Raw genomic sequence first — 66,679 nt, 5'->3', positions numbered from 1 at the left:
AAGTCAGAGGTCATGGGTTCAAGTCCCACTTCCGCCAATTGTCGGCTGTGTGACTTTGGGCAAGTCACTTTGCTTTTCTGTGCCTCAGTTCCCTCATCTGTAAAATGGGGATTAAGACTGTGAGCCCCACGTGGAACAACCTGATCACATTGTATCCTCCCAGCGCTTAGAACAGTGCTTTGCAAGTAGTAAGGGCTTAACAAATACCATCATTATTATTATTATTACTGTGTGCCAAGCATTGTAGTAAGTGCTTGGGAGAGTACAATATAATAGTACAACAGATGCTTTTCTTCCCCAAAATGAGCTCACAGTCTAAAGAATTTACAGTTAAGAGAAGTAGTGTGGTTTAGTGGAAAGAGCCCGGGCTTGGGAGTCAGAAGTCATGGGTTCTAATCCCGACTCTGCCACTTGGTCAGCTGTGTGACTTTGGGCAGCTCACTTAACTTCTGTGTGCCTCGATTACCTCATCTGTAAAATGGGGATTAAGACTTTGAGCCCCATATGGGACAACCTGATTACCTTGTATCCCCCCCCAGCACTCAGAGCAGTGCTTGGCGCATAGTAAGAGCTTAACAAATGCCATCATTATTATTACAGTTAGAAAATATGATCCCTACCTGCAAAGAGCTCACAATCTAGCTGGGGAGCCAGACAAAAAGTAATTCACAGATCAATCAATCAAAACTATTTAGTGAGCTACTATTGTGTGCAGAGTGCTGGACAAAGTGCTCTGGAGAGGACAATAATAATAATAATAATAATAGCATTTATTAAGCACTTACTATGGGCAAAGCACTGTTCTAAGTGCTGGGAAGTTTACAAGGTGATCAGGTTGTCCCACCGGGGGCTCACAGTCTTAATCCCCATTTTACAGATGAGGTAATTGAGGCACAGAGAAGTGAAGTGACTTGCCCAAAGTCACACAGCTGGCAACTGGCGGAGTCGGGATTTGAACCCATGACCTCTGACTTCAAAGCCCGTGCTCTTTCCACTGAGCCACGCTGAGGTACTAGGTACAGACCCCACCCTTGAGGAGTTAACAGTCTAGCAGGGAAGACAGACGCCAAATAATTTACAGGCAGAAAAGATTTGCACTTGGATTTGCATCCTTTATTCACCCCTCCTTCAGTCTAACAGCACTTAGTGTACACATCCATAATTTACTTATTTATATTAATATCTGTCTCCCCCTCTAGACTGTAAGTTTGCTGTGGGCAGGGAATGTGTCTACCAACTGTATATTGTCCTCTCCCAAGTGCTTAATGCAATGCTCTGCACACAGTAAGCGCTCAATAAATAAGATTGATTGACCGAAGAGAGGAAAAATGAATATAAACATGCCTAACTGCTTAGAACGAAGATTTTTTAAAATTGATATATGCAAAAGTGTGACAATCCTAGCTCTGTGCATGGCCTGCTGGGTGACCTTGGGCAATTCACCTCTCTGTACTTCAATTTCCTCATTGGAAAAATGGGGATAAAAGCCCTCTCCCTCCCTCTCAAATTGTGATCCCCGGGGTAAGACAGTGTGTCTAACCTAATATTGTCTACCCAGCTCTTAGCACATAGTAAGAGCACTTAAATCAATCGCTTACTACGTTCAGAGCACTGTATTAAATGCTTGGGACAGTACAGTATAACAAAGTTGGTAGACACGTTCCCTGCCCACAACGAGCTTACAGTAAATACCATAATTATCACTGATTGTCTGATCAGTTGATCGCCATTTGGGAGGGGCTGCTGACACAGGACTGGAATTCAACTCGGAAAACATTCAACAGGGACTAGTAGAAGGGAATTCATTCATTCATTCATTCAATCGTATTTATTGAGCGCTTACTGTGTGCAGAGCACTGTACTAAGCGCTTGGGAAGTACAAGTTGGCAATATGTAGAGACGGTCCCTACCCAACAGTGGGCTCACAGTCTAGAAGGGGGAGACTTTCCCCAAAGTCACACAGCTGACAAGTGGCGGAGCCCCACGACCTCTGACTTCCAAGCCCGGGCTCTTTCCACTAAGCCACGCTGCTTTGGTGGACCGAAGGATTGAAAAGGAGAGGAAGTTCGAGGCAGGGAGACAACTGTGAGTGAGAAGTCGGCCGTGAGAAGGACAAGAAGGAAGTACAGTGGATAGATTGGCCTGGGAGGAACCAAGAGTGAGAGTTGGGGTGTATTGGTTAGGAGGAGAGGAAAAGAGAGGACCGTCAGGTGCAGTGAGTAGGTCGATCAATCAATCAATCGTATTTATTGAGCGCTTACTGTGTGCAGAGCACTGGACTAAGCGCTTGGGAAGTCCAAGTTGGCAACGTATAGAGACAGTCCCTACCCAACAGTGGGCTCACAGTCTAGAAGTGGGCTCACGGTCTAGAAGAAGGTCGGGTCGAGAGGAAGGAAGAGGAGAGGAATTGGGGGCTTTTTTGTCTGAATGTCTGTCTTTGAGTCCTCGGGGGTTTTGAGGACCCAACAGATCAAGGTGGGGTTGAATTCAGGCAGAGAGATTTCAGCGGGACAGAATTAACAGCATTCATTCAGTCCTTCGATTGTATTTATTGAGCGCTTACTGTGGGCAGAGCACTGTACTAAGCGCTTGGGAGAGACCGGGAGCCCGTTGCGGGCAGGGATCATCATCATCATCAATCGTATTTATTGAGCGCTATGTGCAGAGCACTGTACTAAGCGCTTGGGAAGTACAAATTGGCAACATATAGAGACGGTCCCTACCCAACAGTGGGCTCACAGTCTAAAAGGGGGAGACAGAGAACAAAACCAAACATACTAACAAAATAAAATAAATAGAATAGATATGTACAAGTAAAATAAATAAATAAATAGAGTAATAAATATGTACAAACATATATACATATATACAGGTGCTGTGGGGAAGGGAAGGAGGTAAGAAGGGGGGATGGAGAGAGGGATGAGGGGGAGAGGAAGGAAGGGGCTCAGTCTGGAAAGGCCTCCTGGAGGAGGTGAGCTCTCAGTAGGGCCTTGAAGGGAGGAAGAGAGCTAGCTTGGCGGATGGGCAGAGGGAGGGTATTCCAGGCCTGGGGGATGACGTGGGCCGGGGGTCGATGGCGGGACAGGCGAGAACGAGGCCCGGTGAGGAGATTAGCGGCAGAGGAGCCGAGGGTGCGGGCTGGGCTGTAGAAGGAGAGAAGGGAGGTGAGGTAGGAGGGGGCGAGGTGATGGAGAGCCTTGAAGCCCAGGGATTGTCTCTATTTGTTGCTGAATTGTACTTTCCAAGCCCTTAGTACAGTGCTCTGCACACAGTAAGCGCTCAATAAATACGACTGAATTAATGAACGATGAAACAGACACATTCCCTGCCCACAGTGAGCTTGGAGGTTCAAACCGAAAGAGATTGGAGTGGGGTGCGGGGAGGTGTCTCCGTTCCTGGAGATCTTTAAGGCAAGAAAGTGAGGGAAGACAGAGGGGTGGAGGGAATAAAATCTGAAAGAGGATGGGAGTTCTATTAATTTTTTTGGACGCCCTCCACCCCCAGCCTCTGACCCCACGCCTTTCAGCTCTGGTCCCTGCTTTCCCCCGCTTTCCTCTCTCTTTCTATCCATTCTTTCCTCCCTCCCATTCCTACCAGGCTTTATTTTATCAGGGAATCAGAAGGACCCAGGTTCTACTCCCGGCTCTGGCACATGTCTGTGTGCCCTTGGGCAAGTGACTTCATTTCTCTGGGCCTCAGTTGCCTTTACCTGTAAAACGGGAATTCAGAGTGTGAGTCCCACGTGGGATAGGGACTGAAGCCAACCTGCTTGACTTGTAGCTGCTCCAGCGCTTAGAACAGTACTCAGCACATAGTAAGCGCTCAGCAAGTACCATAATAATAATTATTATTGCCTTGCTTCATCCTGGGATCTGGGAAGGCGCTGACGAGGGGAAGGCTCCCCGGGGAAGTCACAGGGAGCACAGAGATCAAAACCCCATTTGAGGGCGGAGAGGGAGGGCTGAGTTCCCTGAAATAGGGTCTGCTGTATCTTCCAGTCCCATCCGCCCCTCCCACCCACCCCCCGGCCTGTAATAATAATAATGATGATGATGATGGCATTTATTAAGCGCTTACTATGTGCAAAGCACTGTTCTAAGCGCTGGGGAGGTCACAAGGTGAACCTGTAGGCCTGTCTAAGCGCCTGCTTTATGCAGCTCCTGTAGTCCCCGTCTCTGTCCCCGCCCTCCACTCTCCCTTTCCATTCCCTCCCCAGAGACAGAACCGGGAGAGACTTGTGGTGTGGGTGGGGGGGATGCTCAAGGGACAAGGAGATTCCCACCCGGATTCAGGGAGGGGGCCAGCTGGTTGCCCTGCCCGGATTCTTCCCAGGAAGGGGTGGGGTGAAGGGAGGTAGAGGGAGAAGAGGTCTGTGACTCCTTCTGCCTGAGCCAGACAAAGGAAAAAGCCAGGAGCAGGGAGAGGCAGCTGGAAAGGGGGTTCAGAGCCCTCCGTGGGTGGGAGGGGGGCTTAAATGCCCTTCTAGCTGGGAGGGGGCTCGGGATACCACTTATTCCCGGCCCCATTCTCCACGCTCCCTGAGCCTCGCCCCTCCCTCCTCTTTGCCCACCATTTCTTGCCAGTGTCTCTGGCAGCCCAGCTGGCTGGGGGGGAGCAGGGACTTGGGGGCAAGGAGCAGAGCTGCCAGGACAGGGTGGGCACTGGCCCAGTCCAGAGGGGAGGCCGGGGAGGTGGGGCAAACTGATGCCAGAGCAGCGGGCAAAGGGTAGATGTGCACTGCTGGGCGGGAGACCGAGGGAGGAGGGAGCAGGAGGTGGGGACGGCCGCCGCCGGCGAGCTGGAGTGTGACGCTGGGCAGATGGGGGGTTTGGGCACGGCGTGGCGGGGACATGTGGCCCCAAATCGGGAGTGGCAGGCGGCCCTGGCACTGCCCGCTGCTCTTCCCCCAGGGCCAAGTCACCCTGGCATCCCCCTGGGTCTCCAGGAGAGACCCGGCAGGGAGGGCACCCTCCGGAGACTGCTTAGGTGGGCAGCGGAGGGGGGCAGAAACAGGTCAGAGAGGTCAGATTTGCCATCGGCCCCCGGCCCACGTCCTCCCCCGGGCCCGGAATGCCCCCAATCCCTCTGCCCATCCGCCAAGCTAGCTCTCTTCCTCCCTTCAAGGCCCTACTGAGAGCTCACCTCCTCCAGGAGGCCTTCCCACACTCAGCCCCTTCCTTCCTCTCCCCCTCGTCCCCCTCTCCATCCCCCCATCTTACCTCCTTCCCTTCCCCACAGCACCTGTATATATGTATAGATGTTTGTACAGATTTATTACTCTATTTATTTATTTTACTTGTACATATCTATTCTATTTATTTTGTTTTGTTAGTATGGTTGGTTTTGTTCTCTGTCTCCCCCTTTTAGACTGTGAGCCCACTGTTGGGTAGGGACTGTCTCTATATGTTGCCAATTTGTACTTCCCAAGCGCTTAGTACAGTGCTCTGCACATAGTAAGCACTCAAGAAATACGATTGATGATGATGATGATGATGATGATGATGTGAGAAGCAGCGGGGCTCAGCGGAAAGAGCCCGGGCTTTGGAGTCAGAGGTCACGGGTTCTAATCCCGGCTCCGCCACATGTCTGCTGGGTGACCTTGGGCAAGTCACTTCACTTCTCTGAGCGTCAGTTACCTCATCTGGAAAATGGGGATGAAGACTGTGAGCCCCCCGTGGGCAACCTGATCCCCTTGTATCCTCCCCAGCGCTTAGAACCGTGCTTTGCACATAGCAAGCGCTTAACAAATGTCATCATTATTATTATTATTCTGTGCCTCGGTTCCCTCATCTGTAAAATGGGGATTAAGACTGTGAGCCCCACGTGTGACAACCAGATCACCTTGTATCCTCCCCAGCGCTTAGAACAGTGCTTTGCACATAGTAAGCGCTTAACAAATGCCATCATCATTATTATTATGAAGACTGTGAGCCCCCCGTGGGCCAACCTGATCACCTTGTATCCTCCCCAGCGCTTAGAACAGTGCTTTGCACATAGTAAGCGCTTAACAAATGCCATCATCATCATTATTATTATTCTGTACCTCGGTTCCCTCATCTGTAAAATGAGGATTAAGACTGTGAGCCCCACGTGTGACAACCAGATCACCTTGTATCCTCCCCAAGCGCTTAGAACAGTGCTTTGCACATAGTAAGCGCTTAACAAATGCCATCATCATTATTATTATGAAGACTGTGAGCCCCCCGTGGGCCAACCTGATCACCTTGTATCCTCCCCAGCGCTTAGAACAGTGCTTTGCTCATAGTAAGCGCTTAACAAATGCCATCATTATTATTATCATCCTGTGCCTCGGTTCCCTCATCTGTAAAATGGGGATGGAGACTGTGAGCCCCCCGTGGGCCAACCTGATCACCTCCCCAGCGCTTAGAACAGTGCTTTGCACATAGTAAGCGCTTAACAAATGCCATCATTATTATTATCCTGTGGCTCGGTTCCCTCTTCTGTAAAATGGGGATGAAGACTGTGAGCCCCCCGTGGGCCAACCTGATCACCTCCCCAGCGCTTAGAACAGTGCTTTGCACATAGTAAGCGCTTAACAAATGACATAAAAAAAAATACACACTCTCTCTCGCTCTCCGGATGGGGGGATTTGGAGCAGGCCCACCCCCGACTCGATTCTCTTGAGCCCGAAGTGAAAGTGGCTGGAGGGGAGACCCCCGGTGGGGGGGAGACCCCCGGTGGGGGGGGGGGGGGGACGATTGATGGATTGACTGGGGGAGGGGCGAGGGACAGCTGGCGGAGCAGTTTGTCCGGGACTGCCCGGTCCGACAGAAGGAGGGGCGGGGACACGGCTTGTCTTTTGCCCCCCTCCCCAACCTCAGGGGACTGACCCGTCCTTGCTCCCCGGCCGCCGGGGCACACGCGTGTGCATGGGTGTGCATGGATGTGCATGGGTTTTTTATTTGTACATAGTAATAATAATAATGAAGCGCTTACTATGTGCAAAGCACTGTTCTGAGCGCCGGAGGGGGGATACAATGGGATCAGTTTGTCCCACGTGGGCTTCACAGCCTTAAATGAGGTAACTGAGGCTCAGAGACTTGCCCAAGGTCACCCAGCAGACATGGGGCAGAGCCGGCATTCGAACCCATGACCTCTGACTCCAAAGCCCGGGCTCTTTCCACTGAGCCACGCTGCTTATTTCTGTTCATTTTATTCTGTTAATACGTTTGGTTCTGTCCTCTGTCTCCCCCTTCTAGCCTGTGAGCCCGCTGTTGGGTAGGGACCGTCTCTAGATGTTGCCAACTTGGACTTCTCAAGCGCTTAGTACAGTGCTCCGCACACAGTAAGCGCTCCATAAATACGATTGAATGAATGTGCCGGCTGGCTGGAAGGGATCCTCCCCCTTCTAGCCTGTGAGCCCACTGTGGGGTAGGGACTGTCTCTATATGTTGCCAACTTGGACTTCCCAAGCGCTTAGTACAGTGCTCAGCACACAGTAATTGCTCAATAAATACGATTGATTGATTGATCCACGTGCCCCTCGGTTGGGAGGGTGACCCCGATGGGCACCGTGACTTCCTGCCCCGCCGCCAATGGGGGCATCGGGGCATGGGAACCCGGCCCGCTTTCCAAGCGCTTAGTACAGTGCTCTGCACACAGTAAGCGCTCAATAAATACGACTGGATGAATGAATGAATGAGGCACCGGGAAAATCCCGGCCTCGCCCCCCGCCCCCACTTCCTGTGCCAATGCCACCGCCCAGTCGGGCCTTCCTGCAGCAAAAGGCTCCCAGACAGGTACCCACCGCCCCCCATCAGCCCCCCGGGGCCGGTGCCTCTTTTAATCACTCATTCAATCCTATTTATTGAGCGCTTACTGTGTGCAGAGCACTGCACTAAGCGCTTGGGAAGTCCAAGTTGGCAACACCTAGAGTCGGTCCCTACCCAACAGCGGGCTCACAGTCTAGAAGGGGGGAGACAGACATGGGGACAGGTGTCAGGTCGTCAGGATAAATAAAAATAAAGCTAGAAGCACATTATTAACAAAATAAATAGAATAGTAAATATGTACAAGTAAAATAAATGGAGCGATAAATCTGTCCTGACGGATATTCAGGCGCTGTGGGCAGGGGAAGGAGGAGGGGAAAAAGGGGGCTCAGTGTGGGAAGGCCTCCTGGAGGAGGTGAGCTCTCAGCAGGGCTTTGAAGGGAGGAAGAGGATGTGTGGGGATTATTATTATTATTATATTTGTTAAGCACCTACTGTGTTATCCCCCCCCGGGGACCTGGGTGGGGCCCGAGAAGGGTTATCAGCCAGGGGCAGAGCGGGTGGCGGGGTGAGACTGGCAGCCCCTAACCCCGGGGGCGGGGGAGGGGACACCTCGGAGGGAAGTGGCGCTTAAAAAGGGGGCGAAGAGCTCTTTAAAGGGGCCCGGGGGTTTGGGGGGGTCAGGGGGGTGGGCCTGCCACATCCCCCCTCTCCCCTCTGGGCCCTCAGATTGGGTCCTCTCCTCTCCCCCTTCCCCCTCCCTCCCGCGGGAAAGCTTAATAAGAAGAATGATGATGATGGCATCTGTTAAGTGCTTACTATGTGCAAAGCACTGCCCTAAGCGCTAAAAATAATACTAATGATGGTGTTGAGCGCTTATCATGTGCCAAGCACCGTTTTTAAACTCTAGGGTGATTCACTCATTCAATCCTCTTTATTGAGCGCCGGCTGGGTGCAGGGCACTGGACTAAGCGCTTAGTACAGTGCTCTGCACACAGTAAACGCTCAATAAATACGATTGATGATGATGGACTAAGCGCTTGGGAAGGGCAAATCGGCAACGCATAGAGGCGGTCCCTACCCAACAAGGGGCTCACAGCCTAGAAGGGGGAGGCAGACGGCAAAACGCAACAAGTCGACAGGTGTCAAGACCACGGGGCTCACCAGCTTAATCCCCAGTTTCCGGACGAGGCCCGGAGAAGTGAAGCGACTTGCCCAAGGTCACACGGCAGACACGTTGGCGGAGTCGGGAATTAGAACCCACGCCCTTCGGATTCCCAGGCCCGGGCTCTATCCTTCACGCCCCGGGGCCTCCCAGGAGGGAGGCGGTTCCAAGGTGGGGAGAGAAAGGAGAGGGGGAAGTCGAGGCCGGGTCGACCCGGCTCCCGGTCGGACTCGGGTCTCATTCACTCAGTGCTATTTATTGAACGCTTTACTGTGTGCAGAATAATAATAATAACGGCATTTATTAAGCGCTTACTATGTGCAAAGCACTGTTCTAAGCGCTGGGGATGTTCCAAGGTGATCAGGTTGTCCCACAGGGGGATCACATTTTTTAATCCCCATTTGACAGATGGGGATTACAGAACACCGTACTAAACGCCGGCAAAGGCCAATTTAGCAATGAAGAGAGACAGTCCTTGCCCGCAACGGGCTCACAGGCCCGTCGGGCCTCGGGGGCGTCGAGGGCGGGGATGGGCGACCCTCTCCCGCCTCCTCGGACTCTTTTTCGGGGTGACACTTTTCCGTCGCCCGGTTGGAGGCATCTACAGGCCCCCCGGCCCTGGGATTTTAGGGAGATCCCCCTCCCCGACCCCCCAAATCCCCCAGCCCCTCCCGGCTTAGTCGCCTGCGGTCCCCGTGGCCTGCTGCGGAGGGCGAGGGGGAAATCGGGGTGCACAAGGGAGGGCGCGGAGACCCCCTCTTCCTTCTAGTCACTCATTCAATCGTATTTATTGAGCGCTTACTGTGTGCGGAACACCGTACTAAGCGCTTGGGAAGTCCAAGTCGGCAACATCTAGAGCCGGCCCCTACCCAACAGCGGGCTCACCGTCTAGAAGGGGGAGAGGGAGAACAAAACAAGACAGATTAACAGAATAAAATAAATAGAATAAATATCATCATCATCAATCGTATTTATTGAGCGCTTACTATGTGCAGAGCACTGGACTAAGCGCTTGGGAAGTACCAATTGGCAACATATAGAGACAGTCCCTTCCCAACTGTGGGCTCACTGTGGGGACCGCCTCTATATGCTTCCCAAGCGCTCAGTACAGCCTAACAAAAATATATCTCACTGACCTTTCGCCAAGGTCTGCACAGCCTTAACCACTCCCCGACTCTCGTGGGTAGAAATTAAAAATAAAACAGCCGGTGATGGCTCTTCTTTGGGAAGAGCACACTTCCTACTGGAAAGGAAGCTAAAATGGGAGTAGCGCTTAGCGCAGCGCTCAGCGCACGGCGGGCGCCCAGTAAATACGACTGAATGGATGAGCGGGAGGGCCCTGAAATAAAGGGTGGGAGGGGGTGGTTCGGGATTTTTTGCAGGATGGGGGGTCGCTTCCATCCTCCCCCTAAGCCCTCCTTTTTCTCGGGAAGGTTCGGGGCGCCGGCTGCAGTGGGAAGGGTGGGCGCGGGGTCCCGAGGGGTTAGTACAGTGCTCTGCACATAGTAAGCGCTCAATAAGTACGATTGATTGATTGATTGATTGCAGGGGTGGGGAGCTCCTGGGATATGCGTGCATCCTCGCCCCTCCTCGTGGGGGGGGGTGGGTGTTCGAGCTTCTGCAGGGGAGGTGGGTGGGGGGGCCGTTTTGGGGGGAGGTTAGTACAGTGCTCTGCACATAGTAAGCGCTCAATAGATACGATTGATTGATTGATTGCAGGGGTGGGGGGCTCCTGGGATATGCGTGCATCCTCGCCCCTCCTCGGTGGGGGGGAGGTTGGAGCTTCTGCAGGGGAGGTGGGTGGGGGGCCGTTTTGGGGGGTGGTTAGTACAGTGCTCTGCACATAGTAAGCGCTCAATAAGTACGATTGATTGATTGATTGATTGATTGCTGGGGTGGGGGGCTCCTGGGATATGCGTTTATCCTCGCCCCTCCTGGGGGGGGGTTGGAGCTTCTGCAGGGGAGGTGGGTGGGGGGGCCGTTTTGGGGGGGGTTAGTACAGTGCTCTGCACACAGTAAGCGCTCAATAGATACGATTGATTGATTGCAGGGGTGGGGGGCTCCTGGGCTATGCGTGCATCCCCGCCCCTCCTCGGGGGGCGGGGGTCGAGCTTCTGCAGGGGAGGTGGGGGGGCCGTTTTGGGGGGGTTAGTCCAGTGCTCTGCACACAGTAAGCGCTCAATAAATACGATTGATTGATTGATTGATTGAAGAGGTGGGGGGTCCTGGGATATTCGTGCATCCTCGCCCCTCCTCGTGGGGGGGGCCGTCTTGGGGGGGTTAGTCCAGTGCTCTGCACACAGTAAGCGCTCAATAAATACGATTGATTGGAGGGGTGGGGGGGCTCCTGGGCTATGCGTGCATCCTCGCCCCTCCTGGGGGGGGGGGGGGTCGAGCTTCTGCAGGGGAGGCTGGGGGGGGGGGCGGCGGCGCGGGCCTCGACGGGCTCCCCTCCCCCCCCGGGGGGCCTCGTGCTGCCCCCCGCGACGGGCCGGGCCGGCGGGGGCGGCCCCGGATTGGCCGTCCGGCCGGCGGGGGCGGCCCCCGATTGGCCGGCCGCGGTTCGGGGGGAGCGGCGGCCCGGGATTGGCCGGCGGGGCCCCGCGCGGGGCGGGCCCCCGATTGGCGGAGCCGGCGGAGGGCCGCGCTCCCATTGGCCGACGACGAGGAAGCAGGAAGGAGGGCGGCGGCGGCGGAGGAGGAGGAGGAGCGGCGGTGGCGGCGGCGGCGGCGGCAGGAGCAGCAGCAGCAGCGGGCTCCGCTCTCGGGGAGTTTGGGGGGGGGGAAACGCGAGCGGAGGAGCGGCGAGCGGAGCCCTGCCCCTCCGGACCGCCCCGCCCCGCCCCGCCCCGACCCTCCCCGGGCCTCCCGGGGCCCCCCGGAGGAGGAGGAGGAGGAGGAGGAGGCGGCGCTGACGCAGCAGCGTGGAGCCCGGGAATCGAGCGCCCCCGGGGGGCTCCAGCCGCCGGATTCCAGCCGGGCCCGCACCGGTGAGCGGGGACCGCCCCGGGGGGGACGGGGGACAAGGGACGGGAGCAGGTGTCGCACGGAAACGGGGAGAGAGGGAGGGAAACCGGGAGGAGGGAAACCGGGAGGGAAACCGGGAGGGAGGGAGCCGCCCCGGCCCGAGGTGACAACCGCCCGCCGCCGAAGTTGTCAGACCCGCGGCCGGGGACGGGACGGACAAAGGCGGGACCGCCGCCGGCGGGAGGGAGGGAGGGAGGGAGGGAGGGCCGCCCCCACCTCCCCCGGTGGCCCGGCATCGGGGTGGGGGGCGCGGGACAAGCCGCCGGGGGGGAAAACCCCGGGAGGTCGGGATCCCCGGCTAGGCGCTTAGTACAGCGCCCCGCACGCAGCAGGCGCTCAGTAAATACGACCCATTGACCCCCCGAGACCCGCCCGGGAGAGGAAGGCCGGCCGCCCCGTTGCCAACCCTCCGACAGCGTGGGGGAGACCTTGCGGGGGAGAAGGCGTTTTGCTGTGGCCTCCCCCACTGTCAGCCCTTAAAGTTGAACTTGCGTTAGGGAAGCCCCCCCCCCCCAGCCCTTCCCCTTCCCCCCCACCCCCCGATTTGATTGTGATTGACACCGGCCTCCGAGGGTGTTTTTGTTTTTTCCCCCCCGGGCCTTGTTCGGCTCCTCCGAACCCCTCCGGGAGGGGTCTTCAGCCTCCGTAAGATCCCGTGGGAGTAGCGGAGGGGGGACTGTGGGCAGGATGGAGGGGATGGGGTTTAGAAATTGTTCGAGGGCCGGGAAGTAGTGGATTTGCGACTCATCACCTTCCCTTGCCCTCCCCGCTCCGTCCGTGTTCAGGCGTTCCTCCCCGCCCCCCGTTCAGACCTTCCCGTCTATTCCTGCTCGGAGCCTACCTCTACACATCCCGTTCCCGATCTTCCCCGCAACGTTCCGGTTCAGATCCTCCTTCCATCCTGGTTGAGATTCTCCCCCCGCCCCCCCGCCCCCCGCGTCCTGGTTGATATTCCTCCCCGCGGCTCCCCCACCCCGCATCCTGGTTCCGATCCTCCTTCCTCCCCCTGGCCTTGTCCAGGTTCTCCCCTCATCATCCCATCCTGGTTCAGATCCTTCCCCCATCCCGGTTCCGGGCCTCCCCCCACTCTCCTGGTTCCTGTCCTCCCTCCCCAGCCCAGGTTCGGACTTCTCTTCCCCGTCACCCGGGTTCAGATGCTCCCCCCGCTTCCCTGGTTCAGACCCGTCTTCCTCTTGCTTTCCCCCACCCTGGTTCCTACCTCTCTCTCTCTCCTCACCACCCAGGTTCATACCTCTCTCTCACTGCCTTTCTCTCTCCCCCCCCCCCCCCGGTTTAAACATCACTCTCTCCCCTCTACCCTGCTTCAGAACTCTCTCTCTGTCTCTCCCCCTCTCCCCCTCCCTCCCTCGCTCTCCCCCTCTCCCTTTCACCTTGGTTCAGGCCTCTCTCTCCCCCATTCTGGTTCAGATCTCTCTCTCTCTCTCTCCCACCACCCTAGTTCAGATCTCTCTCTCTCTCTCTCTCTCTCTCTCTCTCTCTCTCTCTCTCTCTCTCTCTCTCTCTCTCCCTCCTTCACCTTGATTCAGACCTCTTTCTCTCCCCCACCCTAGTTCAGACCTCTCTCTCTCCCCCACCCTGGTTCAGACCTCTCTCTCTCCCTCTCTCCCTCCCTCCCCCCCCTCCCTCTTTCACCTTGGTTCAGACCTCTCTCTCCCCCCACCCTGGTTCAGACCTCTCTCTCTCTCCCCCACCCTGGTTCAGACCTCTGTCTCTACCCCACCCTGGTTCAGACCTCTCTCTCTCTCTCCCCCACCCTGGTTCAGACCTCTGTCTCTACCCCACCCTGGTTCAGACCTCTCTCTCTCTCTCTCCCCCACCCTGATTCAGACCTCTCTCTCTCTCTCTCTCTCTCTCTCTCTCTCTCTCCCTCTCCCTCTCCCTCTCCCTCTCCCTCTCCCTCTCCCTCTCCCTCTCCCTCTCCCTTTCCCCGTTTCACCTTGGTTCAGACCTCTCTCTGCCCCACCCTAGTTCAGACCTCTGTCTCTCTCCCCCACCCTGGTTCAGACCTCTGTCTCTCCCCCACCCTAGTTCAGACCTCTCTCTCTCCCCCACCCTGATTCAGACCTCTGTCTCTCCCCCACCCTGATTCAGACCTCTCTCTCTCCCCCACCCTGATTCAGACCTCTCTCTCCCCCCCACCCTGATTCAGACCTCTCTCTCTCCCCCACCCTGATTCAGACCTCTCTCTCTCTCTCTCTCTCTCTCTCTCTCTCTCTCTCTCTCTCTCTCTCCCTCTCCCCCTTTCACCTTGGTTCAGACCTCTCTCTCTCTTCCCCACCCTAGTTCAGACCTCTCTCTCTCTTCCCCACCCTAGTTCAGACCTCTCTCTCTCTCCCCCACCCTAGTTCAGACCTCTCTCTCCCCCACCCTAGTTCAGACCTCTCTCTCTTTCCCACCCTAGTTCAGACCTCTCTCTCTCTCTCCCCCACCCTAGTTCAGACCTCTTTCTCTCTCCCCCACCCTAGTTCAGACCTCTCTCTCTCCCCCACCCTAGTTCAGACCTCTTTCTCTCTCCCCCACCCTGGTTCAGACCTCTCTCTCTCTCTCCCCCACCCTAGTTCAGACCTGTCTCTCTCTCCCCCACCCTAGTTCAGACCTCTCTCTCTCCCCCACCGTGGTTCAGACCTCTCTCTCCCCCACCCTAGTTCAGACCTCTCTCTCTCCCCCCACCCTAGTTCAGACCTCTCTCTCCCCTTCACTCTGGTTTAGACTTTTCTCCTTTTCTCTGTTTTCCCCCCCACCTTAGTTCAGACCTTTCACCCCCAACGCTGGCTCAGCCGCTCTCTCCCCTTCACTCTGGTGCAGACCTCTCTTTCTCTCCCAACCATGGTTCAGACCCCTCTCTGTCTCCCCCCGTTTTAGTCCCCTCTCTCCCCCAACCCTGGATCAGAACCCCTTCCCCCCCACCCTGGTTCAGACCTCTTCCTAACCCTGGTTCAGACTTCTCTCTCTTTTTCCCACCCCTGGCTCAAACCTCTCTCTCTTCCCTACTCTGATTCAGACCTCTCTCGCCCCCACCCTGGTCTCTCTCTGTCTCTCTTTCTCTTTCTCTCTCTTTCTCTCTTTCTCCTCCCCCCCACCCGGTTCAGACTTCTCTCCCCCGACCTTGGTTCAAACCTCTCTCTGTTTCTCTCCCTCTGTCTTTCTCCCCCACCGTGAATCAGACCTCTCTCTCCTTTTCCTCCACCCTGGTTCAGACCTCTTTCTCTCCCCAACCCTGGATCAGCTCTCTCTTTCTCTCTCTTTCTCTCTCTGCCACCCTGGTTTAGGCCTCTTTATCTCCCCCACCCTGGCTCAGACCCCTCTCTCTCCCCCCCCCCACCCTGATTCAGACTTCCCTCTCTCCCTCACCCTGGTTCAGACTTCTGTTCCCCCACCCCGTTGTCTCTCTCTCCTTCACCCTTCACTTCTCTCACTTCTTCACTCTCCTCCACCGTCATTCAGACCTCTCTGTCTTACTCCCCTCCACCCTGGTTCAGATCTGTCTCCCCGCCGGGTTCCGACCTCTCTCTCCCCCCCTCACTCTGGTTCAGCCCCCTCTCTCTCCCCCGACCCCGGTTCAGACCTCCCTCTCTTCCCACCCAGTTCAGAGCTCTCTCTCCCCCTACCCTGGACCCAGACCCCTCTCTCCCCCCCTCCCCACCCCTGGTTCAGACCTCCGTCTCTCCCTGGACCCTGATTCAAACCTCCCTGGCGCTCCTACCCAGAATCCGACCTCCCTTCCAACCCCCCATCCTTGGCCCGACCTCTCTCTCTCCCTCCCCTGCAAGCCTGGATGAGACCCCCTCTCTCTTTTCCCCACACCCCCTGGTTCACACCTCTCTCCCCTCACTCTGGTTCAGACCCCCATCTCCCCCACACCCTGGCTCTGTCTCCCCCATTCATACCCCCCCCCACTTCTCTCCCTCTCCCCCCACCCTATTTCAGACCTCTCTTTCCCCCTCCCCCTGGTTCAGATCTCTCTCTTTTTCTCCCCTCCCTCTCTCTGGTTTGGCCCTCTATCTCACCCACTTTGGTTCAGACCCACCCCCCATCCCTCCCCCTACCCTGGTTCAGTCCTGTCCCTCTGTCTCTGTGCCTCTCCCCGTCTCCCCCACCCCTGGTTCAAGCTCGGAGCTCCCCCCACGCCCTCCTGCCGGGGCTGTTTTGAGGGTCCCCGGGTTTTCCGCGCTCCTGGAGAGGTGATGAGCGGTCTGGGGTCTGAGGAAGGATGGGGCGGGCCGGGCCCCTTGGGAGAAAGCAGGCCGCGGGAGCTGCCCGCCTCCTCCTGCGGGATGGCTTCCAGGCTGTAGGGCCGGCCGGATGGGAAAGTGTTGCAATCCCGGGCGGCTGCCCGCTCGCCCCCGGCCCGGGGCTGGGGGGCACTTCTCCTCGTTGTCTGCGCTAAACGGAGCCAGATGTGCGCTGCTGGGGTCCCTCTCCATCCCGGCCGCCAACAAAACCGGGCCTGCCAGGGTCGGGGGGCTCGGGGGGCGCCCCCCACCAACCCCACAACACATCCAGCGCTGCTCCGCTGCCCCAGTTTGATGATTACTGGACCAGCCCCTTCTGTTTCCATGGCGACGAAGCCCACTCCCCCCCCCCCCCATCGCTGGAGAAGAGAACGGTCCTCTCTCTTCTCCCCCGGCGAGGAGGAGGAGAAAGAGGGGCGGGGGGCCCGCCCTCCTGGGACCCCCACCCCCGAGCTTCCTCTGATCAGAAATGCTAAGGGGGATTGCAGGCCGATGGCGGTGCGCGCCACGTTTCGAAATTCCCAGAGAGGCAGGCAGGTCCTCGGGATGCTCGGGAGGGAGCCGGCGGGGTATTCCCACCGCTCCCAGGCCCCCCGAGGGAGACGGGAGGGGGATTTTCCTGTTATTTTTATTCCTGAGAGTCAGCTCCCCCCAAGGCCCAACCCCTTCCCCCTTTTTATGGCATTTACTAAGCACTTACTAGGTGCCAAGCACTGTTCTAAGCACTCATGGGGGGATACAAGGTCATCAGGTTGTCCCCCGTGGGGCTCACAGTCTTCATCTTCTAGACTGTGAGCCCACTGTTGGGTAGGGACCGTCTCTATATGTTGTCAACTTGGGCTTCCCAAGCGCTTAGTACAGTGCTCTGCACACAGTAAGCACTCAATAAATATGAAGGATTGATTCATCCCCATTTTACAGATGAGGGAACTGAGGCCCAGAGAAGTGAAGTGACTTGCCCAAAGTCATCCAGCTGACAAGTGGCGGAGCCGGGATTAGAACCCACAACCTCTGGCTCCCAAGCCCGTAATAATAATAATAACGATGGCATTTATTAAGCGCTTTCTATGTGCAAAGCACTGTTCTAAGTGCTGGGGAGGTTACAAGGTGATGAGGTTGTCCCACGGGGGGCTCACAGTCTTCATCCCCATTTTACAGATGAGGGAACTGAGGCCCAGAGAAGTGAAGTGACTTGCCCAAAGTCACCCAGCTGACAAGTGGTGGAGCCGGGATTAGAACCCACGACCTCTGGCTCCCATGCCCGTGCTCTTTCCGTTGAGCCACGTTACTTTATGTTCCTGTTACCCCAGGGCATCCTGTACCAGGAGGGCGGAGGACCCCATTATATACCAACAGCTCCCCATGTAACGCCTTTTTTTTTTAACAAATGGGGTGCGAGGAATATAAACAAAGCAGCCTCTCTCCATGGGGATGGGATTCTGTTGCCAATTTGTACTTCCCAAGCGCTTAGTACAGTGCTCTGCACACAGTAAGCGCTCAATAAATACGATTGATGATGATGATGATTCTCTGGAAGCGACACAACCCGGGCCCCAGGATCTAATGGGAATCTGCAAGGGCAGCTTGGCACCTCACCCTTCGTGATCGGGACAAGTACGGTGCCCGGCGCTTAGTACAGTGCCCGGCACAGAGTAAGTGCTTAACAAATGCCATAATTATTATCATTATTACCGCGTGTGTGGAGCCGGGCTCAGAAGGGCTGGCTGCCCGTTGTTGTTGTTAATGGTATTTGTTGAGCGTTTACTATGTGCCAGGAATTGTTCTAACAGCTGGGGTAGATACAAGCTTATCAGGGTGCACACAGTCCCCATCCCGCATGGGGCTCACGGTCTTGATCCCCATTTTCCAGATGAGGTAACTGAGGTACAGAGTGAAGTGACTTGCCCAAGGTCACACAGCAGACACATGGAGCTCTCTTCTTCCATTCAAAGCCCTTCTGAGAGCTCACCTCCTCCGGAAAGCCTTCCCAGACTGAGCCCCCTCCTTCCTCTCCCCCTCCCCACAGCACCTGTATATATGTTTGTACGTATTTGTTACTCCATTTATTTTACTTGTACATATTTATTCTGTTTATTTTATTTTGTTAATATGTTTTGTTTTGTCGTCTGCCTCCCCCTTCTAGACTGTGAGCCCGCTGTTGGGTAGGGACCGTCTTTGTATGTTGCCAACTTGCACTTCCCAAGCGCTTAGTACAGTGCTCTGCACACAGTAAGCGCTCAGTAAATACGATTGAATGAATTGAATGATTGAATGAACATGGTGGAGTCGGAATTAGAACCCAGGTCCTTGTGGCTTCCAGGCCTGTGCTCTATTCACTTGGCCACTCTGCTTCTCTCATTACCCCCTTCTCCCCGCAGTTAAACCACTGTGAAGGAAGGAGGAGAGAGAGAAGGGTCTCCTTCTCCCTTTTACCATGGGGTTTCTCCCCCTAACACTTAGTACAGCGTCTGGCATATAGTAAATGCTTAACAAATACCATAATATTTTTCTCCCCCCTCCCTTCAAACCACTTGTCGGTCTCTTCCCCGACGCACTGATCCGATGGGGCCGGGGCTACAAGGAGCAGCCAGAGAAGCAGCGTGGCCTGGTGGAGAGAGCCCGGGCTTGGAAGTCAGAAGGACCTGGGTTCTAATCCCGGCTCTGCCACTTGTCTGCTGTGTGACCGTGGGCAAGTCACTTCACTTCTCTGGGCCTTAGTTACCTCATCTGTAAAATAGGGATTAAGATTGTGAGCCCCACGTGGGACAAGGATTAGGTCCAACCTGATGAGCTCGTATCTAGTCCAGCGCTTAGAACAGTGCCTGGCCCGTAATAAGCTCCTAACAATAAGCTCTTATTTTTATTTTATTACTATTATTTTGAGGCAGGCCAAGACCTGGACATATAATAATAATAATAATGGTATTTGTTAAGCGCTTACTATGTGCAAAGCACTGTTCTAAGCGCTGGGGAAGTTACAAGGTGATCAGGTTGTCCAATGGGGGGCTCACAGTTTTAATCCCCATTTTACAGATGAGGTGAGTGAGGCCCAGAGAAGTGAAGTGACTTGCCCAAAGTCACACAGCTGACAGTTGGTGGAGCCGGGATTTGAACCCATGACCTCTGACTCCAAAGCCCATGGTCTTTCCACTGAGCCACGCTGCTTCTCTTTTAGACTGTGAACCCACTGTTGGGTAGGGACTGTCTCTATATGTTGCCAACTTGTAGTTCCCAAGCGCTTAGTACAGTGCTCTGCGCACAGTAAGCGCTCAATAAATACGATTGATTGATTGATTCTCCATATCCCCCCGACCCCCTCCTCATCCTTCACTGGCTCTCAGTTTGGGGACAGAGTTAAGGGTCTCCTCAAGAGCTTCTCCTACCAAACAGGGCTGTGGGGACTGGTTGGAATTATTATTTATTATAACAGTGGTATTAAGTGCTTATACTATGCCCCAAGCACCATATTAAGCGCTGGGATAGATACCAATAAGCAGCTGATATACAGTCCCTGCCCCACCTGGGACTCACAGTCTAAGACACGGGAGACCAGGCCTTTAATTCCCATTTTACAGGTCAGAAAACTGAGGTCCAGAGAAGTTTAGCGACCGGCCTAAGGTCATACGGCAAGCAAATGGGAAGGGATGGACAATGAGACGCTTCTAGACTGTGAGCCCACTGTTGGGTAGGGACTGTCTCTATATGTTGCCAACTTGTACTTCCCAAGCGCTTAGTACAGTGCTCTGCACACAGCGCTCAATAAATACGATTGATGATGATGAAATGGTAGAGCCGGAATTGGAACCCAAGCCCCTCGTCCCCCAGGGCTGGCCTGTTCCCACTAGGCCCGGCTGCCCAATTCCCGTTGCCATGAAAGGGCCAGTGAGGAGCCGGTCCCTGTGTGGTGGAGAAGTATGTGGCATTCCCGGAGTTCCCTCTGCCTGGGAACTCAGATCTTGGAGGAGAGGAGAGGGGAAGGCGCCTAGGTGGTCCCTGCATTAGACCACCTCAGTGGAGGGAGTTAATAATAAGAAGCAGCGTGGCTCAGTGGCAAGAGCCCGGGCTTTGGAGTCAGAGGTCATGGGTTCAAATCCCGACTCCCCCAATTGTCAGCCGTGTGGCTTTGGGCAAGTCACTTCACTTCTCTGCGCCTCCATTACCTCATCTGGAAAATGGGGGATTAAGACTGTGAGCCCCCCGTGGGACAACTTGATCACCTTGTAACCTCCCCAGCGCTTAGAACAATGCTTTGCACATAGTACGCGCTTAATAAATGCCATTCCTATTATTATTAATAATTACAGTATTTGTTAAGCGCTTACTGTGTGCCAAGCACTGTTCTAAGCTCTGGGGTAGATACAAGGGAATCAGGTTGTCCCACGTGGGGCTCACAGTCTTAGTCCTCATTTTATCATCATCATCAATCGTATTTATTGAGCGCATACTGTGTGCAGAGCACTGTACTAAGCGCTTGGGAAGTACAAGTTGGTAACATATAGAGACAGTCCCTACCCAGCAGTGGGCTCACAGTCTAAAAGGGGGAGACAGAGCACAAAACCAAACACACTAACAAAATAAAATACAGTTGAGGTAACTGAGGCGCAGAGAAGTGAAGTGACTTGTCCAAAATCGCACAGCTGATAAGCGGTGGAGCCGGAATTAGAACCCATAACCTCTGACTCCCAAGCCCGGGCTCCTTCCACTAAGCCACGCTGCCCCCCTCCTCCCCCCTGCCTCCTGGACCACCTCATTGCTCTCCAGTTCATTTCTTCCCGACCTCCCCAATTCCCAGTTGCCCTGTCCCATTTTTTGTGTGGTATCCGTTAAGTCCATACTATGTGTCAAGCACCATTCCAAGCGCTGGGAGCGATACAAGTTGGTCAGTCGTTTTTATTGACCAACTTTTCCTCATCTCCCACCCCCTTCTGCGTCGTCCTGACGTGCTCCCTTTGCTCTTCATCATCATCATCATCATCATCAGTCGTATTTATTGAGCGCTTACTATGTGCAGAGCACTGTACTAAGCGCTTGGGAAGTACAAGATGGCAACATATAGAGACAGTCCCTACCCAACAGTGGGCTCACAGTCTAAAATGGGGAGACAGAGAACAAAACCAAACATACTAACAAGTGCACCCCAGAGCACTTATGTATATATCTGTAATTTTATTTATTTATAGCCATGTCTGTTTATTTGTACTGATGTCTGTCTCCCCACCTCTAGACTGTGAGCTCGCTGTGGGTAGGGATTGTCACTCTTGGTTGCCGTACTGTGCTTAGTACAGCCTTCTGCACCCAGTAAGCGCTCAATAAATACGATTGAATGAATGAGTGAATTGAAAACTTACCGTGTTCAGGGCATTGTCCTCTTGGTTGCCGTATTGTGCTTAGTACAGCCTTCTGCACCCAGTAAGCGCCCAATAAATACGATTGATTGAATGAATGAGTGAATTGAAAACTTACCGTGTTCAGGGCGTTGTGCCAAGCGCTTGGGAAAATACAGTATAACTATCACAGACACAGTCCCTGCCCACAAGAAACTTGCAGTCTAGAGGAGGAGACGGACTTTAAATAAATAATTACTGATGTTTACGTAAGTGTTGTGGGGGATGTGGGGCTCGATCCCCCCTAATGAATAAAGGAAGCAGGTCAGGATGATGCAGAAGGGAGTGGAAGAAGAGGAAAGGAGGGCTTAATCAGGGAAGGCCTGTTGGAGGAGATGTGCTTTCAATAAGGCTTTGAAGGAGGGGTGGGTAATCAATCATTCAGTCGTATTTATTGAGCGCTTACTGTGTGCAGAGCACTGGACTAAGCGCTTGGGAAGTACAAGTCGGCAACATATAGAGACGGTCCCTACCCAACAACCGGCTCACAGTCTAGAAGGGGGAGACAGACAATCAATCAATCAATCAATCGTATTTATTGAGCGCTTACTGTGTGCAGAGCACTGTACTAAGTGCTTGGGAAGTACAAGTCGGCAACATATAGAGACAGTCCCTACCCAACAGTGGGCTCACAGACAACAAAACAACATGTAGACAGGTGTCAGAATCGTCAGAACAAATAGAATTAAAGCTATAGGCACATCATTAACAAAGTAAATAGAATAGCAAATATGGACAAGTAAAATAAATGGAGTAATAAGTCTGTACAAATATAAGTGCTGTGGGGAGGGAAGGAGGTAGGGCGGGGGGATGGGGAGGAGGAGAGGGAAAAGGGGGCTCAGTCTGGGAAGGCCTCCTGGAGGAGGTGAGCTCTCAGTAGGGCTAATCAGGCCAGTGCAGTCCCTGTCCCACATGGGGCTCGCAGTCAAGTAGGAGAGAGAGCAGGGATTAAATCTCCATTTTTTGCAGATAATAATAATAATAATCATGGTCTTTTTCTTTCTCCCATTGTCTCGGCCCTCTCCTAGACTGTGAGCCCACTGTTGGGTAGGGACTGTCTCTCTATGTTGCCAACTTATACTTCCCAAGCGCTTAGTACAGTGCTCTGCACACAGTAAGCGCTCAATAAATACGATCGATGGTGTTTGTTAAGGCCTTACTATACGCCAGGTGCTGAACTCCAAGCAAATGGGGTTGGACACAGTCCCATGTCCCGCATGGGACTCACCGTCTCAATCCCCATTTTACAGATGAGGTAACCGAGGCACAGGGAAGTGAAGTGACTTGCCCGAGGTCAGATAGCAGGAAAGCGACGGAGCTGGGATTGGAACCCGTGACCTTCTGACTCCCAGGCTGTTGGTCTATCCATTAGGCCACGCTGCTTCCGGAAAAGTGGTCCCTCCGGGCCCCGTTGCTGTCCCTCTCCTTGGCTGTTCCGGCTTTCCAGGCCGCGGGGGAGGAGGGAGAGCAGGGGCCAGTGGACGGGCACACTTTGATCCCTTCCCTGTCGCCGGCCGCTGCCTTCCTTGACTAAGCAGGGTGCGGTCGGACTCTCAGGGGGTCAGGACAGTAGTCACGGGAGTTTTGAGTACAACACGCCGGGCTCCCTGCAGTGTACTGAGTGCTCACTTTTTTTTTTTTAAGTGGCATTTGTTAAGCGCTTGCTATGTGCCGGGCACCGTTCTAATTGCTGGGGTAGCTGCAGGGTCATCAGGTGGGACACAGCCCCTGTCATCATCATCATCAATCGTATTTATTGAGCGCTTACTATGTGCAGAGCACTGTACTAAGCGCTTGGGAAGTACAAGTTGGCAACATATAGAGACAGTCCCTACCCAACAGTGGGCTCACAGTCTAAAAGGGGGCTCACAGTCTCAATCCCCATTTTGTAGAGGGGGGAAACTGAGGCACAGAGAAGTGAGGTGACTTGCCCAGGGTCACACGGCAGACTCGTGGTGGAGCCGGGATGAGAACCTTCTGACTCCCAGGGCTGATAGAGAGTATCCTGATAGAGGATAGAACACAGTCAGGAGTCCACACTGCTTAGGAAGTGCGAAACAAATGAATCAATCTTATTTATTTAGCGCCTATTGGGTGCAGAGCCCTGAACTAAGCACTTGGGTGAGTACAACACAGCTCTATAACAGACACAGTCCCTGCCCACAGCAAGCTTACAGTGTAGAGGAAATGTCATGTTCCCTGCCCAGAGGGTAATTAGACTCTACCAGGGGAGACCGACTGACTTTAAATGAAATAATCAAAGTAATCGAATGAACAGTTGAATACCACAGACGCAGAAGTGCTGAGGGAGGCTTTAAATCAGTCCATCAATAGAGCTCGAGCCTGGGAGTCAGAAGGTCATGGATTCTAATCCTGCCTCTGCCATTTGTCTGCTTGGGCAGATCGTTTCATTTCTCTGGGCCGGTGACCTCTTCTGTAAAATGGGGATTAAGAGGGTGAGCCCCACGTAGGTCATGGACTGTGTCCACCTTGATTAACTCGTATCTACCCTGGTGCTTAGAACAGCACTTGGCACATAGTAAGCGCTTCACAAATACCATCATCATCATTATTATTATTTATTTTATTTTGTTAGTATGTTTGGTTTTGTTCTCTGTCTCCCCCTTTTCGACTGTGAGCCCACTGTTGGGTAGGGACTGTCTGTAGATGTTGCCAATTTGTACTTCCCAAGCGCTTAGTACAGTGCTCTGCACACAGTAAGCGCTCAATAAATACGATTGATGATGATGATTATTACAGTACAACAGTGGGCAAACACGTTCCCTGACCACAACTTACAGTCTAGAGGGTAGAGAGACATTAAAATAAATCAGGGCTATGGACTTAAGTGTTGTGGGGCTGAGGGTGGGGTGAACAGCAAGTGCTTAAAGGGGACAGATCCAAGAACGTGGTTGACGCAGAAGGGCAAGGTACATAAGTCCTGGAGATTGGTGCACGTAATAATAATAATGATAATTGTGATATTTGCTGAGTGCTTACTGTGTGCCAGGCACTGTATTAAGCACTGGGTTGGAGCCAAGCAAATCGAGCTGGACATAGTCCCTGTCCCACGTGGGTCTCACAGTCTTAATCCCATTTTCTAGGTGAGAAACTGAGGCCCAGAGAAGTGACCTGTCCAAGGTCACAAAGCAGATGGCTGGCGAAGCCGGATTTAGAACCCGGATCCTTCTGACTCGAAGGCCCGGGCTCTACCCGCTAGGCCATGCTATGATGGAGGCTTCAACTGCAGCAGCAGGGATTTGGGGGAGCCCCAGGAAGGACTACCCAGCCATTCATTCATTCATTGAATCGTATTTATTGAGCGCTTCCTGTGTGCAGAGCACTGTACTAAGCGCTTGGGAGAGTACAGTACAATAAGCAGACACACTCCCTGCGCCCCTTGAGTGGGAGAGTGAGGTAAGGCATCTCAGACCCCACGGGGACTTTCTGGAGAGGCCCGGCAACCTGGGCCCTGGTGGAGTCCTGCACGTAGCTGAGAATTCATTCGTTCATTCAGTCGTATTTATTGAGCGCTTACTGTGTGCCGAGCACTGTACTAAGCGCTTGGGAAGTACAAGTCGGCAACAGATAGAGACGGTCCCTCCCCAACAACGGGCCCACAGCCTAGAAGAGGGAGACAGACAACAAAACAAAGCATGTGGACAGGCGTCAAGTCGTCAGAACAAATAGAATTAAAGCTAAACGCACATCATTATCAAAATAAATAGAATAGTAAATATGTACAGGTAAAATAAATAGAGTACAAATATATACAAGTGCTGTGGGGAGGGGAAGGAGGTAGGGCGGATGGGGAGGAGGAGAGGAAAAAGGGGGCTCAGTCCGGGAAGGCCTCCCGGAGGAGGTGAGCTCTCAGTAGGGCTTTGAAGGGAGGAAGAGAGCTAGCTTGGCGGATGTGTGGAGGCACGGCATTCCAGGCCAGGGGAAGGACGTGGGCCGGGGGTCGATGGCGGGACGGGCGAGAACGAGGCACGGTGAGGAGATTAGAGGCAGAGGAGCGGAGGGTGCGGGCTGGGCTTTAGTCCCGGCAGCCCAGAGGTTAGCCAAGCTTGCCTTGGGGGTGGCTCCCAGCCCTCTGGCAGTCCCGGCAACAACCAAACAGGAACACTTGCCCGTCCCTTGCTGGGGGTCGGGGGCGTGTGTGAGGGGAGGGATTTGGGGGGAGTTTTCTTCCCATCCCGCCTGGGAAAACTGCAGCCTGTGCCATCCCCTTCCTTCCGGGGCTCCGTCTGTTCCCAAGGTAACAGGCACCGGCCTGGCAGTGGGCTGCAGAGAGGGCAGCTCATCAGGGCGTTTGACTCTGGGCTCCTTTAGACTGTGAGCCCACTGTTGGGTAGGGACTGTCGCTATATGTTGCCAACTTGGACTTCCCGAGCGCTTAGTACAGTGCTCTGCACACAGTAAGCGCTCAATAAATACGATTGATTGAAGTTGCCCGCTCCCACGCCAGGACCGGCCGAGCCGCCCTGGGAGGTCATCTCTGCCACCCCCCACCTCCTTCCCCCCATGCAAGATAGGCCAACCTCTTCGGGTCCATATCTCTCAGCCCCCACAGTCAGGGACAGAGGACTTTTAGTTTCACCTAAATCCCCCTCGTTGCTGTTAAAGCCCGTTTCCTCTCCCAGTGGGGCAGGGGAATGCAGTCAAACGTAGGAGAGGGTGGAGCGGGAGGTCCGTCGTTGGGCGAAGCGGCCGGGTGGGCTTCAGACGCCCCAATGGCCAGGCCCGGGGCAGCCTGTGTTGGACCATTCATTCATTCATTGTCGTATTTATTGAGCGCTTACTATGTGCAAAGCACTGTTCTAAGCGCTGGGGGGGATACAAGGTGATCAGGTTGTCCCACGTGGGGCTCACAGTCTTCATCCCCATTTTACAGATGAGGTCACTGAGGCTCCGAGAAGTGAAGTGACTTGCCCAAGGTCACCCAGCAGACATGTGGCGGAGCCGGGATTCGAACCCGTGACCTCTGACTCCAAAGCCCGTGCTCTTCCCACTGAGCCACGCCGCTTCTCTGACCAGCAGTTGGACCAAGGCGGGTGTGGGGAGGGGGCGCCGATTTGAGCCGAAGTAAAACTGGTCACGAGGAGGGCCGGAGGGCCATTCTTCTAGACTGTGAGCCCGTTGTTGGGTAGGGATCGTCTCTGTTGCCGAATTGTGCTTTCTGAGCATTTAGTGCGGTGCTCCGCACGCAGTAAGCGCTCAGTAAATACGATTGAATGAATGAATAATAATAATGATGGCACTTATTAATAATAATGGCATTTATTAAGCGCTTACTACGTGCAAAGCACTGTTCTAAGCACTGGGGGAGATACAAGGTCATCAGGTTGTCATCCTCAATCATCATCAATCGTATTTATTGAGCGCTTACTGTGTGCAGAGCACTGTACTAAGCGCTTGGGAAGTACAAGTTGGCAACATATAGAGACAGTCCCTACCCAACAGTGGGCTCACGGTCTAGAAGGGGAGGTCAGGGTGTGTAGCAGGGACCACCTCCTGCTCCCCAAGATCTCTGGCAGAACGGGGCATTTTCGGCAGAGGGGCTGGCGAGTTGCCTGTCCCCCCATCATCATCATCAATCGTATTTATTGAGCGCTTACTGTGTGCAGAGCACTGTACTAAGCGCTTGGGAAGTACAAATTGGCAACATCTAGAGACAGTCCCTACCCAACAGTGGGCTCACAGTCTAAAAGGGGGAGACAGAGAACAAAACCAAACATACTAACAAAATAAAATAAATAGAATAGATATGTACAAGTAAAATAAATAGAGTAATAAATATGTACAAACATATATACGGTGCTGTGGGGAAGGGAAGGAGGTAAGATGGGGGGATGGAGACGGGGACGAGGGGGAGAGGAAGGAAGGGGCTCAGTGTGGGAAGGCCTCCTGGAGGAGGTGAGCTCTCAGTAGGGCCTTGAAGGGAGGAAGAGAGCGAGCTTGGCGGGTGGGCAGAGGGATTGGGGGCATTCCAGGCCCGGGGGAGGACGTGGGCCGGGGGTCGATGGCGGGACAGGCGAGAACGAGGTCCCACATGGGGCTCACAGTCTTAATCCCCATTTTACAGATGAGGTAACTGAGGCACAGAGAAGTGAGGTGACATGCCCAAAGTCACACGGCTGACACGTGGTGGAGCCGGGATTTGAACCCATGACCTCTGACTCAAAAGCCCGGGCTGTTTCACCTGTGCTCCTTCCACTGAGCCACGCTGCTTCAAAGCCCTGTTCTAAGCGCTAGGAATGAATGAAGGAATGAGGGCCAGCGGGGGAGGGCATGGCTCAGGTGGGACGGCTTGGATCGCCAGTCATCGGGGGGCTGGGGTCAAGGCTGTTCTCGAGCCACCCCCCGCTCCCCGGGCAACGTTCGGGGGGCTCGACCGAACTCTGCGGATCTCCGCTTCCCAGGTGGCCACCTCCACAAAATACTCAGTAAAGGACCCCTAGAAGGCACCGGGGCACCAGAGGGTAGGGAGGGGACTGCTACCCCTTGTTGTCCCCGGGCAGCGGGTTCCCATTATAATAATAATAATGATGGCATTTATTAAGCGCTTACTATGTGCAGAGCACTGTTCTCAGCACTGGGGGGGATACAAGGTGATCAAGTTGTCCCACGTGGGGTTCACAGTCTTCATCCCCACTTTAAAGATGAGGTAACTGAGGCTCAGAGAAGTGAAGTGACTTGCCCAAGGTCACACAGCAGACATGTGGCAGAGTCGGGATTCAAACCCATGACCTCGGACTCCAAAGCCTGTGCTCTTTCCACTGAGCTGTGCTGCTTCTCTATTATTATTATAATAATAGTAATTATAGTATTCATTCATTCATTCAATCGTATTTGTTGAGCGCTTACTGTGTGCAGAGCACTGGACTAAGCGCTTGGGAACTACAAGTTGGCAACCTATAGAGACAGTCCCTCCCCAACAGTGGGCTCACAGTCTAAAAGGGGGAGACAGAGAACGAAACCAAACATGCAACAAAATAAAATAAATAGAATAGATATGTACAGGTAAAATAAAATAACTGACGCTTGATCCCTGTGATGCTCGGTGTTTTTCCTAGAGCCCGCGGTGGGTAGGTGAGGGAAGAGACCGCTGATTGGTCCTGTTGCCCATTAATGGCCCCGATGAGAAACAGTGTGGCTTAGTGGGTAGAGCACGGGCCTGGGAAAACCTGGGTTCTAATCCCAGCTCTGCCCCTTGGCCAGTCACTTCACTTCTCCGGGCCTCAGTTTAACCTCATCTGTAAAATGGGGATTGAGACTGGGACAGGGACTTGTGTCCAGCCCGATTTTCTTGTATCCACCGCAGCGCATAGTACAGTACCTGGCACATAGTAAGCACATAACAAATACCACAGTTATATCCCGGCTGTGCCAGTTGTCAGCTGGGTGACTTTGGGCAAGCCACTTAACTTCTCTGTGCCTCAGTTCCCTCATCTGTAAAATGGGGATTGAGACTGTGAGCCCCCCGGGGGACAACCTGATCACCCTGTAACCTCCCCAGCGCCTAGAACAGTGCTTTACACATAGTAAGCGCTTAATAAATGCCATTATTATTATTATTAGAAGGGGGAGACAGACAACAAAACAAAACATATTAACAAAATAAAATAGAGTAAACATGTACAAGTAAAATAAACAGAGTAATAAATATGTACATACATATATACAGGTGCTGTGGGGAGGGGAAGGAGGTAGGGCCGAGGGGAGGGGGAGTAGGGGGAGAGGAACGAGGGGGCTCAGTGTGGGAAGGCCTCCTGGAGGAGGTGAGCTCTCATTAGGGCCTTGAAGGGAGGAAGAGAGCGAGCTTGGCAGATGTGTAGAGGGATTGGGGGCATTCCGGGCCCGGGGGATGACGTGGGCCGGGGGTTGATGGCGGGACGGGCGAGAACGAGGTACGGTGAGGAGATTAGAGGCAGAGGAGCGGAGGGTGCGGGCTGGACTGGAGAAGGACAGAAGGGAGGGGAGGTAGGAGGGGGCGAGGGGATGGATGGACAGCCTGGAAGCCCAGGGTGAGGAGTTTCTGCCTGATGCGTAGGTTGATTGGTAGCCACTGGAGATTTTTGAGGAGGGGAGTTTTAAGCACTTACTATGTGCCAAGCACCGTTCTAATCACTGGGGTAGATACAAGGTAATCAGGTTGTCCCACGTGGGGCTCACAGTCTTAATCCCCATTTTCCAGATGAGGTAACTGAGGCACAGAGAAGTGAAATGGCTTGCCCAAGGTCACACAGCAGACAAGTGGCGGAGCCGGGATTGGGACCCACAACCTCTGAATCCCAGGCCCGGGCTCTTTCCACTAAGTCACGCTGCTTCTCTATAAAAGGGGAGCCCGGCGATTGCCAGACAGACCAAGTCCTGTGGCCCCCAGAGAACATCCCGCTAGACTGTAAGCTTGCTGCGGGCAGGGAATGTGTTTGTTTATTGTTATATTGTCCTGTCCCAAGTTCTTAGTACCGTGTCCTGCACATAGGAAGCGCTCAGTAAATATGACTGAATGAATTCATTCAAAATTTATTGAGCGCTTACTGTGTGCAGGGCACTGTACTAAGTGCTTTGGGAAGTACAAGTCGGCAACATTTAGATACGGTCCGTACCCAACAACGGGCTCACAGTCTAGAAGGGGGAGACAGACAACAAAACAAGTAGACAGGTGTCAAAATTGTCAGAACAAATAGAATTAAAGCTATATGCACATCATTAACAAAATAAATAGAATAGCAAATTTGGAAAGTAAATAGAGTAATAAATCTGTACAAATATAAGTGCTGTGGGGAGGGGAAGGAGGTAGGGCGGATGGGGAGGAGGAGAGGAAAAAGGGGGCTCAGTGTGGGAAGGCCTCCTGGAGGAGGTGAGCTCTCAGTAGGGATTTGAAGGGAGGAAGAGAGCGAGCTTGGCGGATGGGCGGAGGGAGGGCATTCCGGGCCGGGGGAAGGACGTGGGCCGGGGGTCGACGGCGGGATGGGTGAGGACGAGGCCCAGTGAGGAGGTGAGCGGCAATGAACGAACGAATATTTCCAAGGGGCCGGTCACTGCCAGGTGGTTACCGTGAACAGTCGGCCCTTGAGGCTAGCAGGAGGCTCGACGTGCCAGAGAGGGGACAGCGGGGGTAATAGTAATAATCGTGGTATTCCTTAACTGCTCATGATGTGCTAAGCACTGAAGTAAGCGCTGTGGGGATACAAGCAAGGCCCTGTCGCTCATGGGGCTCACAGCTTTAATCCCCATTTTACAGGTGAGGGAACTGAGGCACAGAGAAATGAAGCGACTTGCCCCAGGTCACACAGCAGGCAAGTGGCAGAGCTGGATTAGAACCCAGGTCTTTCCAACTCCCAGGCCCGGGCTCTAGCCACTCGGCCACGCTACGTCTCCCTCCTGTCCCCTGTCCCGCCCCTCTGCCCGGCACCATCCCCAAGGCGAAGCTTATCATCATCATCATCAATCGTATTTATTGAGTGCTTACTGTGTGCAGAGCACTGTACTAAGCGCTTGGGAAGTACAAGTTGGCAACATATAGAGACGGTCCCTACCCAATAGTGGGCTCAAAGTCTAAAAGGTGGGCTCACAGTCTAAAAGCTTATAATAATCATCATCATCATCATCATCTCATTTGTTAAGTGCTTACTACGTGCAGAGCACTATTCTAAGCGCTGGGGGGGATACAAGGTGATGAGGTTGTCCCACGTGGGGCTCCCAGTCTTCATCCCCATTTTCCAGATGAGGGAACTGAGGCCCAGAGAAGCGAAGTGACTTGCCCCAGGTCACACAGCTGCCAAGCGGCGGAGCCGGGATTAGAACCCGCGACCTCTGACTCCCCAGCTTGGGTTCCTGCCGCTGAGCCACGCCGCTTATGAGGGTGAGGCGGGCCAGGAGGGAGAAGGGGGTGGGGGATGCTTGGTCCCCAGGGCCGTGCCCGCCCACCCTCCCTCCCCCCCCGGATCGATGTCGGGTGGCAAGAGGAGCCCGGAGTTCCAAGCTGGCTACAGTGGGTGAGTGGTGGCCGGGGGGTGGTGGCGTGGACCAAAGCGAGCGTCCGGCGTGGGTGGACAGTGTGTTCCCTCTTCCCCCGCCCTCCCTCCGGGAGCTGGGAAGCAGCGGCGGCATCCCACTCACTGATGCCCACCGCTCCGGGCTAGACATCTCGCCCACCGTGGCAGCGGTTGCCCTCGGGGTCTCCGGTCCCCTCCGATCCGGAGGGCGAGGCCTACATCGCACGGGGCCCGTCGGGGAGGGGGTGCAGTGGTCGCGGGGGTTGGCCGAGCCATGCCGTCTCCATCTTTGCAGGGACAGGGTTAAATCCTGGGGACAGCCTCTCTCTCCTCCCCTCTGCAGAGGCAGGTCCACGGAGGGCGGGGAAGGGGAACCGAGCAGGGGTGGAGACCCCGGCGTCCTGACTCCAGCCCTCTTGCCCAGCGCCTGGTGCAGCCCCTCTCTGCCCGGCGGGTTAGTGGGAGCGCGAGGGGCTGAGGCCCCAGCCCTACCCCAGGGAAAAGTTGCTGCAGCGGTTCCCACGTCAGCTTCAAAGTGTGACTCACCGGCTCTTCTTCGCTCCACGGGCTGGGCTGGGGTCAAGGGGCGCCGACCCCAGACCGATGCCACCGCCACCACCCCTTGTTGCCAGGGGCGCAGGGAGGGGCTGGGCCGAGGGCGACGGTAATGATGGGAGAAGAGGGTTCGGTTTCCTCCCAACCTGTACCCACGATGGGCGTACCAGGGGAGACCAGATCAGGGTGTCGGGCATGAGGGGATGGAGAGAGGGCACCCTGAGGTAGGAGAAATCATGCCCACCGGCTTTGAGGTCCTGCCCGCTGACTCGCTGGTCCTCTCTGGCTTGGTTTAGGTACCAGGCCCGACACCCTCCCTGTCCGGGGAGCGGGGGGTGCCTGGGTGTCCCATCCCGGCCAGGACAGCCCACTGGCTCCAAGCGTTGGAGGCTGGGGGCTCTTCGGGATTCTGCCGGACGAGGTGGGCCCGGCTCCTAAGGGTGGCATCTGCACCCTCCCCCAGCCTCGTGCTGGTCCCCCCGAACTGGCTCACCTGTGGCCGGAGCTTAAGCGCGGGGCAGGTTGGCACACGATGCTGGCGCTCCACCTGGCAGTGAGCCTCCCTTTTCTGGTTCGCCAAGTCCAGGCTCCAGGGTGGGGGTCGCCCACGCTGCTGATGGGGCAGGTTTGCGCCGGGGCCTGGGGAGAAGCGGACGGGCTCTCCGTGGGGACTGCTACCCATTAAGTCGGGCCCTGCTGGGAGAGAGGGGCGGGGGCTCGGCTGTTCCCAGGGCACCAGCTGGGAGCCGGTCGGTGGGGAAGGCGGGGGGAGTGCCCAGGGTCACATCTGGGGCCATTTGGGCCCGACTCTCCCTCTGCCCCTGGAGAAGAGAGGGAAGCCAAGGACGGATAGGGTAGGGAGAAGTCTGGAGGGCCCTGGAAGCTGAGGGAAGCGGAGGTGGGAGGAAAGAGAGCCCTGGGGGCAAGGAACTGTATCCGCTTTACCCACTGCCCCCAAGGGATTGGGCAGTGCCCGGGGCGGGAGTGTGGGGGTCTGACACTGGTCTGGGGAGAGATGGGGGGGACGGGCAACCCACCAACCCCTCTGCCGAAAATGCTCCATTCTGCCAGAGATCCTGGGGAGCGGGGAGAAGCAGCACGGCCTAGTGGAAAAAGCATGGGCCTGGAAGTTGGAGGATGTGGGTTCTAATTCCGGCTCTGCCACGTCTGCTTTGAGAAACTCGGGCAAGTCACTTCCCTTCTCTGGGCCTTGGTTACCACATCTGTAAAATGGGGTTGAAGGCTGGGAGCCCCATGTGGGACAGGACAGTGTCCAACCTGATCATCTTATATCTACCCCAGCGCTTAGAATGCTCCAGGGCACATAGTAATCATTCATTCATTCAATTTATTGAGCGCTTACTGCGTGCAGAGTACTGGACTAAGCGCTTGGGAAGTACAAGTTGGCAACATATAGAGACGGTCCCTACCCTACAGTGGGCTCACAATCTAGAAGGGGGAGGCAGAGAACAAAACAAAACATATTAACAAAATAAAATAAATAGAATAGATCTGTACAAATTAGAGTAATAAATACGTACAAACATATATACAGGTGCTGTGGGGAGGGGAAGGAGGTAAGGCGGGGGAGATGGGGAGGGGGAGGAGGGGGCTCAGTGTGGGAAGGCCTCCTGGAGGAGGTGAGCTCTCAGTAGGGCCTTGAAGGGAGGAAGAGAGCGAGCTTGGCGGATGTGCGGAGGGATAGTAAGCATTTAACAAATACCACGATTACTATTATTATTATTATAAGTCTGGAGGGCCCTGAAAGCTGAGGAAAGCAGGGGTGGGAGGAGAGGGGACACCGAAGCAAGGGACTTTATCCGCCCTACCTACTGTCCCCAAGAGATTGGGCAGTGGCTGGGTCGGGCGTGGGGGTCTGACACTGGCCTGGGGAGAGATGGGGATTAAGCGCTTAGTACAGTGCTGTGCACATAGTAAACGTTCAATAAATACGATTGATGATGATGTTGGGGGGACGGGCAACTCGCCAGCCCCTCTGCCGAAAATGCCCCGTTTTGCCAGAGATCATCATCATCATCATCAATCGTATTTATTGAGCGCTTACTATGTGCAGAGCACTGTACTAAGCGCTTGGGAAGTACAAATTGGCAACACATAGAGACAGTCCCTACCCAACAGTGGGCTCACAGTCTAAAAGGGGGAGACAGAGAACAAAACCAAACATACCAACAAAATAAAAGGGAGCAGGAGGTGGTCCCTGCTACCCACCCTGACCTCCCCAGGCGTTAATAATAATAACTCTGGTATTCCTTAAGCGCTTATTGTGGGCCGGGCACCGTACTAAGCGCTGGGGTGGATACGAGCAAATCGGGGTGGGCCCATTCCCCGTCCCACATGGGGCTTCCACTCCTAATCACACCTGTGCACTAGGGTAGCGCTGCCGACTGTCCACTACCTGCCACAGGCATGGCTGCCACGCCTGGTAGGGGCCAAGGGCCCGCACCCGACTTCCCGAGCCACCTCCCCATCCCACAGAGATCCCGCTCTGGTCCCGAGAGTCCCCTCTCCACCCGCGTCGCATCCGGCTACGAAGCAGCCGCCAGCTGATGGTTGAAGAAAGAGTCCGGACGCTTCCAGGGTGGGCAGCCCTGGGTGGCAGACCCCCTCACCACCCTGCTCTGCCACCTTGATATCCCGTGCCTTTGGGCATCGGAAGCAGCGCGAGAAGCAGTGTAACCCAGCGGAAAGAGCGTGGGAGTTCGGGGCTCCCCCTTTTAGACTGTGAGCCCACTGTTGGGTAGGGACTGTCTCTCTATGTTGCCAACTTGGACTTCCCAAGCGCTTAGTACAGTGCTGTGCACACAGTAAGCGCTTAATAAATACGATTGATGATGACTTCGATTGTAATCCCAACTCAGCCAGTTGCCTGTCGCGTGACTTTGGGCGACTCACTTAACTTCTCTGTGCCACAGTTTCCTCATCTGTGAACTAGGAATGAAATAAAATGCCTGCTCTTCCTCCCCCTTAGACTGAAAGCCCCGCGTGGGATAGGGGACTGTGTCTGACCTGATTATCGCATCCCTTTAGACCGTAAACGCGCCGTGGGCAGAGAATGTGTCTGTTTATCGTTGTATCGTCCTCTCCCAAGCACTTAGTGTAGTGCTGTGCGCGCAGTAAGCGCTCAATAAATATGATTGAATGAACTACCCGTCCAAACACTCCGGTGCTTGGCACCCAGTAAGTGTTTCACAGATGCCTCAATTAGGGGAAGGCCTGTTCTCAGCTCAGCCTCTTTTTCTCCCCATTCCTCCACCTTGGACTGTGGAGACCTGCCCCACAGGAACCCCAAGTCTCCCACCCCTTCCTTCCGAGGCTTATTTGAGGATGGGGGTCTTCGAGCCGTCAGTGGTAGACTAGACTAGCCCTCTAGACTGTAAGCGCTTGGTGGGCAGGGGGCATATCGAGAAGCAGCCTGGCTTAGTGGAAAGAGCAGGGGATTTGGATTTAAGCGCTTAGTACAGTGCTCTGCACACAGTAAGCGCTCAGTAAATACGATTGATGATGATTTGGAGTCAAAATCCCGGCTCCGCCAATTGTCACCTGTGTGACTTTGGGCAAGTCACTTCTCTGTGCCTCAGTTCCCTCATCTGTAAAACGGGGATGAAGACTGCGAGCCCCCCGTGGGACAACCTGATCGCCTTGTAACCTCCCCAGCGCTTAGATCAGTGCTTTGCACATAGTAAGTGCTTAATAAATGCCATCATCATCATTATTATCATTGAGAAGCAGCGTGGCTTAGTGGCAACAGCACGGACTTGGGAGTCGGAGGACGTGGGTTCTAATCCCAGCTTTGCCACTTGTCTGCTGTGAGACCTTGGGCAAAACACTTCACTTCTCTGTGCCTCAGTTGCCTCATCTGGAAAATGGGGATGAAGACTGTGAGCCCCACGTGGAACAACCTGATTACCCTGTATCCACCCCAGCGCTTAGAACAGTGCTTGGCACATAGTAAGCGCTTAACAAATACCGTCATTATTATTATCTACCACCTCTCTTGTGTGGTAATCGCCCAAGTGCTTAGTACGGTGCTGTGCACACAGTAAGCGCTCAGTAGATACCGTTGATTGGTACTTGAGTGCATACCGTGAGCAGAGCACTGTACTAGTTGCTTGGGAAAGTACAGCACGGTAGTGGTTCAGTGAATCAGTGGTATTTATTGAGTGCCCACGGAGGGCAAGGCACCATACTAAGCACCCAGGAGCGTACACATGCCTTACCACCAAACAGCTTCTACTCCAATGAAGGAAGGCTATGGAGAGACAGTTAGCTCGTTGTAGGTAGGGAGAGTTTCTACCAATTCTGTTCTACAGTGCTTTGCACATAGTAAGCGCTTAATCAATTGTATTTATTGAGCGCTTACTGTGTGCAGAGCACTGTACTAAGCGCTTGGGAAGTACAAGTTGGCAACATATAGAGACAGTCCCTACCCAACAGTGGGCTCACAGTCTAGAAGACTTAACAAATGCCATCATTATTATTATAATTATTACTCTCCCAAGAGTTTAGCATAGTGCTCTGCTCACAATAAATGCTCAATAAATGAGGGAAGCGGCATGGTGTAATGATAATAATAATGATGGCATTTATCAAACGCTTACTATGTGCAAAGCACTGTTCTAAGCGCTGGGGAGGTTACAAGGTGATCAGGTTGTCCCACGGGGGGCTCGCAGTCTTCATCCCCATTTTACAGATGAGGGAACTGAGGCCCAGAGAAGTGAAGTGACTTGCCCAAAGTCACACAGCCGACAATTGGGGGAGCCGGGATTTGAACCCATGAACTCTGACTCCAAAGCCCGGGCTCTTTCCACCGAGCCACGCAGCGTAGTGGCTAGAGCCCCGGCTTGGGAGTCCGAAGTTCACGGGTTCTAATCCCGACCCCGCCACCTGTTCTCTGTGTGGCCTTGGGCAAGTCACTTCACTTCTCCGTGCCCCAGTGACCTCGTCTGTAAAATGGGGATGAAGACCGCGAGCCCCGTATGGGACGGGAGCTGCGTCCAACCCGATTGACTCGTGTCCACCCCAGTGCTTAGTACGGTGCCCGGCACTTAGCGCTTAACAGATCCCAGAATTATTGTAAACGTGATGGATAAACGGTGGGAGCCGGTGGGGTCGAATTGGCGCTGGGGTCTCCACTGGCCTACCCCCCGTGGGGTCGGAAAAGGACCTTCCCGGGGGGGAAGGGGGTGGGTGGGATGGATCGGGGGAGCGACACCGTGGCCCCGTCGGTGAGACGTGTCTCTTGCCTCTGCTGACAGCAGGTCCGGAGCCCGCGACCCCGCCGCATGCGTGAAGGACCCCCCGAGGCCCGCTGAGCCCCCTCCCCGCCGCCGCAGCCACCAGGCCGGACGATGGAGCCGCCGGAGGGCGGCGAGCCGGGGGGCCCCGCCGAGATGCGCAAGAACTACCCGCTGCGCAAGCGGCTGCGCAGCCCCAGCAAGCCCAAGGCCTGCAAGGTGCTGCTGACCCGCCTGGAGCACGAGGCCCCGGACTGGGCCGGAGACCAGCCCCCGACGCCCCCCGGCTCGCCCCCCGGCCCGCCCCCGAGACCCCGCAAGCGCCGCCTGGCCTCCCTGAACGCCGAAGCCCTCAACAACCTGCTGCTGGAGCGCGAGGACGGCGGGCCGGCCGGCGTGGCGGCGGGCCCCGTCCCGTCGCCCGCCCCCGACGCCGCTTCTCCCGCCTCCGCCGCCCGGCGCTGCCGGCGCCGCGAGGCCAAGCCGGCCAGGCCCAAGCCCGGAGTCGTCGGGGCCGGGGCCGGGGCCGGGCCGGGGGCTTCCCCGGAGAAGCCGGGCCCCAAGGCGAGGAGCCGAGCCCGGGTGGATGGGGTCCCCGCCCCCGAAGAGCCCCCCGAGGACGGGGCCCGCCCCGAGGGGGGCGACCCGGCCCCCAAGAGACTGGCCAGCCTCAACGCGGCCGCCTTCCTCAAGCTGAGCCAGGAGCGGGAGCTGCCCCTGCGGACCCCGAGGGACCCCCCCGGCCCCCAAGTGGCCCAGGGCCCCCCCCGCGGAAGGGCTGCTTCAAGCTGCGGCCCGACCCCGGCCCCGGCGAGGCCCCCGGCGGGCAGGGACCCCCCCGGAGGCCCGCGGCGGCCCGCGGCGCCCCCGTCCCCCGCCGCCCGGCTGCTGGGCGCGGCCGACCCGCCGCCGGGCCTGGAGTCGCTGAGCCCCGCCGTCCCGGGCCCCGGGCCGCTGTGCCACCGCCTGCCCCTGCTCATGGGGGGCCAGGCGGCCATGAAACCCGAATACGGGCGGCCCGGAGAGAAGTCGCCCACGCCCAAGCAGGAGCCGCACCAGCCGTCCTTCCCCGTGCCCCAGCTGGCCCCCCTGCCCGTGCCCGGACACCACGCCGACTGCGGCTGCCAGTGCCAGGGCCCCCAGCTCACGGCGCTGGGCGGCTTCTACGTGTACTACGGCCAGGCCGGCCTGCAGTACGGGGGCGGCCCCGGGGGCTACTCGCCCTGCCCCAGTGTTCCCGACAGCCAGCTGGCCCCGGCCTGCGAGGGCCTGCTCGTGGCTCCCGGCTCCGTGCCCTCGGCCGCCCCTTTCCAGTCACCGCCCTGGTGCCCCACGCGCTACCGGTGCGGGGAGGGGCCCGGCGTCAACAGCTACAGCCGGCTCTGCGGGGTCCTGCCCCTCGCCCGCCTCGGAGGGCTCCCCGGGGCCCGGGGCGGCTGCCCCTACAAGATGCCTTTTGCAGCAGGTGAGGACGCACGGGGATCGGAGAGGGGACCCCCGGTGCGGGCACATGTACACCCCCACGCCCTCCCAGCCCTGCCACTTGGTTCCGTCAGTCGGTCGGTCGGTCGTCTTCATTAAGCACTTACTGTGTGCAGAACCCTAGACTAAACTCTGGGTGCAGTACGATAGAAGACTAAACGTTCCCTGCCCACGGTGCGCTTACGGTCTACGGGGGAGACAGACATGACTAGAAATAACTACATCACCCATATCAGTCAATCAATCAGTCGTATTTATTGAGCGCTTACTGTGTGCAGAGCACTGGACTAAGCGCTTGGGAAGTACAAGTTGGCAACATAGAGAGACAGTCCCTACCCAACGGTGGGCTCACAGCCTAAAAGAGGGGAGAAGCAGCGTGGCTCAGTGGAAAGAGCACAGGGCTTGGGAGTCAGAAGTCATGGGTTCTAATCTCGGCTCCGCCACCTGTCGGCTGTGGGACTTCGGGCAAGTCACTTGACTTCTCTGGGCCTCGGTTCCCTCATCTGGAAAATGGGGATGAAGACTGTGAGCCCCACGTGGGACAACCTGCTTCCCCACCCACCCAGTGCTTAGAACAGTGCTTGGCACGTAGTAAGCGCTTAACAAATACCATCATTATTATTATGGACATTGGTGCCGTAGGGCTGGGACGGGGGTGAATAAAGGGAGCAAGTCTGGGTGACGCAGGAGGGAGAGGGAGAAGGAGGGCTGAGTCAGGGAAGGCCTCTTGGAGGAGATGCGCCTTAAATAAGACTCTGAAGGGCGGGAGACTGATTGTCTGTCAAAGATACGAGGAGGGAGGACATACCGGGTCAGAGGCAGGACACGAACTGCTGGACTGAGGAGGAAAACGGTCCCTCTCCCCACCGGACTTCCAGGAAGCTGCTGTGGCGGAGATGCCTGCCCGGCACCGGAGTGGGGGCTTTGGGGAGGTCCTGCCCTAACCCCAGGACGCAGAGGTGTCCCGCTGAGGCCCAGTTTTCCCCCCTGCCCGGGGCCTGGGGTGTCTCCCCCGCTTCTGGTCCCCCAGAGTCCCACTGGAGATGGGAGGCAGGGAGGCCCACGTGAGCCTGCAGGAGACCGGGCACTGCCGAGTCGGAGAGGCGGCGACGGGGCCCCGGTCCTCGAGGAGTTCCCCGGCTGATAGAGGGGGCCGGGACGGCCCAGCGCCCTGGCAAGAGAAGCAGCGTGGCCTAGTGGATAGACCACCGGCCTGGGAGTCAGAAGGACCTGGATTCTAATCCTGGTGCCACCGTTTGTCTGATGTGTGACGTTGGGCGAGTCGCTTCACCCCTCTGGGCCTTTGTTCCCTCATCTGTAAAATGGGGATTAAGGCGTTCGGCCCCACGGGGCACAGAGACTGTGTCCAACCTGATTACCTCATCTCCACCCCAGCTGTTAGAACAGTGCCTGGCTCGTAGCGCTTAACAAATAACGTAAAAAAATAACCCGTCGGCCAGCTGGTCTTCCGAGGGGGTTGGAGGGGTGTCTCCCATCACGGAGGGTAGTAGACTCCCCGGGAACGGTAGAGGAGGGGGCACGGGGTCTCTCCCTCAACAGCGGGAGCCAGTCGAGCGGAGTCAAAGCAGGGTACTCTCGACCACCCGGAATGGTGCCCCGGGTCTGGTCTCCCATGCCCGCCTGGCATTTCAATCAATCAGTCAGTCGTATTTATTGAGCGCTTACTGTGTGCAGAACACTGTACTAAGCGCTTGGAGCAGGCGGCCTGTGTTGCTCTGCAGACGTCTGGGCCTGGCCGCGAGGGTCCAGGGAGACCCGTCAGTCCCAAGCCTACGTGTCCTGGACGCCTGGGTGGAGCCCCTTCCGTGCCAGGTCCCCATGGGTGCTAGGGCAGTGCTGCCCCTCCATCAGGCCGCCCGTTCCTCCCCTCTGTGGGAGTGGGAGCCATGCCCCTCCCTGACCCACCTGCCCCCCTCCTCCTCTCCTGCCTGCCCCTCGCACGCAGGGGCTGGAGGTGGCTTTACGGCCCAGGCCGCGGTGGCCCGACTGGTTGTTCCGGGCTCAAGAATGAGGTCACGGCTTCCCCGGCCCCGTGCCCGGCTCTTACGGAGCCGCGGGGGCCGGGGCGGGCAGGGCCGTGGGGGTCGGGCGCCCGCCGTACGGGGAGGGGACCTCCCCCCCCGGCCGCTCCCCGACCCCGTCCCTTCTCTCTCCTCCCCTCCAGAAGGCTGCAGGTCTCTGGACCAGCTGGACCTCACGCTCCCCGTGGCCGGCCACCCGGCCTCGCCCGCCCACCCCCTCTCAGGATGCCCCGTGCCCAGCGTGCCCCCCGCGGCCGAGCCCGTCCCCCACCTGCAGACGCCCAACTCGGAGCCGCAGACGATGGCCCGGGAGTGCCCGCAGAGCGCCAAGCCCCCGAGCGGTTCCAAATCGGGCCTGCGCCCGGCGCCCGGTTGCCTACACCCATCCGACAGCAAGGCGGCCAGCGGGCACGGACACCCCAAGCAGCAGCGCATCCAGCGCCGCCGGGCCACCAATGGCTGGATGCCCGTGGGCACCGCCTGCGAGAAGGCCGTGTACGTCGTGGTGAGTGCCCACCGGCCCGCTCGTCCCGACCCCGTTCCCCTCCAACCCCCCGGCCCAGGGCGAGGGAGTCGATCGGTTGTATTTTTTGAGCGCTAACTGGGTACCAAGTGCTTGGGAGAGGACCGTATTCATTCATTCATTCAGTCAGTCAGTCTTATTTATTGAGCGCTTACTGTGTGCAGAGCGCTGTACTAAGCGCTTGGTTTACTAAGCCCATAACATTGCCTAGTGGCAAGAACACGGGCTTGGCAGGCGGAGGACGTGGGTTCTAATCCCAGCTCCGCTACTTGGCTGTTGTGTGAATTTGGGCAAGTCACTTCTCTGGGCTTCAGTTCCCTCATCTGTAAAATGGGGATGAAGGCTGTGAACCCCATGTGGGGCAACCTGATTACGTTGTGTCTACCCAAGCGCTTAGAGTAGTGCTTGGCACACAGTAAACGTTTAAGAAATAATAATAATAATAATGGCATTTGTTAAGCGCTTACTATGTGCAAAGCACTGTTCTAAGCAAAGGGGGGGGATACAGTGGGATCAAGTTGTCCCACGTGGGGCTCACAGTCTTAATCCCCATTTTACAGATGAGGGAACTGAGGCTCAGAGAAGTTAAGTGACTTGCCCAAAGTCACACCGCAGACATGCGGTGGAGCCGGGATTCGAACCCATGACCTCTGACTCCAAAGCCTGCGCTCTTTCCACTGAGCCACACTGCTTCTGCCATTGTCATCATTATTATTCTAGACTGTGAGCCCGCTGTTGGGTAGGGACTGTCTCTATGTGTTGCCGACTTGTACTTCCCAAGCGCTTAGTACAGTGCTCTGCACACAGTAAGCGCTCAATAAATACGACTGATTGATTATTATTAACATCACAGTTACAATCCCTGCCCACGGTGAGCTTTCAGTCTAGAGAGGGAGACAGATATTAGCCCAGCACTTAGTACGGTGCCCGGCACATAGTAAGCGCTTAACAAATGCCATAGTAATAATACTATAAATTCATTCAATCGTATTTATTGAGCGCTTACTGTGTGCAGAGCACCGTACTAAGCGCTTGGGAAGTCCAAGTCGGCAACAGATAGAGACGGTCCCTACCCAATAGTGGGCTCACAGTCTAGAAGGGGGAGACAGACAACAAAATTAACGGATATGCACCAGAGTGCTATGGGGCCGGGAGAGGAGGATGAATAAAAGGAGCACGTCGGGGGAAGCAGAAGGGAGAGGAAGAAAAGGAAAAGAGGGTCTAGTCAAGGAAAGCTTCTTGGAGGAGATGTGCCTTCAATAAGGCTTCGAAGAGGGGGAGATTTGTCGTCTGTCAGATGTGAGATATGGGGAAGCAGCGTGGCTCAATGGAAAGAGCCCGGGCTTTGGAGTCAGAGGTCAGGGGTTCAAATCCCGGCTCCTCCAATTGTCAGCCGTGTGACTTTGGGCAAGGCACTTAACTTCTCTGGGCCTCAGTGACCTCATCTGTAAAATGGGGATTAAAGACTGTGAGCCCCCCGTGGGACAACCTGATCACCTTGTAACCTCCCCAATCAATCAATCAGTCGTATTTATTGAGCGCTTACTGTGTGCAGAGCACTGTACTAAGCGCTTGGGAAGTACAAGTTGGCAACATATAGAGACAATCCCTACCCAACAGTGGGCTCACAGTCCCCAGAGCTTAGAACAGCGCTTTGCACATAGTAAGCGCTTAATAAATGCCATCGTTATTATTATATGAGGAGGGAGGGTGTTCCAGGCCAGAGGCAGGATGTGGACTAGAGGTCTCTTGGGCTCTGAGTCCCTGGGGGCCGGGTCCCCAGGGAAGGGGCAGGAGGGGGCGGGGGGCTGCGCTTCCTCGTCCTCAGACCGGGGTCCGGTCCCCCGCAGAATGAGCCCGAGCCGGCCGTGCGGAAGAGCTACCAGGCCGTGGAGCGGGAAGGCGAGATGATCCGCGTCCGCGACACCGTCCTGCTCAAGTCGGGCCCCCGCAAGAAGTCCATGCCCTACGTGGCCAAGATCTCCGCCCTCTGGGAGGACCCCAAAACAGGTACCCCCATGGAGCGGGTGGGGTTCCTGTCCCACGGTGGATTTGGAGGCCGCCCCCTTCCCCCACCGGTCACGTATCGGCGTCCCAGGAACCCCAATCAATCAATCAATCAATCGTATTTATTGAGCGCTTACTATGTGCAGAGCACTGTACTAAGCGCTTGGGAAGTACAAATTGGCAGCATATAGAGACAGTCCCTACCCAACAGTGGGCTCACAGTCTAAAAGGGGGAGGCAGAGAACAAAACCAAACATACCAACAAAATAAAATAAATAGAATAGATAGGGCAAAGGTCTCCGGGCTGCTGGGATGTGTCTGCCGGGAGGGTGGGGGCGGTGCGGGCTTCTAGACTGTGAGCCCACTGTTGGGTAGGGACCGTTTCTATGTGTTGCCAACTTGTAGTTCCCAAGCGCTTAGTCCAGTGCTCTGCACACAGTAAGCGCTCAATAAATATGATTGAATGAATGAATGGCAGGGGTCCCAGGCTGTGGTGCCTCTTAGACTGTGAGCCCACTGTTGGGTAGGGACTGTCTCTATATGTTGCCAATTTGTACTTCCCAAGCGCTTAGTCCAGTGCTCTGCACATAGTAAGCGCTCAATAAATACGATTGATGATGATGATGATGATGGTGCCGGCCTTGACCTTTGCCCTCCCCCGACTTCCACAGGAGAGCTGATGATGAGTCTCCTGTGGTATTACAGACCAGAGCACACTCAGGGAGGCCGCAATCCCAGCATGCACCAGGTGAGCCCCAAATTCCGCGGGGAGGGAGACCGGACCCGAAGACTTGGGAAGGGGACGGGTCATTCCCAAAGGTGAGGCCGTTGGCTGTCCCCACCCTGGGGTGGGGGTTGTCCTGAGTCTGGAATCCTCCTTTGACCCTTCCCCTCTGTTTCCCCCCGTGCCCCCTCACCCACCTTGCAGAATGAGATCTTCGCGTCCCGGCACCAGGATGAGAACAGCGTGGCCTGCATCGAGGAGAAGTGCTACGTCCTGACCTTTGCAGAGTACTGCAGGTAGGCGGGGGCTCTGGGAACTCGCTCATAATAAGAATGATGGCATTTGTTGAGCGCTTACTATGTGCGAAGCACCGTTCTAAGCGCTGGGGTGGATACAGTGGGATCAAGTTGTCCCACGTGGGGCTCACGGTCTTAATCCTCATTTTCCAGATGAGGGAACTGAGGCTCAGAGAAGTGAAGTGACTTGCCCAAGGTCACACAGCAGACATGTGGCGGAACCGGGATTCGAACCCATGGCCTCAGACTCCAAAGCCCCTGTGAGCCCACTGTTGGGTAGGGACTGTCTCTATATGTTGCCAACTTGTACTTCCCAAGTGCTTAGTACAGTGCTCTGCACACAGTAAGCGCTCAATAAATACAATTGATGATGATGATCTTTCCACTGAGCCACGCTGCATTCCATCGATTGGGTTCATTAATCGTTTACGGTAGACCAAGCACTGTACAAAGCGCTCGGGAGAGTACAATACAACAGTAAACGGGCGCAGTCCCTTCCCGTAACGAGCTTACCGACTAGAGAGAACAGAGAGGCGGCGTGGCTCAGTGGAAAGAGCCCGGGCTTTGGAGTCAGCGGTCATGGGTTCAAATCCCAGCTCCGCCAACTGTCAGCTGTGTGACTTTGGGCAAGTCACTTCACTTCTCTGTGCCTCCGGTCCCTCATCTGTAAAATGGGGATGAAGACTGGGAGCCCCCCGTGGGACAACCTGATCGCCTTGTAACCTCCCCAGCGCTTAGAACAGTGCTTGGCACATAGCATTTTATCAATGCCATCATTATTATTATTATTTGGAGGGGGGAGGCAGACGTCAATACAAATAAATAAGTTGCAGATACGTACATAAGCGCTGTGGGGTTGGTGGCGGGGAAAGAACCAAGGGAGCAAGTCAGGGCGACGCAGAAGGGAGTGGGAGAAGAGGAAAGGAGGGGCGTAGTCTGGGAAGGCCTCTCGGAGGAGATGCGCTTTGAAGTGGGGGGGGAGCCACTGTCTGTGGGATTTGAGGAGGGAGGGCTTTAGGGGAGGGGTCGGTACAGTGCTCTGCACACAGTAAGCGCTCAATCAATCAATCAATCAATCAATCAATCGTATTTATTGAGCGCTTACTATGTGCAGAGCACTGTACTAAGCGCTTGGGAAGTACAAATTGGCGTCACATTAATCACATCAATAAATACGATTGAATGAATGTTGGGAGCTAGGGGAGGATTGGGAGCTGGAAGGCGGGGAAGGGGGAGACCGCCAGGGCTCCCCCATCATAGGTCCTCTACCCCCTCGCCCCCCACCCTCTCCTGCAGATTCTGTGCCTTGGCCAAGCGCCGGGGCGAAGGGCTTCCGGGCCGCCGCGCAGCGCTGGTGCCGCCGTCGGCGGAGTACTCCACCCCGCCCCACCGCACGGTGCCCGAGGACACGGACCCCGACCTCGTGTTCCTCTGCCGCCACGTGTACGACTTCCGGCACGGCCGCATCCTCAAGAACCCACAGTAGGGGCCTCTCCCCGTCCCGCTCAGCGGGGCGCCGCGGGGCCGGCAGCGGGTGGCCCCGAGGCGGCGGTGGGGGCAGCGCAAAGCACAGCACTTGGTTACCAGCCGGTGCCCGGCCGGGGCGCCGCGGCGGCGGCGGGGGAGCAGCGGGGAAGGAGGCGGCGGGCACGCTGGCCCAGCCTCGGCCGAAGGCCGCCCCTTGGGCCGCCCCACCACACTGTGACCAGCTGCTCTCCCCTTCCCCTGGGGGTTTCCTTCCCTCCCCCTCCTTCCCTCCCTCCCAGCCCAGGCTCAGAGCCTGGGCACCCCCTCCTCCTGCCCTCAGGGCACCCCCGCCCTCCCCGTGCCCACCCCCAACCCCTCGGTCTGGCGCGGTGGGCTCTCCTTGGGGTGAGGGTCTGAGCCCAGCCCCCCGGGGTCGGGGGGAGGGAGAAGGAGAACGTGGTACCTACCTGATGGCCGGCTCCTTTCCTCTTGCCTTACAGTGTGGGGAGCCGATCGCCCTTGCCGCCTCCCCCGTCCCATTTAACGAGCCGCCCCCCAAACACTCAAACCAAAGGAGAGCGTGTTGTCCCCCCGCCCCGGCCCGTCCCCCTGTTGTCCCGCCCGCCCCGGGAAGCCCCTCGTCTATTGCACTAATTTAAACCGGAACGAGAATCAACACTGTACCAGGCCCCAGACCTGCGGAGCGCTGCGCTCTCCCTCGCCGAGCTGCAAGGCCCTGCATTTTCCAGTTTCGTTTATCCGGGGGGGGGGCGGTGGGAGAGGGGGGCCCTGGCAGAGGGTGGGCACCGGCGGGGAGGTCCCCGGCGAATCCAGATTCATACCAAAGAGGGAGCGGGTAGGAAGGGAGGGTAGGCCCCGCGCCCTGCCTCGAGTCGGCCGGGCAACCCGAGGCCTGTGGGTGGCAAGAGAAGGATGGAGGGCCTGTGCACCCCGTTTCTTCATCCCGGAGGGAGTCGGGGGTCCGGGCGGAGAGAAGGTGGGGTGGCCCCTTCCTTCTGGTGCCCGCATCCCTTCGGCTCCACTGCCGTGAGGGCGGGAAGGAGCGAGGCCGGGGCCCGGGGGGACTGGAAGGAAACAGTTTGGAGACTCCTGCAGGGGGGCACCCCCGAAGGAACCCACCCCCATTGAGAGGAGCATCTGAGGTAGGGGGGTCGACTGAGTCGGCTAGGGGGTGGCCTGCCCCCCCTCCCCACCCTGCTCAGCTCTCCCACCCAGCAGGCCCCGCCGCCTGAGTTCGTCATCCGCTGCTCCCGAGAGCAGAAACCCCAAATTGGGGGGGGGTGGGACGGGGTAGAAACCAGCTCGCCCCCCGGCCAGCCCCCCGCCTGCCCGCCCCTCCACGCGGGGACCCCCGCCACCGGCTCCCCCCGCCCCGTCCCGTCCCCGACTCTTTCCTGCTTTTTTAATCTCTTAGATACGGAAATATTTTTTGAAACTGAAAATGCAGCTGGTAGAATTTCAATGGAAGCGTAATCCATGTAAAATATATTTTAGTTGATAATTTTGTAAAATGCACTTTTTTTGTGTCTCTCCCCTGGTTTCCCAGATCTGTATTTCAGTGTTTACAGGGGGCGGCCTGCCCCGGCCCCCCTGACAGAGAGATTAGAAGTAATTCTTTAAGAGGAAAAAAAAAATAAATTTGAGAAATTGTATTGATTTAGAAAAGGACTGTTTTCATTGCGTCCCGATTTCTGGGGAGCTCTCCCCCTCCCTCGTCCCGTCTCTGCTTTCCCCCACACTCCCCGAGGGGGCCCAATCAGTTAATCGATTGATGGTATTTATTGAGACCTTACGGTGTGCAGAACAATGTACTAAACACTTGGGAGAGTACAACAGTCAGACGTTAAAATTCATTACAGATTAATTAATTAAATTGGGGTCTCAGTAACACCAGACTCGACTGAGGAAAGATGACCAGGGGTTGATCAGCGGGAGAAGGGGGACAGTGTATGTGTTATAAAGAAGCAGCGTGGCTCAGTGGAAAGAGCACAGGCTTTGGAGTCAGAGGTCATGGGTTCAAATTCTGACTCTGCCACTTGTCTGTTGGGTGACTTTGGGCAAAGCACTTAATTTCTCTGGGCCTCAGTTACCTCATCTGTAAAATGGGGGTGAAGACCGTGAGCCCCATATGGGACAACTTGATCACCTTGTAACCTCCCCAGCGCTTAGAATGGTGTTTAATAAATGCCACTATTATTATTATTATTATTATTATTATTATTATTATTATTATTATTATGCGGGAAGGCCAAGATTGGTCTTGGAAAGTTCGCGATGGAAGCCAGGCAGTCCACCTGGCGGAGGCATCCCCGGACGCCTGGCTTCATCAATCGATGGTATTTATTGAATACTAACTGTTGTGCAGAGTGCTATACTAACCACTTGGAATCAATCGGTCAATAAATGGCATTTCTTGAGCTCTTACTATGTGCAGAGCACTGTACTAAGTGATTGGAAGAGGATAGTGCAACAGAATTGGTAGACAAATTCCCTGGCCACAACAAGCTTACGGTCTAGAGAGGGAGACAGACATAACCTGATCGCCTTGTATCCTCCCCAGCGCTTAGAACAGTGCTTTGCACGTAGTAAGCGCTTAACAAATATCATCATCATCATCATCACTTAAGGAAGGAGCGTGGCTTAGTGGATTAAGATTAAGACTGGATTTTGCCAACTTGTACTTCCCAAGCGCTTAGTACAGTGCTCTGCACGCAGTAAGCGCTCAATAAATACGATTGAATGAATGAATAACTATAAAACTGGATTTTGCCAACTTGTACTTCCCAAGCGCTTAGTACAGTGCTCTGCATGCAGTAAGCGCTCAATAAATACGATTGAATGAATGAATAACTATAAATAAATAAATTAAGGCCATATAGAGACGTGCTGTGGGGTTGTGGGGGGGAATATCAAGTGCTAAACGATGGAAAAGATTGATCTGAGGGCTGCTGGGAGGAAGGGGATATCGGAAAGAGTGAGAATCAATCAATCCAGAAGTAGTATTTATTTGACAAACGGTGCCTACCGAAGCAGCGTGGCTCAGTGAAAAGAGCACGGGCTTTGGAGTCAGAGGTCATGGGTTCGAATCCCGACTCCACCACGTGACGGCTGTGTGACCTTGGTCAAGTCACTTAACTTCTCTGAGCCTCAGTTACCTCATCTGTAAAATGGGGATTGATTGTGAGCACCACGAGGGGCAACCTGATCACCTTGTATCCACCCCCCAGCGCTTAGAACACTGCTCTGCACATAGTAAGCGCTTAACAAATGCCATTATTATTATTATTATTAAAAAACTGTGCTAAGCGGTTGGGAGAGTAAAGTATCTAACAGAGTTGGGAGGCACATTCTCCGCCCACGAGGTGTTTACAGTCTAGCGGGAATGGCCCCTGCCCTTGGGGTGTTTACAATCTTGCTGGAGAGACAGACACTAAAATAATAAATTACAGATAGAAGGAAGAAACGGGGTCAATCAATCAATCAATCAATCGTATTTATTGAGCGCTTACTGTGTGCACAGCACTGTATTAAGCGCTTGGGGAGTACAAGTTGGCAACATATAGAGCCAGTCCTTACCCAACAGTGGGCTCACAGTCTAAAAGGGGGAGAGAGAGAACAAAACCAAACACACTAACAAAATAAATAGAATAGATATGTACAAGTAAAATAAATAAATAAATAAATAGAGTAATAAATATGTACAAACATATATACAGGTGCTGTGGGGAAGGGACACGTGTCATGTACACGTGTTAGTGGGAAAGAAACGGTACGGAAGATCTTTACAAAGTGCTGTGGGAGGTTGTGAATGTGTAAATTGTAGGTAATAATAATTAGTGGTCGGATTTGTTAAGTGCTTACTATGTGCCAAGCACTGAACTAAGCAGCAGTAAGACAGTAAGATCAGGGTGCGCACGGGCTTTGGAGTCAGAGGTCATGGGTTCAAATCCTGACTCCGCCAACTGTCAGCTGTGTGACTTTGGGCAAGTCACTTCACTTCTCTGAGCCTCAGTTACCTCAGCTGTAAAATGGGGATTAAAACTGTGAGCCCCCCGTGGGACAACATGATCACCTTGTAACTTCCCCAGCGCCTAGAACAGTGCTTTGCACATAGTAAGCGCTTAACAAATAACATTATTATTATTATTACTATTATGTGCCAAGCACTGAACTAAGCAGTGTGTAGATGCAAGACAGTAAGATCAGACGCACAGTCCCTCTCCCATCCGGCACTTGCAATCTGAAGGGGGAGGGAGAACAGGGATAAGAAGCAGCGTGGCTCAGTGGAAAGAGCCCGGGCTTGGGAGTCAGAGGTCATGGGTTCTAATCCCGCCTCCTCCACTTGTCTGCTGTGTGACCTTGGGCAACTCACTTAACTTCTCTGAGCCTCAGTTGAAGTAACCTGTAAAATGGAGATTAAGACTGTGAGCCCCACGTGGCACAACCTGATCACCTTGTATCCACCCCACCCCAGCGCTTAGAACAGTGCACACGGGCTTTGGAGTCAGAAGTCATGGGTTCAAATCCCGACTCCGCCAACTGTCTGCTGTGTGGCTTTGGGGAAGTCACTTCACTTCTCTGGGCCTCAGTTACCTCAGCTGTAAAATGGGGATTAAAACTGTGAGACCCCCGTGGGACAACCTGATCACCTTGTAACCTTCCCAGCGCTTAGAACAGTGCTTCTCACATAGTAAGCGCTTAACAAATACCATCATTCGTAGTAGTAGTAGTAGTAGTAGTAGTAGTAGTAGTAGTAGTAGTAGTAGTAGTAGTAGTAGTAGTAGTAGTAGTAGTAGTAGTAGTAAGTAAGAGAAGCAGCGTGGCTCAGTGGAAAGAGCCCGGGCTTTGGAGTCAGAGGTCAGGGGTTCAAATCCCGACTCCGCCAACTGTCAACTGTGTGACTGGGCAAGTCACTTCGCTTCTCTGGGCCTCAGTTACCTCAGCTGTAAAATGGGGATTAAAACTGTGAGCCCCCCGTGGAACAACCTGATCACCTTGTAACTTCCCCACCGCTTAGAACAGTGCTTTGCACGTAGTAAGCACGTAACAAATAACATTATTATTATTATTACTATTATGTGCCAAGCACTGAACTAAGCAGTGTGTAGATGCAAGACAATAAGATCAGACACACAGTCCGTCTCCCATCCGGCGCTTGCAATCTGAAGGGGGAGGGAGAACAGGGATAAGAAGCAGCGTGGCTCAGTGGAAAGAGCCCTGGCTTGGGAGTCAGAGGTCATGGGTTCTAATTCCGCCTCCTCCACTTGTCTGCTGTGTGACCTTGGGCAACTCACTTAACTTTTCTGAGCCTCAGTTGAAGTAACCTGTAAAATGGGGATTAAGACTGTGAGCCCCACTTGGCACAACCTGATCTCCTTGTATCCACCCCACCCCAGTGCTTAGAACAGTGCGCACGGGCTTTGGAGTCAGAGGTGATGGGTTCAAATGCCGACTCCACCAACTGTCAGCTGTGTGACTTTGGGCAAGTCACTTTGCTTCTCTGGGCCTCAGTTCCCTCAGCTGTAAAATGGGGATTAAAGCTGTGAGCGCCCCGTGGGACAACCTGATCACCTTGTAACCTTCCCACCGCTTAGAACAGTGCTTCTCACATAGTAAGCACTTAACAAATCATCCTCATCATCAATCGTATTTATTGAGCACTTACTGTGTGCAGAGCACTGTACTAAGCGCTTGGGAAGCCCAAGTTGGCAACATATACAGTCCCTACCCAACAGTGGGCTCACAGTCTAAAAGGGGGAGACAGAGAACAAAACCAAACAAATGCCGTCACTATTATTAGTAGTAGTAGTAGTAAGCGCATAAAACAAAGCAAACAAAGTCCCATTTTACAGGGGAGGGGACTGAGGCACAAATAATTTTAAGGACTTGCTCAGTCAAAAAGCAAGCGACAGAGGCAGGATTTGAACCCTGGTCTCGACTCCCAGTCCTGTGCAGTTGGACTAAGTGGTGCCTAAGCAGTAGTTGGGGTGGGGCTGGGGAAATCTTAGAGGAAAGTGTCTACCAACTCTGGGCCCTCATTCATTCATTAAATCATATTTATTAAGAGCTTACTGTGTGCAGAGCACTGTACTAAGCGCTTGGGAAAGAACAATACAGCAATAAACAGTGACAATCCCGGCCCACAAAGAGCTCTCAGTCTGGGGGCGGGGGGGGGGGGGGGGGAGACAGACATCATCATCATCATCATCATCAATCGTATTTATTGAGCGCTTACTATGTGCAGAGCACTGTACTAAGTGCTTGGGAAGTACAAATTGACAACATATAGAGACAGTCCCTACCCAACAGTGGGCTCAAAATCTAAAAGGGGGAGACAGAGAACAAAACCAAACATACTAACAAAATAAAATAAATAGAATAGATATGTACAAGTAAAATAAATAGAGTAATAAATCTGTACAAACATCTATACATATATACAGGTGCTGTGGGGAAGGGAAGGAGGTAAGATGGGGGGGATGGAGAGGGGGACGAGGGGGAGAGGAAGGAAGGGGCTCAGTCTGGGAAGGCCTCCTGGAGGAGGGGAGCTCTCAGTAGGGCCTTGAAGGACATCAGTACGAATAAACAGACATGGATACAAATAGTGGCTCAGTGGAAAGAGCCCGGGCTTTTGGAGTCAAGAGGTCGTGGGTTCAAATTCCGGCTCCGCCAACTGTCAGCTGTGTGACTTTGGACAAGTCACTTCACTTCTCTGGGCCTCAGTGACCTCATCTGTAAAACGGGGATGAAGACTGTGAGCCCCCCGTGGGACAAACTGATCACTTTGTAACCTCCCCAGCGATTAGAACGGTGCTTTGCACATAGTAAGCGCTTAATAAATGCCATCACTATGATTATTCTTCTCTGTGCCTCAGTGACCTCATCTGTAAAACGGGGATGAAGAATGCGAGCCCCACATGGGACAACCCGATCACCTTGTATCCCCTCCGGCGCTCAGAACGGTGCTTCGCACATAGTAAGCGCTTAACAAATGCCATCATTATTATTCTTCTTCTCTGTGCCTCAGTGACCTCATCTGGAAAATGGGGATGAAGCCGGCGAGCCCCACGTGGGACAACCCAATCACTTTGTACCCCCTGCCCAGCGCTTAGAACAGTGCTCGGCGCATAGTAAGTGAGGAGAAGCAGTGTGGCTCAGTGAAAAGAGCCCGGGCTTTGGAGTCAATCAATCAATCAATCAATTGTATTTATTGAGCGCTTACTGTGTGCAGAGCACTGTACTAAGCGCTTGGGAAGTATAAGTCGGTAACACATAGAGACAGTCCCTACCCAACAGCAGGCTCACAGTCTAGAAGGGGGAGACAGAGAACAAAACCAAACATACTAACAAAATAAAATAAATAGAATAGATATGTACAAGTAAGATAAATAAATAAATAGAGTAATAAATATATACAAACATATATACATATATACAGTCGGAGTCGGGGGTCCTGGGTTCAAATCCCGATTACGCCACTTGTCAGCTGTGTGACTTTGGGCAAGTCACTTCACTTCTCTGGGCCTCAATGACCTCATCTGGAAAATGGGGATTAAGACCGTGAGCCTCCCTGTGGAAGGACAACCTGATCACCTTGTAACCTCCGCGGGGCTTAGAACAGTGCTTTGCACATAGTAAGCGCTTAATACATGCCATTATTATTATTATTATTAATATTAATACCAACGTTGTTGTCGATTGATTCAACTCGTAACCCCCGCAGCGCTCAGAACAGTGCTTTGCACATAGTAAGCGCTTAATAAATGCCATCATTATTATTATTATTAATTCCAACGTTGTTGTCGATTGATTCAACTTGTAACCTCCACAGCGCTCAGAACAGTGCTTTACACATAGTAAGCGCTTAATACATGCCATCATTATTATTATTATTAATATTAATACCACCGTTGTTGTCGATTGATTCAACTCGTAACCTCCGCAGCGCTCAGAACAGTGCTTTGCACATGGTAAGCGCTTAATACATGCCATTATTATTATTATTATTATTAATACCAACGTTGTTGTGGATTGATTCAACTCGTAACCTCCGCAGCACTCAGAACAGTGCTTTGCACATAGTAAGCGCTTAATAAATGCCATCATTATTATTATTATTATTATTAATACCAACCTTGTTGTCGATTGATTCAACTCGTAACCTCCGGAGCGCTCAGAACGGTGCTTTGCACATAGTAAGCGCTTAATAAATGCCATTATTATTATTATTAATAATAATATCACCGTTATTATTATTGTCGATTGATTCTAGGTGCAAGGAAACGTCCTGGGGAACGTTTCCGTCCCCTCGGAGGCCAGGCAGAGCAGGATTGGGGGTCCACTTGGGATGGGGCAGGGACGAGGGTCTACTGAGAGCTCACCTCCTCCAGGAGGCCTTCCCAGACTGAGCCCCTTCCTTCCTCTCCCCCTCGTCCCCCTCTCCATCCCCCCATCTTACCTCCTTCCCTTCCCCACAGCACCTGTATATATGTGTATATTTTTTTACATATTTATTACTCTATTTAGTTATTTATTTATAAATTTATTTATTTATTTTACTTGTACATATCTATTCTATTTATTTTATTTTGTTAGGATGTTTGGTTTTGTTCTCTGTCTCCCCCTTTTAGACTGTGAGCCCACTGTTGGGTAGGGACTGTCTCTATATCATCAGTCGTATTTATTGAGCGCTTACTATGTGCAGAGCACTGTACTAAGCGCTTGGGAAGTACAAATTGGATCTCTATATGTTGCCAACTTGGACTTCCCAAGCGCTTAGTACAGTGCTCTGCACACAGTAAGCGCTCAATAAATACGATTGATGATGATGATGATGATGCCCCCCTCCCTCCCCAGGGGAGGCGGCTCAGGCCCGTCCGGGGGTCCCGGGATCCGAGGACCGCCCATTCATCCCCTCTGTACCGACTGTATATATGTTTGTCCGTTTTTATTACTCTATTAATAATAATAATAATATTTGTTAAGCGCTTACTATGTGCCAAGCACTGTTCTAAGCGCTGGAGGGGGCTACAATGTGATCAAGTTGTCCCACGTGGGGCTCACAGTCTTAATCCCCATTTTTACAGATGAGGCAACTGAGGCTCAGAGAAGTGAAGCGACTTGCCCAAGGTCACACAGCAGACCTGTGGTGGAGCCGGAATTCGAACCCATGACCTCTGACTCCCAAGCCCGTGCTCTTTCCACTGAGCCGCGCTGCTTCTCTATTTATTGGTTTATTTTACTTGTACATATCTATTCTTTTAGACTGTGAGCCCACTGTTGGGTAGGGACTGTCTCTAGATGTCGCCAACTTGTACTTCCCAAGCGCTTAGTACAGTGCTCTGCACACAGTAAGCGCTCAATAAATACGATTGATTGATTGATTTTATTCTGTTAATATGTTTGGTTTTGTTCTCTGTCTCCCCCTTCCAGACTGTGAGCCCACTGTTGGGTACTGAGAGCTCACCTCCTCCAGGAGGCCTTCCCAGACTGAGCCCCCTTCTTCCTCCCCGTCTCCATCCCCCCGGCCTTACCTCCTTCCCTTCCCCACAGCACCTGTATATATATATATATATATATATATATATATACACATATACATATATATATATATACATATATACACATATACATATATATACGAATATATATATATATATATATTTGTGCGTATTTATTACTCTAATTATTTTACTTGTACATATACCATTTATTTTATTTTGTTAATATGTTTTGTTTTGTTGTCTGTCTCCCCCTTCTAGACTGTTGGGTAGGGACCGTCTCTATCTGTTGCCAACTTGGACTTCTTCCCAAGCGCTTAGTCCAGTGCTCTGCACACAGTAAGCGCTCAATAAATATGATTGATCGATCGATAGGGACCGTCTCTATGCGTTGCCAACTTGGACTTCCCAAGCGCTTAGTCCGGTGCTCTGCACACAGTAAGCGCTCAATAAATACGATTGATTGATTGATTGATTGTATATATGTTTGTACATATTTATTACTCTATTTTACTTGCACATATCTATTCTATTTATTTTATTTTGTTAATACGTTTGTTTTTGTTCTCTGTCTCCCCCTCCTCGCCTGCGAGCCCGCGGTTGGGTCGGGACCGTCTCTAGACGTTGCCAACTTGGACTTCCCAAGTCCAGTGCCCCGCACACAGTAAGCGCTCAATAAATACGATTGATCGATTGATTGATTGAGCGCTTCCAGTGCCGCTGAACCCTGGCCTAAGCGCTCGGCGCCCCCCAGCACCGGGCTTTCGGTGCGGAGGCGGGGAGGGGCGGGCACCGGTGGGGGTCGAGAGGAAGGGAGGGATGGAGGAAGGGGGGTGAGCTTTTCCCTCCCCTTCCCTCTCCTCCCCGGGCGGGATATCCGGCCTCCATCTCCCGCCTTCTCCTCCGCCTCCGGTCGGCTGGGCCAACGCCACCGGGGAACGGTCGCCCTCTCCCCCCACCCTACCCCCTTTCCCGTTGGGACCCCCTCCTTTGCCCCCAGGCCTGTCCAGGGGTGGCCATGCAGACCCCCCAACCGTCGCCCCTCGACCGGTCCCATCGTTGGGCCTCCTCTTCCAACCGGGCCGGAGCGGGCAGGCCCGGACGAGGCCCGCAGCCGGTCCTGCTGCCGTCCATGCTGATGTTCGGTGTCATCGTGGCGTCCAGCGGGCTCCTGCTCCTCATCGAGCGGGGCATCGTGTCCCGGGTGGGCCCCATGCCCCCGCACCCCCAGCGGGGCCCGGCCCCGGAGGCCCCGTCCGACCCGGCCCACGGGGTCCGGCAGGACGTGCGCAACCGGACGGTGCGGGCGGTGTGCGGCCAGCCGGGGATGCCCCGCTCCCCCTGGGACCTGGCGGCGGGGCCCCGGCGGACGGTGCTCCGACACATCCTGGTCAGCGACCGGCACCGCTTCCTCTACTGCTACGTGCCCAAGGTGGCCTGCTCCAACTGGAAGCGGGTCCTGAAGGTGTTGGCCGGCGCCCTGGACAGCGTGGACGCCCGGCTGAAGATGGACCACCAGCGGGACCTGGTGTTCCTGGCCGACCTGGCCCCGCAGGAGATCCGCTACCGCCTGCGGACCTACTTCAAGTTCCTGTTCGTGCGGGACCCGCTGGAGCGCCTGCTGTCCGCCTACCGCAACAAGTTCGGCGAGATCCGCGAGTACCAGCGCCGCTACGGGGCCCAGATCGTCCGCCGCTACCGGCCCGGGGCCCGGCCCGACCCGCCGGGCGACGACGTCACCTTCGCCGAGTTCCTCCGCTACCTGGTGGACGAGGAGCCCGACCGCATGAACGAGCACTGGATGCCCGTCTACCAGCTGTGCCAGCCCTGCGCGGTGCGCTACGACTTCGTGGGCTCCTACGAGCGGCTGGAGGCCGACGCCGACCACGTGCTGAGGCGGGTCGGGGCGCCTCCGACCGTCCGCTTCCCCGCCCGCCAGCCCTGGTACCGGCCCGCCGGGCCCGACACCCTGCGCTACCACCTCTGCGCCGCCCCGCCCGCCCTCCTCCGGGACCTGCTGCCCAAGTACATCCTCGACTTCTCCCTCTTCGCCTACCCGCTGCCCAACCTCACCAGGGAGGCCTGCCGCCAGTGACCCCCCCCCGGCCCCGGGGACCGGCCCTTCGCCAAGCGCGCCCACCCAAAAGTGGGCATTGGCCGTCCCTTCGTTCTGTGCTTTGCACAGACTAAGCGCTTAACAGATACCACGGTTACTAGTATTGTTATTATGGAGCTCTTGGGAAGGACAAGTCGGCGACAGAGAGATGGGCCCTACCCAACAACGGGCTCACCGTCTAAAAGTATCTGTTCAGCGCTTACTATGTCCCCTCTCGAAGCGCGGGGACCCGAAAGGGTTCATTGGCCATCCCTTCATTCTGCGCTTTGCACAGACTAAGCGCTTAACAGATACCACGGTTACTAGTATTGTTATTATGGAGCTCTTGGGAAGGACAAGTCGGCGACAGAGAGAGACGGGCCCTACCCAACAACGGGCTCACTGTCTAAAAGTATCTGCTCAGCGCTTAATATGTCCCCTCTCGAAGCGCGGGGACCCGAAAGGGTTCATTGGCCATCCCTTCATTCTGTGCTTTGCACAGACTAAGCGCTTAACCGATACCACGGTTACTAGTATTGTTATTATGGAGCTCTTGGGAAGGACAAGTCGGCGACAGAGAGAGACGGGCCCTACCCAACAGCGGGCTCACCGTCTAAAAGTATCTGTTCAGCGCTTACTATGTCCCCTCTCGAAGCGCGGGGACCCAGAAGGGTTCATTGGCCATCCCTTCATTCTGTGCTTTGCACAGACTAAGCGCTTAACAGATACCACGGTTACTATTACTGTTATTATGGAGCTCTTGGGAAGGACAAGTCGGAGACAGAGAGAGACGGGCCCTACCCAACAACGGGCTCACCGCCTAAAAGTATCTGTTCAGCGCTTACTATGTCCCCTCTCGAAGCGCGGGGACCCGAAAGCGTTCATTGGTCATCCCTTCATTCTACGCTTTGCACAGACTAAGCGTTTAACACATACCACAGTTATTATTGTTATTATGGAGCGCTTGGGAAGGACGAGTCGGTAACAGAGAGAGACGGGCCCTACCCGACAACGGGCTCACCCTCTCGAAGTATCTGTTCACTTGCTATGTGCCCATCGCCGTTCGAAGTGCTGGGGGGGGATGATAACAATAATATTGATGGCGTTTGGCGCTTACTAGGTGCCCATCGCTGTTCGAAGCGCTGGGGGGGGACGATAATAGTAATGGTATTTGTTCAGCGCTTACTGTATGCCTAGCACTGTTCGAAGCGCTGAGGGGGGAAGATAACAATAATAATAATTCCAGCGTTTGTTCGGTGCTTACTATGTGCCCCTCGCTGTTCGAAGCGCTGGGGGAGACGATAATAATAATGGTATTTGTTCAGCGCTTACTATATACCGAGCACTGTTGGAAGCGCTGCGGGAGATGGTAACGATAATAATGATGGCGTTTGTTCAGCGCTTACTATATGCCGAGCAGTATTCGAAGCGCTGGGGGACACATAATAATGATGGCATTTGTTCAGCGCTTACTATGTGCCAACCGCTGTTCGAAGCGCTGGAGGGGACAATAATAATAATAATGGTATTTGTTCAGCGCTTACTATATGCCGAGCACAGTTTGAAGCGCTGGGGTACACAATAATTATAATAGTGATGGCATTTGTTCAGCGCTTACTATGTGCCAATTGCTGTTCGAAGCGCTTGAGGGGACAATAATAATAATAATAATGGTATTTGTTCAGCGCTTACTATATGCCGAGCATCATCATCATCAATTGTATTTATTGAGCGCTTACTATGTGCAGAGCACTGTACTAAGCACTTGGGAAGTACAAATTGGCAACATATAGAGACAGTCCCTACCCAGTTCGAAGCGCTGGGGGACACAATAATTATAATAGTGATGGCATTTGTTCAGCGCATACTATGTGCCGAGCACTGTTCTAAGCGCTGTGGGGGATGGATAATAATAATAATAATGGTATTTAAGTGCTTACTATATGCCGAGCACTGTTCTAAGCGCTGGGGGGGATCCTACTAATAATGATGATATTTGTTAAGCACATACTATATGCCAAGCACTGTTCTAAGCGCTGGGAGAGATATAAGGTCATCAGGTGGTCCCACGTGGGGCTCGCGGTCTTCATCCCCATTTTACAGATGAGGGAACTGAGGCCTAGAGAAGTACAGTGATGTGTCCAAAGTAACACAGCGGATGAGTAGCGGAGCGGGATTAGAACCCACAACCTCTGACTCCCAAGCCCGGGCTCTTTCCACTAAGCCACAATGCTAATCAGGTTGTCCCACGTGGGGCTCGTGGTCTCCATCCCCATTTTACAGAGGAGGGAACTATTCTTACTACTATGGTATTTGTTAAGCGCTTACTAGGTGTCAAGCACTGTTTTAAGCGCTGGGGGAGGAAACAAGGTGATCAGGTTGTCCCACGTGGGGCTCGCGGCCTTCATCCCCGCTTTCCAGATGAGGGAACTGAGGCCCAGAGAAGTAAAGCGGCTTGCCCAAGATCACACAGCGGACAAGTGGCGGAGCCGGGATGGGAACCCGCGACCTCTTCCAGGAGGCCTACCCGGAGGTGGTGGCGACGGGGGGCTCTCCGGGAGCTGAGCCTCCCAGGAGTGGGGAATCCCGGCCGGGCGGTGAAGGGGGCTTGGGTGGGGAGCGGGGCAGAACAGGAAGCTGGCAGGGGGGCTTTGGGGGAATAGCCCACTTTGTGTCCCCTCCCTCTGATCCTCCAGTGCCTGCCTTCGGCCCCCTCTTCCAAAGCAGGGACCAGCCCCCAGGACCGTCGGCCAGCGGGGAGACTGAGGCCGGGCCGAACCGCCCCGAACGTCCTGTGCCTTGAGCTGACCCTGTGCCCGGGGGGTGACTGATCGCGTGGGGGCCGGCCTCTTGACCCCTTCCCAGGGTGTTGTTTCCACTCCTCGGCGAGGGCCGGGGGGTGGCATGGAGGAGGGGGTGCGACCGCGTTTGTAATAAAATTTCTACGACTGCACGTGGCGGATCTGATTCCACCTCCCCGCGCCCCTCCTCTTCCCCCTGCCCCCCATTCTGGGGGCGCTGACCGGTCACGGAGGGGCCTAAGGACCTCGGTGGGAGACCCGAGGTTGGGGCCCAAGCGTCCCCCCAACTCCCCACTATGGGGGCCGCGGGAACCGTGGTGGGCCGGCGGGGTCCAGCCCTCCAGGGACAGCGACCAGGGCTGCAGCGTGGAGCTAAGGTAATGATAATAATAATAATAATAATAATAATGATGGTATTTGTTAAGCACTTACTATGTTCCAAGCACTTGTTCTAGGTGCTGGCGAGGTCACAAGGCGATCAGGTTGTCCCACAGGGGGCTCACAGTTTTAATCCCCATTTTACAGATCAATCAATCGTATTTATTGAGCGCTTACTGTGTGCAGAGCACTGTACTAAGCGCTTGGGAAGCACAAGTTGGCAACATCTAGAGACAGTCCCTACCCAACATTGGGTTCACAGCCTAAAACATGAGGTACAGATGAGGTAACAGGCACAGAGAAGTTAAGCGACTCGCCCAAAGTCACACAGCGGACAGTTGGCGGAGCTGGGATTTGAACCCGTGACCTCTGACTCCAAAGCCCGGGCTCTGACCTCTCCGCCCCGCAGGTCTTCTAGACTGTGAGCCCGCCTTCTAGACTGTGAACCCGCTGTTGGGTAGGGACCGTCTCTATATGCTGCCAACTTGTACTTCCCAGGCGCTTAGTCCAGTGCTCTGCACACAGTAAGTGCTCAATAAATACGATTGAATGAATGCAGGTGTGTATCCCCTCCACCTCTTCCCCTTCCCCAACTTGGATGGGCCTAGTTGGGCCGGAGGAGCCGGGTAAGGGCCGGGGTAGCTGCCGAGCTGGGTCACCTGGGCCCACTCAATCAATCAATCATATTTATTGAGCGCTTACTGTGTGCAGAGCACTGGACTAAGCGCTTGGGAAGTACAAGATGGCAACATATAGAGACAGTCCCTATCATCATCATCATCAATCGTATTTATTGAGCGCTAACTGTGCGCAGAGCACTGTACTAAGCGCTTGGGAAGTACAAGATGGCAACATATAGAGACAGTCCCTACCCAACAGTGGGCTCACAGTCTAGAAGGGGGAGACAGAGAATAAAACCAAACATACTAACAAAATAAAAAATAAAATATACTCCCAGGGAGGGATCAGGGGACCCTTTATCCCCAGTTCTGGGGGGCCCGTTCTCTGGGCTTCTGCCTCCTAGAAGGTGGCCCCACCCCAGGACCAGCTGTGGGCCCTCAGCACATAATGGGAGGGGAGGGTCAGCAGGTTGGCAAAGAGGGAGGAAGGCTGCCCCAACCCCAGGCGAGAGGGCCTGCCTCATCATCATCATCATCAATCGTATTTATTGAGCGCTTACTATGTGCAGAGCACTGGACTAAGCGCTTGGGAAGTACAAATTGGCAACATCTAGAGACAGTCCCTACCCAACAGTGGGCTCACAGTCTAAAAGGGGGAGACAGAGAACAAAACCAAACATACTAACAAAATAAAATAAATAGAATAGATATGTACAAGTAAAATAAATAGAGTAATAAATATGTACAAACATATATACAGGTGCTGTGGGGAAGGGAAGGAGGTAAGATGGGGGATGGAGAGGGGGACGAGGGGGAGAGGAAGGAAGGGGCTGAGTGTGGGAAGGCCTCCTGGAGGAGGTGAGCTCTCAGCAGGGCCTTGAAGGGAGGAAGAGAGCGAGCTTGGAGGATGGGCAGAGGGATTGGGGGCATTCCGGGCCCGGGGGAGGACGTGGGCCGGGGGTCGATGGCGGGACAGGCGAGAACGAGGCCTAACGGTGAGGAGATTAGCGGCGGAGGAGCGGAGGGTGCGGGCTGCGATGGAGAAGGAGAGAAGGGAGGGGAGGGAGGAGGGGGCGAGGTATCTTAGATGTCAGAATACACGGAGAAATGGGCACCTTGGGGCTTTGCTGGCAGAACCCCTACGGGGACGGTTTACTTTGACCCCAAACCCCCACCACCACCACACTACTTGTCTGCTGGGTAACCTTGGGCAAGCTACTTAACTTCTCTGTGCCTCAGTTACCTCATCTGTAAAATGGAGATCGCCTGTGAGCCTGTGGGGCCACCTGCCTTTTCTGTATCTACCCCCGTGCTTCGAACGCTGCTTGGCACATAGTAAGTACCTTCTTATTATTTTTACTGGAGGGTGACAGCCTGCCTGAGGGGCTGGGGGTGGGGTGGGGCTCCGACTCCAGGCTGGGGGGCTTTCCGATAATAATCATCATCATCATCATCATCAATCGTATTTATTGAGTGCTTACTATGTGCAGAGCACTGGACTAAGCGCTTGGGAAGTACAAATTGGCAACATATCATCATCATCATCAATCGTATTTATTGAGCACTTACTATGTGCAGAGCACTGGACTAAGCGCTTGGGAAGTACAAATTGGCAACATAGAGAGACAGTCCCTACCCAACAGTGGGCTCACAGTCTAAAAGATAATAATAATAATAATGATGGCATTTATTAAGCGCTTACTATGTGCAAAGCACTGTTCTAAGCGCTGGGGAGGTTCCAAGGTGATCAGGTTGTCCCACGGGAGGGGCTCACAGTCTTAGTCCCCATTTGACGGATGAGGGAACTGAGGCGCAGAGAAGTTAAGTATATATGTATATATGTTTGTACATATTTATTACTCTATTTATTTATTTTACTTGTACATATCTATTCTATTTATTTTATTTTGTTAGTATGTTTGGTTTTGTTCTCTGTCTTCCCCTTTTAGACTGTGAGCCCACTGTTGGGTAGGGACCGTCTCTATATGTTGCCAATTTGTACTTCCCAAGCGCTTAGCACAGTGCTCTGCACATAGTAAGCGCTCAATAAATACGATTGATGATGATGATGATAATAATAATAATGATGGCATTTATTAAGCGCTTACTGTGTGCAAAGCACTGTTCTAAGCGCTGGGGAGGTTCCAAGGTGATCAGGTTGTCCCACGGTGGGGGCTCACAGTCCTAGTCCCCATTTGACAGGTGAGGGAACGGAGGCTCAGAGAAGTTTAGTGACTTGCCCGAGGTCACACAGCAGACACGTGGCGGAGCCGGGATTCGAGCCCATGACCTCTGACTCCAAAGCCCGGGCTCTTTCCACTGAGCCACGCTGCTTTCCGATCTCCGCTGGCCCGGGCCCTGCTGTAACGGGGAAGGGGCTGAGGCCCAGGAGTCCATCACACAGCCCAGGGGACCCCCCCAAAGTTGCTCCAGACAGAAAGGGAGCAGAATTGGCTCCTCCAGGGCCTTGCCCGTCTGCCCTGATGGATGTTACCCCCCTCCCCATTTCAAGAACTGTGTATATAATATAGATGGATTTGACCAGACATATTGGGAGTCATTCTTTCTCGCCGGTTTTTGGGTGGGTGAAAAGGACGGGAGGAAAAAAACAAACACAAACACCAAACCAAGGCAGTGATCCCCCCCCCATCTTACCTCCTTCCCTTCCCCACAGAACCTGTATATATGTATATATGGTTGTACATATTTATTACTCTATTTATTTTACTTGTACATATCTATCCTATTTATTTTATTTTGTTGGTATGTTTGGTTTTGTTTTCTGTCTCCCCCTTTTAGACTGTGAGCCCACTGTTGGGTAGGGACTGTCTCTATGTGTTGCTAATTTGTACTTCCCAACCGCTTAGTACAGTGCTCTGCACATAGTAAGCGCTCAATAAATACGATTGATGATGAATGATGATGATGATGGAGCAAATAAAGCCCACCTGCCCTCCGAACCAGGTGGGCAGCCGCCCTCACCCACTGGTGCCCTTGGCTTCCCAGAGATTCCCCTGGTAGGGGAACACCCCCCAACTTCCACAAATATTCCCAGCTTCTCTTCCCACACACTCCACACACCCCCGCCTCTCCAGACGGACGTGCTCCTTAATGTTTCCTGGGATTTTTAAATCCCATCCCGCCTTGCTCCGTCCAGGCAGGAAGGACACAAGCAGCTGCAGCCCGAGGGCCCCACAAAACACAATTATTGGAAGGGCCGCGGTAGACATTGTGGCTCCACGGAGGACTGCTGAACTCCGAGCTGTGAGGAACCTAAACTTCTGCTCAAAAAAAAAATTGCTTTTTTAGAACTTGGTTGATTGCCCTTTGTCGTTTTAGCGTTTTCACTGTTTCATCTCCTTTCGCCCCTTTTGGGAGTCCCCGAAGCAGCAGGGAGGGCCGATTCCCCTCCCTAGATGCTTTCCCAGCCCAGCTTGGCTCAAGTAAAAGAATGATAATTATTTTAATAATAAGTCAAACAAGTCCCTAATAATTAATAATTACAATTATTATTAATAATATAATAAATGATAATATAATAATTATTTTAATAATAAGCCAAATAAGTCCCTAATGATTAATAATTATAATAATTATTAATAATATAATAAATGACAATATAATAATTATTTTAATAATGTCAAATAAGTCCCTAATAATTAATAATTATAACAATTAATTATAATAATTATAACAATTAATAATAATAATAAGTCAAATAATGATGGCATTTATTAAGCGCTTATTATGTGCAAAGCACTGTTCTAATTGCTGGGGAGGGCGGATACAAGGTGATGAGGTTGTCCCATGTGAGGCTCAGTCGAGCCCACTGTTGGGTAGGAACTGTCTCTATATGTACTTCCCAAGCGCTTAGTACAGTGCTCTGCACACAGTAAGCGCTCAATAAATACGATTGATTGATTCATCCCCATTTTACAGATGAGGTAACTGAGGCTCAGAGACGCTGTGACTTGCCCAAGGTCACACAGCAGATGTGGCAGAAGCGGGATTAGAACCCATGACCTTTGACTCCCAAGCCCGTGCTCTTTCCACTGAGCCATGCTGCTTCTTTACATAATAATAATAATAATGGCATGTATTAAGCGCTTACTATGTGCAAAGCACTGTTCTAAGCGCTAGGGGAGAATGCAAGGTGATCAGGTTGTCCCACGTGGGGCTCACAGTCTTAATCCCCATTTTGCAGATGAGGTAACTGAGGCCCAGAGAAGTGAAGTGTGTATATATGTATATATGTTTGTACATATTCATTACTCTATTTATTTATTTATTTTACTTGTACATATCTATTCTATTTATTTTATTTTGTTAGTATGTTTGGTTTTGTTCTCTGTCTCCCCCTTTTAGACTGTGAGCCCACTGTTGGGTAGGGACTGTCTCTAGATGGTGCCAATTTGTACTTCCCAAGCGCTTAGTACAGTGCTCTGCACATAGTAAGCGCTCAATAAATACGATTGATGATGATGATGATGACTGTCTCTATATGTTGCCAACTTGTACTTCCCAAGCGCTTAGTCCAGTGCTCTGCACATAGTAAGCGCTCAATAAATACGATTGATGATGATGATGAAGCAACTTGCCCAAAGTCACACAGCTGACAAGTAGCGGAGGCAGGATTTGAACCCATCACCTCTGACTCCGAAGCCCGGGCTCTTCCCACTGAGCCACGCTGCTTCTCGAAGCCACACCATCACCAATCCCGTTGTCACGTACACAAAACCAGCCTTTCCGAGCCCCAATGGGCCACGCGCTGTGGAGAGAGCCCCGTACGAGCTACGAGTTCGAGGACGCGTTCGGAACCCAGAAGCAAACCAAACCCAAGTAACATTCGTTTCCCGTAGGCAGTGGAGGTTGGTGGGAGCTGCCTAGGTCCCCAGAACTCAGTTTCCCTAAATGTCAGACCTCTGTTGACGCTCCCAGTTTGTGGGCTGTAGGGGAGAGCCGGGTTCTTGTTCCCGGTCACCTTCGGGGTGTCCGTGACTCTCCGCGTCACGGGTCGGAAGTCGGCCCCGAATGGGATTGGGCTCTTGGAGTGGCAGGACAGCTGGTCGGGAACACGGTCAGGGCTGGGCCTTCCGGCCGGTTGCGTTCTCGGACCCAAAGCCTACTTTATTTTTTTTTTATGGCATTTATTAAGCGCTTACTATGTGCAAAGCACTGTTCTAAGCGCTGGGGAGGTTACAAGCCCTGTTCAAAGCCCTACTGAGAGCTCGGCCTTCCCCTCCCCCTGCCTTACCTCCTTCCCCTTCCCACAGCACCTGTGTATATGTATGTTTGTACATATTTATTACTCTATTTTATTTGTACATATTTATTCTATTTATTTTGTTAG

General features: G+C 54.1%; 2 protein-coding genes across 2 annotated transcripts; both read left to right on the top strand.

Annotated features, from left to right (window-relative positions):
- Positions 1 to 37,487: 37,487 nt before the first annotated feature.
- Positions 37,488 to 46,028, top strand: BAHD1 (bromo adjacent homology domain containing 1). The gene is made up of 6 exons (XM_038741088.1): positions 37,488 to 38,838; positions 41,041 to 41,402; positions 43,271 to 43,430; positions 44,099 to 44,175; positions 44,356 to 44,447; positions 45,744 to 46,028. Exons 1-6 carry the CDS (start codon positions 37,488 to 37,490, stop codon positions 45,931 to 45,933), a joined length of 2,232 nt encoding a protein of 743 aa, XP_038597016.1. The 3' UTR covers positions 45,934 to 46,028.
- A 10,351-nt stretch (positions 46,029 to 56,379) lies between these two features.
- Positions 56,380 to 57,670, top strand: CHST14 (carbohydrate sulfotransferase 14). The gene has a single exon (XM_038741403.1). The coding sequence runs from the start codon at positions 56,454 to 56,456 to the stop codon at positions 57,528 to 57,530; it is 1,077 nt and encodes a 358-aa protein (XP_038597331.1). The 5' UTR covers positions 56,380 to 56,453; the 3' UTR covers positions 57,531 to 57,670.
- The last annotated feature ends 9,009 nt before the right edge of the window (positions 57,671 to 66,679 follow it).

The sequence above is a fragment of the Tachyglossus aculeatus genome (assembly GCF_015852505.1).
Source record: "Tachyglossus aculeatus isolate mTacAcu1 chromosome 12 unlocalized genomic scaffold, mTacAcu1.pri SUPER_6_unloc_1, whole genome shotgun sequence".
Classification (NCBI taxonomy): domain Eukaryota; kingdom Metazoa; phylum Chordata; class Mammalia; order Monotremata; family Tachyglossidae; genus Tachyglossus; species Tachyglossus aculeatus.
This window is presented reverse-complemented; position numbering and strand designations above follow the sequence as displayed.

Coding starts and splice junctions, on each gene's coding strand:
- CHST14 (XM_038741403.1), top strand. CDS start 56,454: ATGCAGACCCCCCAACCGTCGCCCCTCGACCGGTCCCATCGTTGGGCC.
- BAHD1 (XM_038741088.1), top strand. CDS start 37,488: ATGGAGCCGCCGGAGGGCGGCGAGCCGGGGGGCCCCGCCGAGATGCGC. Junction 38,839..41,040: donor CAAGATGCCTTTTGCAGCAG/GTGAGGACGCAC, acceptor CCTCCCCTCCAG/AAGGCTGCAGGTCTCTGGAC. Junction 44,176..44,355: donor GCAATCCCAGCATGCACCAG/GTGAGCCCCAAA, acceptor CCCACCTTGCAG/AATGAGATCTTCGCGTCCCG.